Source organism: Lolium perenne, chromosome 7, assembly GCF_019359855.2.
Source record: "Lolium perenne isolate Kyuss_39 chromosome 7, Kyuss_2.0, whole genome shotgun sequence".
Taxonomy (NCBI): Eukaryota; Viridiplantae; Streptophyta; class Magnoliopsida; order Poales; family Poaceae; genus Lolium; species Lolium perenne.
Window position 1 is genome coordinate 248,123,517 of NC_067250.2, and position 72,089 is coordinate 248,195,605.

Here is a 72,089-nt window from a genome sequence, read left to right on the forward strand (position 1 = left end):
CTTATAGTCACTTTTTCTTGAACAGAGCACCGCGGACGCTCGGAAGCACCTCTTCGAGGAGCTTCTGTGGGAGCACCGGGATCTTTCTGAGGCGCATAGCAAATGCCAAGGTGAGCTTTCCTGCCTCCGGCATCTTCTTACCGGAAACTTTTCTCTTCTAGTACATATAATTTTTTTTTGCATGATAGCCATCCCAGAAGCTTCCATTGAAGCCCTCAAGACTCAGCTCGCCGCACTCCAAGGTACTCTTTCTTTTTTCGGTTAACTTGCTTTTCTGCGTTGTACCAACTATGGTTTTGCTAAGATTTCCTTCCCGGATTCTAGGTGAAAAGGAGCAGCTTATCCGGGAGCATCGCGAGGCTCTGGACGCCCAGGAACTCGTTTCCAGGGGGCTGAAGGACCAGCTCATCCAACTTGGGCTCAAGCACAACGAGGAGATGAAGGCTGCCAAAGCTGCCGCTGAGGCTAGGCTAAACGACGCTCTGGAGGATGCCAACAACTCCACCGCGGTGCAGCGGGCAGAGCTGGAGGAGGGAGGCAAGGCGCGGAAAGCAGCCGAGGATCGGGCCACCCTCCTAGAGGCGGAGCAAAAGGAGTATGACCAGCTGGTCATGCAGACCGACGCGCTTGCCTTCCGTAAGTTTTTTTTCTCTTTTCTTTTCCGGTTTTCGCTTATAAGCTTATATTTTCCGGTTACATGTCCTTATCTTTTTTCTTTGCCTCGCAGGGCTCTTTCCGGATTCGCAGCTTCACACGCAGAAGAAGGTGGCCGAGCGCCGGGTTCAGCAAGAATTCAAGAACCCGGACGCGCCGTGGGACCCTTATGATCATCTGGTGGCACTTTCTGCGCGGGTCGCTCATATGCGCGCGGTGGACCGGAACCTCGCGGATCTGCCCGACGTGGCGATCCATCTCTTCAAGGTGCTATGGACTGAGGAGGAGGTGCCGGCAAGCCTGACGCTTACCTCTGAATGCCTGAAGGGTGCCGGCCGGAGAATCCGCGAGTGGCAATGCTCAGCCGCTCGCGCCGGAGCGGATGCAGCGCTGCGCGTCGCGTGCTCCTGGTACGAGGACTTGGATCTGGACGCCCTCCACGGCGTGCGTGAAAATGCTCCCACCGATACGGATCCGGTCCTCACTGCGAAGCGGCAGGATCGCGCCTATCGGATTGCTGAGTACGCCTCGGTCCGCACCTTCATCCCCCCTCCTTCCGACATCAAGGACTACCTCAGCGACAAAGAAGAAGGAGAGGATGAAGAAGATGAGGACGCCGGAGAAGGTGACGCCGTTCCAGAAACTCCAGAGGTCGGTTCTGCTCCTCCTGAAGCTCCTGCTGCCTAACTATCTCCTGTGATATGTTTGCCTGCCCCTGCTTACCTCAAAACAATGCTCATTAAATTCTACCCCGGTATGCCGGGGTTTATGATGTAATATAAAACTTAGCTGCTCTTTTGGCTATGGTATCATGTTGTCTGCCGGTATGTTTTACCGGTAGGTTATTAAGTTATGCTTATCTGTTGACTTAGCATTTTGCTTATTGTTTGCTTTGATCTTGCACTGCAAAGATTCCGGAATTGTTTCCGCATCCAATCCGATGTACACTTGGCTCTTTTGCTTTGGCTCTACCTACCTCTTTTGGGTGTTCTGGCGTATGAGGCACAAAGTTCTTTTACCAAGCAAGCACTTTCTTGAACTTAGAAATAAATCGAAATTTTCACAAAAAACCGGTTTAACCGGGGTTAGATAAACTTTTCCGGATTGTTCGTTCCCACTCTCTCTTCTCGTGGTTCACGTGCTTAATTCCTACCGGTTTATCTTGCTTACCATGAAGCCGGGTTGCGGACAGCAGCAGAGTCGAAGACTCCGGTAGGGTTAGCACGTTACTAAACCGGAAAGAAAAAATGTTCACAAGCAACCGGCAAACTGAAAAAATAAACATATTGCATGCAACTTAGTGGGGGTAGTCCCCGAGATTCATTCGAGGTTCCGACATCTTTTATTCATAGTAGATAAGGTACAAAAAGGAACTTCTTACACCACAACTTCAGGAGTAGAAAGGACGCAACAAAGCTATGTTCCATGGACGCTTGGTCTCATCTCCGGATCTGTCCGCCTTTCCTTCTTTCCATTCTTGTGCATCAATTAGGTAGTAGGCATCATTGTGGAGAGCTTTGCTCACAATGAAAGGTCCTTCCCATGGAGGTGAAAGCTTGTGCCGGCCTTCAGTGCGTTGCACTAGGCGTAACACCAGATCTCCTTCCCGGAACACCCTCGGGTTAACCTTCCGGCTGTGATAGCGTATGAGGTTTTGCTGGTAAATGGCTGTTCTTGCCAAAGCCAACTCTCTTGCTTCTTCTAGCAAGTCCACATCGTTTTCTCGGGCCTCTTTTACCTCTTGTTCGGTATAGAGTTGCACCCTTGGTGAGTCATGGAGAATGTCGGTTGGTATGACCGCTTCTGCTCCGTAAACCATGAAGAATGGAGTGTATCCGGTAGACTGGTTTGGAGTCGTTCTTATGCTCCATAGCACTGATGGTAGCTCATCGAGCCAACATCCCGGTGTCTTTTCCACCGCATCGATGAGTCTTGGTTTGATACCGGAAAGCACCAAAGCATTTGTTCTTTCCACTTGGCCATTGCCCTGTGGGTGTGCCACTGAGCACAAATCCAACCGGATATTGTTATCCTCACAAAATCTTTTGAACTCTCCTTGAGCGAAGTTCGAGCCATTGTCAGTTATGATACTGTGCGGGTACCATACCGCAAGATGACATCTTTTAGGAATTTCACTGCTGTGCGTCCATCACACTTTGCGATAGGTTTCACCTCGAGCCATTTAGTGAACTTATCCACCATTACTAGAATGTGGGTCATGCTGCTCCTTGCAGTTTTGAATGGGCCAACCATGTCAAGGCACCAAACAGCAAACGGCCAAGTTAGCGGTATAGTCTTTAGACCGGATGCTGGGGTATGATTTTGCTTGGCGTACCTCTGGCACCCGTTGCATTTTCTTACCAAATCCTCAGCATTTTCCAAAGCAGTGGGCCAATAGAACCCATGCCGGAATACTTTTGCTACCAACGCCCTTGACGAAACGTGGTGCCCACATTCCCCTTGGTGAATCTCTGCCAGCATTTCTTTTCCTTCCTCTGGTTCCACACACCTTTGAAGGACACCGGTAACACTTCTCTTGTACACCTCGCCATTGATGATGGTGTATGCCTTGGACCTTCTCTGGACCCTCCTGGATTCATTTTCGTCAACCGGTAAGGTGCCGTTGATCAGGAATTCCTTAATAGGTTTCAGCCAAGATGGTGCCTCTCGAACTAGGAACACCGGCATGTCTATCTCCATGCTATCCACAAGCATTGCTTCCTCCGGTATGGGCGTCGCAGTCCCCGGGTTTGCCGGAGCAGTCCCCGAGTTTGCCGAAGCAGTCCCTGAGTGTGCCGGAACAGTCCCCGGGTTTCCTTCATCAATATCCATTGGCACCACATGTGATTCTGGTACGAAAATTGATTCTGATTCCGGACTTGGCTTGATCGATGGTGTTCTTAAGTGCGCCAAGGCTATTCCGGGAGGAATTTCTTGCCTCGATGAGCCTAGCTTGGACAAAGCATCCGCGGCTTCATTTTCAGCCCGCGACACATTGTGAAATTCACACCCTTCGAAGAAGCCGGCAATCTTTTGCACATGAAACCGGTATGAGGCCATGTTGGCATCTTTTGCATCCCAATCTCCGGAACACTGCTGCACCACAAGATCCGAATCGCCGTAGCAAATGATCCGGTGTGCATCGATTTCTTTTGCGACCTTAAGCCCATGGATCAGAGCCTCATATTCAGCGACATTATTTGATGCCCTGAAATGCACTTGCAAAACATACCAGAGATGATCCCCCTTTGGTGAGGTAAGTACCACACCGGCACCAAGACCCTCTTTGAGTTTGGATCCGTCAAAGTGCATCTTCCAGTATTCTACTTTATGTTCCGGCGGCTTGTACTGCATTTCTGCCTAATCAACCAGGAAATCAGCCAAGGCTTGTGATTTTATGGCATCTCTTCTTTCGTATACCGGCACGTATGGTGACAATTGAATTGCCCATTTTGCAATCCTGCCGCAGGCATCTTTGCTGCCCATAATATCTGAAATGGGTGCTTCACTCACCACTTTCATGGGGTGCTCCTCGAAATAGTGCTTGAGCTTGGTGGCGGCCATGAACACGCCATAGGTCATTTTTTGGAAGTGGGGGTAGTTTTGTTTTGAGAGGGAGAGCACCTCGCTCAAGTAGTATACCGGCCTCTGCACGATTTTTTCTTCTTCCTCTCTTTCTACCACAACCACAACGCTCACAACCCGATTAGTTGCTGCTATGTACAACAACATGGGCTCCCTTTCCAAAGGCGAGGCCAATACCGGTGCGGTGGCTAGCATTGTTTTCAGCTCTTTAAACGCTGCGTCTGCCTGTGGGATCCAGACGAAGGTATCATATTTTTTCATTAAGGCATAGAGCGGCAGAGCCTTTTCCCCCAACCTGCTTATGAACCGGCTTAGCGATGCCAAGCTTCCGGTAAACTTTTGCACATCTTTCAGTTCCTGCGGGACAGTCATTCTTTCGATTGCCCGGATTTTTACCGGATTCACTTCAATGCCCCGGCTTGATACAAGGAAACCAAGCAGTTTACCGGCAGGGACACCGAAGGTGCATTTTGCCGGATTGAGTTTCATCCGGAACCTTCTTAAGTTATCAAATGTTTGCCGGATATCGTCAATTAAGGTTTCTTTTGCCTTAGTTTTTATCACGACATTGTCCACATAGACTTGCACATTTTTTCCGATTTGATCAAACAAGCATTTTTGCATACAGCGCTGGTACGTTGCACCAGCGTTGCGCAAACCAAAAGGCATAGTAACATAGCAATAAGCCCCGTGCGGGGTAATGAACGCAGTTTTTATTTGATCTTCCTTTTTCAGGGGAATCTAGTGGAAACCGGAATAAGCATCCAGAAAAGACAACAACTCACACCCAGCAGTAGAATCAATCACCTGATCGATCCGGGGCAGTGGGAAAGGATCCTTTGGGCAGGCCTGGTTTAGGTTGGTGTAGTCGATGCACATGCGCCACACCTTTGGAGCTTTTGCTTCTAGGTTTTCCTCTTTTTTCTTCTCGACCAGCACCGGATTAGCCAGCCACTCAGTATGCGTTACTTCCACGATGAAACCGGCAACCAACAGCTTGGTCACTTCTTCCCCGATGATCTTTCTCCTATCTTCAGCGAACCGGCGCAAAGGTTGCCGCACCGGCTTAGCATCCTTCCGGACATTCAGAGAGTGCTCAGCCAGCTCCCTCGGAACACCTACCAAGTCATCAGTAGACCAGGCAAAGATATTCCGATTCTCACGGAGGAAGCTGACGAGCGCGCTTTCCTATGCCTGATTCAGGCCGGCGCCGATACGAACGGTGCGGTCTGGGTAAGCCGGGTCCAGCACAATGTCTTTTGTTTCATTTGTCGGCTTAAATGCTGGTGCGCCCAAGTTTCCACTCATTGCCGCTAAGCTCAACTATGAGGACTGAGCCAGCGCAACCGCAGTTTGCATCCTTCTTTTTTCCTCTGCGATCACCAGCGATTCTGCCAGATTTGATCCGGCGGAAGCAGTTTCCAGCGAGACTTTGTAGTTTCCCACCACAGTTAAGGGTCCACGAGGTGCCGACATCTTCATCTTGAGGTAAGCCGTGTGAGTTGAGGCCATGAAAGATGCCAATGCCGGTCTCCCTATCAGTGCATGGTAGGGACTGTCTAGGTCCACCACCTCAAACAGAATGTTTTCCACCCGGCAATTGTCACGTCCTCCGAAAGACACATCCACCCGGACTTTTCCTACCGGTGCACAGGACAAGCCCGGTACGATCCCATGGAACGTTGTGTGAGTTGGCTGCAGCATGTTTTCCGTTATCCCCAGCGTGTGCATTGTATGCTTGTACATGATGTTTATGCTGCTCCCATTGTCTATCAGCACCTTGCTGGATTTGACTCGAGTCGTTGGCCCATGCATGATTGGGTCTACCACAAGAGCATAACCACCCAGATTTGGCATGATTTTGGGGTGATCCTTGAACAACCAGGTAATTTCCTGATCTGACCACAGCATGTATTTTGGTACTGTCGGCATCACTGCGTTCACTTCCATGGAACGGCGATGCATGCTTTGCCTGTCGGTTGGCTCAGTGACGAACACAACGCAGCACAAGTGTGGATCTTTGTAAACGTTCCGGCCCAAAGGTGCCGGCGGTGGTGGCTGATCTTGGCCATCCTCCACCTGATGGACTTGCTGGTGCTGCTGTACCGGTATGGTATTGGCTCCGGTTAGCGGTGGTGGTGGTGGTAATGGGTGCTGATGCAACATGTCATGCGAGGGTGGCAATATTGTGGAACAGCCTTCTGCTTGCGCATCTTTTGCCGCACCTCTCAGCATAAAGTGCTTGATCCAGGAACAATCTTTTGTCAAATGGTTTGCCGGCCTCGATGGATTCGGAGTGTGAAACCAGCATGGTTGCTCCATCGCTGCCTCCATGGTGTACCTTATATGTTCTTGCCAATCTTTTTTCTGTCCCCACTTTTCTTTTTCAACCCATTTCTTTTTAGGACCCGCCCACGGCTGCGATCCGGTTTTTTGCCTTTGGCTTCCGCTGCGGCCGAAATTATCCTGCACCGCAGCTACTTGCTGTGGACCATATCTTTGGTCCGGAAACTCTTCCCTTCTCTTGTTATGCCGGTTGTCCCGGTATTGATCTTGGCGCGGTTGGCTCGTTTGTGCCGGATCGGCTTGCACTGCCGGTTGCATTGGGTCTCCCAACGCGTAGCTATCTGCCACTCGTATCATTTCCGCCAGAGTTACCGGCATGTTCCGCTACAGCCTTTGCCACAACGGCGAACCTCTGCGACACCCATTGCAGAACCAAGTAATGGCTTGTGCCTCTATCACCCCTTCGCAGGAGTTTCTTGTGGAGTTCCACCGGGTCAGATAATCCCGGTCTGTTTCATTTGGGCGCTGCACGCATAAACCGAGCTGTTGCGGCCTGTTGGGCCTCCGGTATGTGCTGCTGAAGTTACTCACAAATGCTTCTTCAAAGTCCAACCAGCCATTTATGCTTCCTGCCGGCAAGTTGTTTAGCCAGATTCGTGCCGGTCCTACCAGGAAAGATGGTACAATTCTCACGGCCCAACGCCGGTTTCCTCCACCAGCTACGGTTCCTCCGCCACCAGCGACGTATATACCGCGGTCACATAATCCGCTTAGTGGTGCCATCATATGTTTTTGTGTCACGAGGCAACTGGAAGTTACGTACCGGTGGTTCTTCTTTCATGATCCTTGGACCAAAGCATTTCGGGCCCGGAGGACCCTCTGCCTCGATCATTTCAGACAAATACACTCTATCCAGACAGTGCCTCACATCCCGTTCTGGCAGGTGTCTTTCTCCCGCGCGTTCCCCCAACGGGTTCCGGTATGCCGTGAGTCTTTCTGTTGTCGAATCAGCTTCATCATAATGTTCCGGTACCGCGGCCCTTGCCTGCCGGTACCTTGGGGGAGGCATTTCCTCCTCTTCATACGCTGCCCTTGCAGCTCGATAATTTTGCCCGGTCTCGTATCTACCGGCAGGATTGTTTCCGGCATAGCCCCTCCTGGCGTAGCCTCGATCTGCCCCTTGGCTTTTTCTGCCGGCATCGTGTTGCCCGGCTTGTTGCTTTCCGGCAAGGACCGGATCGTACACAGTCATCTGCTGCACATTCATTTCTTTTTCTTTTCTTCTGTCCGGATGGGGGGACGATGCCTGCCCATGGGACTTGCTACCGGCATTCTTCGTGGAACGCATAGATTTCGATGCCGCAGCTTTGTTTGCTCTAGCAAGCTCATCATTTTGTTCCTGAATCTCATCAAGTAGTTCTCTAACACAATCTTACTGTTTAGCTAAAGCATCTCCGCTAAGCGATTCACACAGCTCCATAGCAGCCCTAGCAGCTTTTATAGTTTTATCCGGGCTATTGTACTTAGGTTTCTCTACGATTCTCAAAGATACAGAGGCACTCTTACCGGCAAGAACTTCCTTACCGGCAAGAACTTCCTTACGCAAATCCTGATCTAGATTGCGAGCCTTAAGCCGGTTTCCCGGCACCCTAGCGGCATGAGCGCTAACTGAAGCAAAGCCATGGGCAGCGTTATACTCACGTAGGGTTAGGTTCAGCTCGCGCTGCGCCTGGATGATGTCCGCACCGCCGGAAAGGAGCGTCCTGCGTGTGGCCTCCAGCTCCGCCTGAGCCACTACCGGGTCGATGTTCTGGGTGATGGGCGTCGCCAGCATGTTCATCGCCGCCTGAAGTGGTGTCTGCAGTGGTGCGGAAGATGTTCCCGCAGCGCCTGCGTCGCGCTCCAGCGGAGGCTTGGCCGGACGGGTCGATGCCGCACGGCCAGCTTCTTCCTCCACAGCTCCCTTGCCAGCGCCAACCGCGCCAGCCATCATGACTTCCACGCTGCCGGCGGCGCGGCCAGTACATAGCCACCTTGGCGGGTCTGGTGCCGCCAGCACCGGCGAGAGGCGCTGGCGCACGGGGACGGTGCCGAAGTAGACGCGGTGGCTGCCGAACTCGATGATGCGGCCGTTCTTGGGGAAGATGCCGCCGTTGGCGAAGCAGCCCGCGTTGTCGTTGATGAAGTCCATGGAGTAGATGCGCTGCACGAGCGCAGACACCGTCCGTTCGCCGGCAACGTCAAGGAGACCCGCCCGAATGTGAACTCCTGCAAGCGCCTCTTCATGCCCCACGGTGGGCGCCAACTGTCGTCATTAATATCAACAAGTTACAGGTTTCTGGATACAAGGTCTCACATACCACATGCCCGCGATGGGGGTGTGCCCCCTCTCCTTATATAGGGGAGAGGGTGGCTTACAAGGGAAGAAACCCTAATGGCATCTTTGAACAGACAAACTACTTTACAAAGCTACTTTAATCATAGGTGACGCCGGTATCTTCTTTAATCAGGGAGGCTGACGTCCTCCGGTTGCTTTTGGCGTCACCTTCTTCTTTGGCGTCAGGGCTTCGTTTAAAGCTACTTTGCTTAGGTCACCCTTGTCCTCTAGCTCTTGAGAGAATCTTTGACCAGTCCTACCGACGTGCTACAGTGCACTTCTTACCGACAATCCGGTGTCTTCTTAACCCATACCGGTATGCCTCTCTTTGGGGATACCGGTATAGACTTACTTAGCCAAACGTTCAACTTTGCTCTCCGGAATGAATATCAAACCAGTATCTTGACGATTCAAACCATCCGGTTTGGCATGCCTTTGGCATACCGGGGGTCATCCCCCCAACACGTGTGGTTCTTTCGCTCACAGCCTTTCATCGGGTGAAAAACTGATCAAGTATTTTTCCCTTGATTTTTAGCGATTCAGAAAGTTCTGAAACAAATAAAATACGAAAAGTGAGGTTTTCTGCCTCCCGGGAATTAAATACCAATGAAGAGAACTTTGTAGGAAAGTCCCAAAAATTGACTAAAAATGCATAAATAACAATGTATGAAGACAAATAACAATGAAAACAAATCCTTTGTGTAGCAATAATGATAATGCAAAATGCACGTATCAACTCACCCAAGCTTAAACCTTTGCTCGTCCTCGAGCAAATAAGCGAATAGATCATATCATGTATCAATAAGCTTACAGTTGGTAAAAGAAATACGAGCATTGTACAATCAACTTATGCATATTCAATTGTGAATAAAGATTTTTGAACCAACAATCATACAAACATGAAGTTCATAATAGAAACTCTAACAATTACCTCCTACAGTTTGAACAAGATCAACAATTGCATGTTGGACGATTGAACAATGCTTCATGTGTGTCTATAAGTATAGATCACTTCTATGCTTGTGGCCTTTTACCAGCTTGTTCTTCTTTACTCTGTGTTTGCACTGAAGATACAGAGCAACTAGTTACAAGAAGAGGAATTGTTAAATGATAAAAAGAGCATGAAGTTTGATGTTCATCAAACACTTTGCCTTTTCCTTTATATGATAGGTTAATAGTCTCGCCCCTTAGTAACCAGTTTAAACCTTATTCATAGATCTTTCAATCATGTCATATGATTTACATCAACCTTTGTCTTTCACTTTCCATGGCTAATCGAATCCTCAGGTGCAGACTTTTTCTTTCACAAACTTGTTGGAGCATATGTATTGAAATATCCATGACATCAATTTACCCATTGATTACCAAGTAGCACAAGAGTATCTCATACTTCCTTGTCATCTCCTCTTCCTAACTATTTGTTCTCCAAGACCACATCTCCAACACAAATTCAGGGTATTTTTATTTTTCTTATAATGCTTAGTATTACTTGCTGGATCTTTCCTTTGTTGCAAGCCATATTTACAAAATTTTATGCTTGTCCAACATGTTGAAGTTAATTAAGCTCAAGATAAGATGTGATTGAAATTTCTAAATATGAGAAACACATTTGCATGAGTGTTACCCACAAATCTCCATACAAAAGAATCATGGATGACACCATACTTCAAATTTCATTAAAAACCACTTGACCAAAGATAGATGATAATGCTCTAAGAACTCTTCAAACTATAAGAGACTTGATACTACTAGATAAAAGCAAAACCAAACTAAGACGACAAACTAAAAATGGTATCATAACTAAAAAGCATAAAAGACTTGATATAACTCCCCCACGCTTAGTTTGTTGAAGTGGTGTCGTCCTTCTTGGCGCTCTCTTCCTCATAATGGGTGTCTCACTCCTTGAGTTTCTAAGGATAAGGCCTCCCATTGTAGAAGGATGTAGGGGGGTCGTTGAACTTGGTGGAGGCAGCTTGGGCGATCTTGTTGAAGCGGCCTTCATACTCACAATTCTGGTTTTCCTCATCCTACACGAGGGCTTGGAACCTATCCAGCTGTGTGAGGATACGAAAGATCTTCTCCTCCGTGTCCTTGATCCTTGCTTCATAGGCTTCAACCTTCTTCTCCATCTCGATGTTTATCAGATGAGAAGAGCTTGTCCCTCGGTCGTCGGGGTCTATTGATGACGGTGCTCAGGTAGGAGATGGGGTACCGCCCCTTGCTGCAGTGCCATGGCCGCCATCCTGGGTTTCCGCCGTGGACAACGATGAAGAAGGCGATGAAGAGGTTCTAGTTCCCAGAACGCCGCCAGCCACCAAGACATTCGACGTTGCGGCTGCTGCTGTCAAGGTTGGTGGCAAGGAGGTGGAGTGTGTAGCGGACGAGCGTGGTGGATGGCAGGAAGACTTGCCGCGACACGGCCAACGTCGCCCGTGCTCACCAGTCCTGTCAGCTTCTCGGCGTCCTGTCCCCGCTTGGCTCAAGGGGATATGTTGCAGATGCTTAGCTCCTGGTCACCGCGCTGTGGTTTGCTGTGATCCCTTCAGGTGCTCTCGTTACCTTGAGAACGGACATCGGGCACGTGACTGCCATAACGCTTGGCGCCCTATGAGCTCGTTGGCATGCCATGTCGTGCCATCGCCTCACCAAGCGCATGCTCCTCGCCGAGCCGAGGTTGAGGCCTTGCTCCCGTCCAATGTGCCTCGCCATCGGTTTTGAGCGGCAGTTGTTTCTGCTCTTGTTGGCTCTTTGGCCTCGACGGATAGGAAATTCGCTTTGGAGAAGCAGACCGAGTTGTTTCAGGAGGCCACCCTCCTCTCCACGAGGCTGTTGACTCCTTGCACGGTTGGTTGCTAGCGTTTGGGGGTTTTCTGGATCGTGCAGAAGCTGTGTCGGGTAAGCTTTCTTGGACGCCTGCCGATCCTTTTGTTCCGCCTGATGGTGGTAAAGTGAGTGCGAGCGAAGCGAGCCTTTTTGGTTGTTTCTCTCCACGCGCCAAGGTGGGCTCGGTGGTCACGACTCCGGTCATGCAGATCATGCCTGAGCTTTTGGATTTGTGTGGTGATGTGGTGATGCCTCCTTCTGTCGACGAAGCAAGGTTCGACTCGCATGAGATATTAGATGTGGCTTCTTCGCCGAGTCGGGCACTTGGCTTTGAGAGGAGTGGTGTTGTTGACGTTGATGTCTCTCTTTTGTCTGGGTCCGAGAGGAGAGGTGATTCCTTTTGGAGTTGGGGTTGCTAAGTCTGGACTGTTGGCAGCGGCGCCTAGTGTTGTCGTCGCTAGAGAGATTTGCGATTTTCTTGCCACCTTGGCTGTTGCCTACCCTGAATTCGGAGTGGTTTGATGAGTGCCCTCAATGTCATGGGGTAGCTCTGTTGGCGCGGTGTGATGTGTCATGTTTGGGTGTTTGTTCATGTCGCCTTGTGGTCTCATGTGTTGGCTGGAGTGGTGCGACCGGATGTTTTGGGTCTTCTTTTGACTTGGGTCTTCTTTTGACTTGGGTGTGGTTGTGTGGGCTTGGCTCGGTTATTGTAGGTTATTGCCCGGTTTTCTCCTAAAAACTGGGCACTCTTTTCTTAATTAATGAATGAGGCAAAGTTTTTGCCTCCGTTTTTTTTAAATGAAACAATATCCCATATCCAAATTATTTAGGCCACCCCTCGTCAGCTGAACCAGTGGTTCTAGTTTTTTTTTTTCAAACTCTTCATTGAGCAATTTGTCTCTAGGGCAGACTCCCCAAAAAATCTCTATGGTACAGTTCCTCACCAAATGAAAAAAAAAAAACTGCTGTCTCGCTAGACGAGCAGAGCAGTCAAGATCATCGCCTGAAAAAACTATGGACATAGCTTCTTCTTGGTATCTTTGCGTAGAATCTTCCGGACCACAACATTTGATCGAGTCAACAGGTCTTTATCCCATTTTCTGAAAACTCATCAATTCTGCTAACCAAGTACTACAGTACTAGTGTATGAATGCAAAGGGCCAAGAGTCTTGGTTCCTCCAGCCCAAGGAGAAATAATTTAGCTGACAAAAACGCGATAGAAAGAAGTCCGCCGAAAGCATCAATTGAGTGATCCGGACGTGACTGAAGACGCATAGAATTCCACGAATCTACATTAGCAAGTCGAGTCGCTCAAAGAAAGCCGTGTCTTTCAAGCAAAGATCACACCACCACCAGCACATATACAGGGTCAAAAAAGCAAGCACTAATTTCAACAGCGACTAGCAAAGAATCTGAGACAGCAGTACGATGGTGCTGCTACTACTAATCAACCATTGCTACTCCGACCATTCCACAAACTAAGGATTGCACGACATGGCAATGCCGCTGCGTGGCACGGGCTTGTTATGTTTGCTCCTACTCGTCATGGCTCGCACGTCGAGCAGCGAGGACGACGAGGCGGCCCTTGTCGCTTTCAGGGATGAGGCCAGCCCCGGCAGCACTCTGGCCTCATGGAACGGCAGCACTGCCTTCTGCAGCTGGGAGGGTGTGGCGTGCAGCCATGGCAGGAACCCGCCGCGGGTGGTGGGGCTGAGCCTGCCGAAGAGAGGGCTCGCCGGGACGCTCTCCACGGCCATCGGGAACCTCACGTTCCTGCGAGCGCTAGAGCTGGGGTTCAACGCGCTGCATGGCAACGTGCCCACGAGCATAGGTCGCCTCCGGCGCCTCCGTTTCTTGGACCTTGGTTACAACGCCTTCACCGGCGAGTTCCCCGCCAACCTGAGCTTCTGCATCGCCATGGAGACCATGTTCCTCGACAGCAACAACCTTGGCGGCCGCATACCGCCCGAGCTCGGGAACAGCATGACGCATCTCCAGCTGCTCCGTCTCAAGAACAACAGCTTCACGGGGCCTGTCCCGGCGTCGCTGGCCAACATGTCGTCCCTCTACTACCTCGACCTCGCCAATAACAAGTTCGACGGCGTGATCCCGCCAGGGCTCGCCGACATCACCGGCCTTCAGCTCCTCGACCTCTCTGTTAACAGCCTGAACGGTGCGCTCCCGCTCTCCCTATACAATCTGTCGTCGGTGAGGGTCTTCCACGTGGAAGGGAACTGGCTACACGGCAGCATTCCTTCCGACATCGGCAGCAAGTTCCCTGCTATGAAAGATTTTAGCCTTGCCAACAACATGTTCACCGGGGGCATCCCTTCCTCGATCTCAAATCTTACCAATCTCACAAGCCTGCAGCTCTCGCTCAACGGATTCACTGGGCTTGTTCCCCGGGATCTTGGGAGGCTGCAACGTCTTCAGATTCTGTACATGTCTTACAATCTGCTTGAGGCAGACGACAGGGCAGGATGGGAATTCATCACTTCACTGGCCAACTGCAGCCAACTTCTGCAACTGAGTCTCGGTTACAACTCCTTCCATGGGCAGCTACCCAGCTCAGTTGTAAACCTGTCAGCCACACTGCAGTATCTCTACCTGTCAGACTGTAGTATCTCCGGTAGCATCCCCCAGGACATCAGCAATTTGGTTGGCCTAAGCATACTCGATTTCTCAAACACCTCGATATCCGGAGTGATCCCGGAGAGCATCGGTAAATTAGCAAACTTTGGACTAGGTTGTCGGGCCTTATACCAGTGTCACTCGGAAATGTTTCACAGCTGAATAGGCTTCTGGCATACAGTGCCAACTTGGAAGGACCAATCCCGGCAAGTCTTGGCAAACTAAGAAATCTCTATGTTCTTGATCTGTCAGCTAACTACCAGTTAAATGGTTCAATTCCGAAGGAGATTTTTCTGCCTTCCCTTTCTTCGGGCCTCAACTTGTCATACAATTCACTCTCGGGACCCCTTCCATCACAAGTCGGTTACTTGATTAACCTCAACCAGTTGATCCTTTCAGGAAATCAATTGTCTAGCCAGATACCTGATACCATTGGTAATTGCATAGTTCTGGAGTCACTGTTACTGGATGATAACATGTTTGAAGGAAGCATACCCCAGCCGCTGAAGAATATAAAGGGCCTTAAAGTACTAAACCTGACAGCCAACAACTTGTCAGATGGGATACCTGACGCCCTTAGAAGCATCGGCGCCTTGCAGGAGTTGTATGTAGCGCACAATAACCTGACAGGACTCATCCCAGCATATCTACAGAATTTGACATCGTTGTTGGCATTTGATGCATCCTTCAACGATTTGCAGGGCCAAGTGCCGAATAGGGGTGTTTTCGGGAACCTGACCGCCATATCCATTACTGGAAATACCAAGCTGTGTGGTGGAATACCTCAGCTTCACTTGCCTCCATGCTCTACATATCCTGTAAGCGACAGAAAAAAACATAGGTCAAAATCTCTTGCAGTTTCTCTAGCAACAACGTTAGCTGTGCTATTGTTAGTCTTCTCAATCACTGTTGTTACTATCTGGAAGCAAAAAGGACCCAAGAGTCAGGCTCCACCACCCGCAATTATTGAGGAACACTTCCAAAGAGTTTCATATCAGGCATTGTTGAGAGGGACAGATGGATTTTCAGAATCGAACTTGCTTGGCAAAGGAAGATATGGCTCGGTTTACAGATGCACTTTAGAAGCTGAGGACACACCGGTGGCTGTAAAAGTATTTGACCTTCAGCAATCAGGTTCTTCTAATAGTTTCGAGGCTGAATGTGAGGCACTGAGAAGTGTACGCCACCGTTGTCTCATAAAAATCATCACGTGCTGCTCAAGCATCGATAATCAAGGTCGAGAGTTCAAGGCATTAGTTATCGAACTCATGCCCAATGGAAGCTTAGATGCTTGGCTTCATCCAAAGCACAGCAATTACATTCCGAACAATACCCTGAGCCTAGCACAGAGGCTAGACATTTCTGTCCATGTCATGGATGCTCTGGATTATCTTCATAATCACTGTCTGCCCCTAATCGTTCATTGCGATGTCAAGCCAAGCAACATCCTACTTGCAGAAGACATGAGTGCCCGAGTTGGAGACTTCGGTATATCAAGGATTCTGCTTGAAAGTGCAAGCAAAACCCAGCAAAATTCAAGTAGCACTATCGGAATAAGAGGCTCCATTGGTTATGTTGCTCCAGGTAATTGAAAATAGTGCATTCTTTTTACCATTATTCTAGTTCTTTCATAAATATTGCATGCTGATGAATGTAAAGTTGCACAATTGTAGAGTATGGCGAAGGTGCTCCAATCTCACCTCTTGGTGATGTTTATAGCCTTGGGATATTGTTACTTGAGATGTTTACAGGTAGGAGCCCAACAGACGATATGTTTAGAGAATCATTAGATATTCACAAGTATTCAGAGGCAGCTCTCCCAGACAGAATATTGGAGATTGCTGATCCGACGATATGGCTACACAATGACGCCAATGATAAAAACACAAGAGACAGAGTTCAGGAGTGTTTAGCCTCTGTAATTAGGATTGGCACATCCTGCGCAAAGAAACAACCCAAAGAGCGAATACGGATACAAGATGCAGCCATGGAGATGCATGCAATCAGAGATGCAAACTTGATGTTCACCAGTTCTCTCGAAATGGAACATGAAGGAGAAGGAGAGGCTGACACGCGGATGTGATAAACACCAACTACTGGCAAATATAGTTGAAGATTTGCTGCAAATAACAAAGATTGCATATGGGCACTTCTATGTTTACCAGGAACAATTGATTGTCTCATATGCACATATATATGACATTGTGCATTGATTCCTATATTTGTTAGTATCAGAACTATGCAAGTATATACAGACTGTTCAGTGACTGCGGGCTGGGTAGTCGGTTGCAAGCCAAAGATGCATCTACAAGAGTATAAACTAGTAAACTACTACTGTACTACACAAAGCACCATAAAGGTAAGTAGATGTATAAATCTCAGAAGTTGATTGATGAAAGTTATATTGGGGTTTACCAAAATAGATGGTAAGTGAAGGTAATAAATATTCTTCCAGTAATTAGCAAGACAAATTGTTTTTTTTTCGAATTTGCTGAGTCATCTCAATAAAACATGCCATCTGCATAGCCCAATTCCGTTAACTAACATAAAAAAAGAGTGCTATTAGGCTTTGCATCATGCCATCTCCTCTCCCGGACTGTCCTCCTCTCCCGACCCCCTGCCCCAACCCTAACCGCCGGCGCCGCCGCCGATAGCGCCGCCGGGGCAAAGACCCACGGGGCGTGGCGGCGGCGGGGGCCCTTCCTCGTCGACGTGGGTGACGGCGGACGGGATCTCCTCCTCGACGCATACGGCGGATCGGCCGGCGCGGGTGATGGGCGGCAGCGGCTCTGCGCTGCGGACCCCCCTCCCGTAGGCTCTCCCCCGCATCACACCGGCAGGGGATGGTGGTGGGCGGCGGCCAGGCCCATGGCATGCGCCATCCCCTCCCCCCCCCCCCCCCGCCTCTGGCCGGTGAGTGGAGGCGATCTCGGGCTTCTTCCGTGACACGAGGTCGCCCGGGGCAACAGCCTTGGGTACGACGGTGGAGGTGGCCCTCTTCTTCGCCGGAGAGGGTCGGCCTACGGTTGGTGGTGGTGGATCTATCGATCTATCACCGCGTTCCAGCGGCGTGATGGAGGAGCGTGGAAGCCGGCGACGGTGTCGCTGGTGGAGGGTTGGAGTGGCCAGCCCGGGATGGTCGCCGATGTGGGGGTCCGACCTGAATAAAGGCGGCGGTCCTAGGGCCTCTCTTGCGTGAAGAGGAAAACCTACCGGAGGCCTGGACTCGTGATCTGGCCGGTGTGTTGAGTTCTGGAAGGCTCCGCCGGCGAATGTAACAGTGCTTTTTGCCTGGAATTTGCTGGATCGGTGGTATTCGGTCGTGCGCACCCATGCTTTTATTCCGACCGATTGGTTCTGGAGGGAGCGGCGCGAAGCTCTTTTTCTGTGTTGACATCAAGTGACTATGGATCCATGATGAAAGTTGGAAGAAGAGAATTTCATGAAGGCCAGAGGGGAAGACTAGCTAAGGGAGGTTCAAGTCTCTGCGCTGATGAGAGACTTGCTTGGTGTTTCGGGCTTCACAGCAGCGGTATGAAAGTGGGGGCGACAACAAAGATGAAGTTCAGAGTCCTACCTTTCAGGGTGAAAACCCAAGGTCTGGCCTGGCAATGACCTTGTTGGAGGCATTGTTTTGAGAGCGGGGACTATCTTCAGGGTGAAATCCTAAGATCTCTGATCGGGCGACGACGGTGTTAGAGCATTGTTCCCTTCTTGGAGGCGTTGTTTTTGGAGAGTCTGTATTTCAGGTGTTGTCTTGGCGGTGGATGCTGTAACGAAACTTTTGTTTCTTAGTTTTCTTTTCCTTTTTTTGACTGTGTGCATCCGTAGTGCCATTAGGGTGGTGCGTTGTTGCAGAGGCTGGGTGTAATTGGTGTATTTTTTATATTAATATATTCCCTTTATCGAAAAAATGGTAATGAATATTGAGCAGCTGCGGTTCAGATTGACCAGTGTTGTTGGATTTATTGGTAATGTCGTGGTAAACCTGAAACATTTTCTTTAGGGCATCTCCAGCGGGCCGACGCATTTCGGACGTCCGAAATGTCCGTTTGCGTCGGCCCGCGGACGCGATGTGGCCCAGGGCGACCGTTTGCGTCTGGGGTACCTCCAGCGGTGCGGACGCATTTTTTAACCGGGGACAGCGTCAAGCTTGCTAATGGCGTTTTACGTCCCGTCGAGGACTACCGCCGGCGATTAACTGTTCCCGCGCGATGACGATCATTCCCGCTCGTGCCCAATACATTGGCAAGTTTCGCCGGCTTTCGCGCGCGCGGGAAACGCCCTGCGCGCCAACGCCGTTTCCCGCCCCGCCGTGGCTATATATGGTGGACACCGGCGGAGGCGACGGGCACACCTCAAGCTAACCCTACCATCCATCCATGGCCGACCACATGAGTTGGGAGCACGTTGTTCACATGTGCCGCCAGCTCCACCCGGAGGAGGAGGAGGAGGTAGCCGCCGCCGGCGTTGAGTCCCAGCAGCTGGACCTGGAGGCGACGGCGGCGGAGGCGGAGGTCGCGGAGGCAGAGGCGGAGGCGGCAGAGCGCGCGGACGCCAGGGCCCAGCTCGCGGAGGCGCCAGCGGCCATCGCGGCCCCTCCGGCCGACGCCGTCATCCACGACATCGCGGACGACGACCCCCCGTGCCCATGCGCTTCGAGTGCGCCGGCGACCAGCGGGTTCTGCTCGCGTCCTTCGAGTCCCTGGCTGGGGACGCCCAGCGCCGTCAGGCTTGGGTGGCGGAGGAGGAAGCCCACAACTATGCGATGGCCATGGCTCGGGGGTTAATGTGCTCCGACCTGGACTCGCTCCAGCGTAGGGGCCCTTCTCCCGCGCGGGTCGAGCAGGAGAACCGCGAGCTGGAGGCCGCCATCGCCGCCAGGGACAAAGCGGTGGCGGCGGCGGCTAGGGACAGGGCCCGCTTCATCGCCGATGTGGCGGCGATCCAGGCGGCGGCCCAGGCGAACGAGGATGCGGCGGCGGCGGTCCAGGCGGCGGCGGAGGAGGCCCAGGCGGCGGCGGAGGCGGCGGCCCAGGCGGCGGCCCTGTGGGACAACACCCTGGTTGAGGCCCTCGAACGGCGCAGGCGGCAGGACGAGATGCCCGTTCGCCGGCGTGCGCGGCGCACAGAGTGCGCGAAGCGCTCCCGCTTCGACGACGGCATCAGCCCTTCCGGCGGCCAGTAGTAGGGCGCGCGACTGCGAGTAACCGAGGCCGGTGTAGGCCGCGCGACGGCGAGTAGGTACGGCCGTTGTAGTTTTAGGTTAACTCGACTAACCATCTCTGTAAAGATGGTCCTTTTGGCCAATCAATAGTAATGAAAAAATCTTTTGCTTACCTACTCACTACTCCATCGCGTCTCGTGCCGCTCGGCCGCCCCATCCGCCTTCCCTGCACGTCACCGGCGACCCAGCCTGCCCGTCGCCTCCGCGAGTGCTCATGCTCGACAACAGTTCCTTGCTAGCCCTTAGAGCATCCCCACTCGTTGGCGCTCCCCACGCCCAAATCCGGCGAAATTTTCGTCCGGATTGGATGAAGATTTGGCGTGGGGAGCGCCGAAGTTCCAGCCGTCCCCCCGGCAGGAAACCCCCAACCTCGACCATTTGACATATTTCAAACAAATTCAACATAAAATTTAACAAGTTCGGCAAACAAGAGGACAAAAATTGCTGAAACAAATTCGGCGATAACAGTACAATGTTTAACAAGTGCTGAAACAAATGAAGCACACAAATTTCACAATTTTTCAAACAAATTAAGACAGACTAGTTGGCGTCGGCGTTGGCGTTGCCTCGGAGCCTCCATATGTGCTCCACCAGATCATCTTGCAGCAGCTGGTGCATTGTAGAGTCTCGAATCTCCTGGCGCATAGCAATGAAGGCGGCCCATGATGGAGGCACCTGGTGATTAGGCTGTGCAAGAGGACCCTCTCTCTCATATGGTGCTTCTTGCTCAGCCAGAGGAACCGGATGCTTTCGCTCATCTTCAATAATCATGTTGTGTAGGCACACACAGCAGTTCATCACCTCCCACATCTGATCTTTGGACCAAGTCATAGCGGGGAACCGGACGACAGCAAATCTCTGCTGTAGGACACCAAATGCTCGCTCGACGTCTTTTCGGCAAGCTTCTTGTTTCTTGACAAACTCGCAAAGTTTGGGGGTGCTAGGGTTGGAGATCGTCTTCACAAATGTTGCCCACTTTGGATAGATACCGTCTGCAAGGTAGTATCCTTTGTTGTAGTGCCGACCATTGATCACATAGTCCACCGGGGGAGCATGACCCTCAACAAGCTTGGAAAAGACCGGGGAGCAGTTTAGGACGTTGATGTCATTGTTGGATCCAGGCATACCAAAGAAAGAGTGCCAAATCCAAAGATCATGGGTAGCCACTGCTTCAAGTATCACAGTGCAGCCTTTTTTGTGACCCTTGTACATTCCCTGCCACGCAAACGGACAGTTCTTCCATTGCCAATGCATGCATTCAATGCTTCCAAGCATCCCTGGAAAACCTCTAGCTTCATTTGTTGCAAGGATCCTCTGAGTGTCTTCGACAGTGGGTGATCTCAAGTAATAGTCCCCGAACACTGCTATGACGGCCCTGCAGAACCGGTAGAAACAATCAAGGGCGGTGGACTCCGCCATCCGAAGATAGTCATCTGCAGTATCACCGGGAGCTCCATACGCCAGCATCCTCATAGCCACTGTGCACTTCTGCCGTGACGAAAATCCAACCAAACCAGTGCAATCCGCCTTGCATATGAAGTAGGGATCAAAGTGGCGGATGGCATACACAATTTGCAGAAATAGCTTTCTGCTCATCCTGAAACGACGCCGGAAAACAGTCTCACCGTGCAATGGATTGTCGGCGAAGTAGTCGGCGTACAACATGCAGTAGCCCTCCATTCGCTGTCTCGGCTTGCACTTCCGGCGACCTCGTGCCGACCCACCACGCCGACGAGTTGCCAGTCCGGCGTACATGCTTGCCAAGCAACCAAGGATCATCATGTGCTCGTCGTCTTGGGCGGCTGCTGCCATCTCTTCTTGCATAAGCTCGACGAACATCTGCTCCTCCTCTTCGTCCGAGTCCATGGCCGGCGAGGCAAATGGACGAACACCTGACGGGCGTGGTCGAGGCAACCCGAGCCGCGAGCGACGACGAGCAAGCAGGCCGGAAAACAGGCCGGCGGAAGAGCAGCCAGATAGGCCGTCGTCCAAACACGGCGGAATATAGGCAGGTGGGGAAGGAGTGGCGGCGCAATCTGGGCAACAAGCCGGCGGGGTGGTGCCGGCGGCGAGAGAGATACGAGGGGTGGGGGAGATTTTGAGCGACGTGGCGGTGGGGTTCGTGCGTCGAGTCACCGACAGATCGGGCCCTTCCCCGCTTTTCACTCGTCCGGAGTCCCCGAGCGCTCCCCGGGGGGCCGGGGGGGGCGTGGGATCGCCGGATGAATTTAGGCCCAAATCCGGACGAAAACGAGGAACCGGGGGCGCGACTGGGCCGAATTACGCCGTCCGGATGGAAAAAACGCTCGCCGGGGGCCTCCTCGGGGGGACGAGTGGAGATGCTCTTAACATCGAGAGGTCACTCCCTTTTCTTGGTCTCCACTGTGAATTCGACGTTGCTGACAAGTTACCAAAATCCACTTCCTCTTCTCCATGCATTATTATACTTCGTCCGTCCCACCAAAAGTGTGTTAGCTTTATTAAAAATTAAATGTATCCACACATAGTGTCTAGAACTCTAGATACATCCCACTTTTGACAAATCTAGGACATTTTTCGTGGGACGGAGGGAGTATGCTGAATTAGTAGTGCGATCCTTTTTCTGATCCTTGGGGCCTGAAAAATATACTCTACGTTGAACTATTGTGTGATGTTATTTCGCTATTATTCCTCTTGTAATGTTGCTGATGTCCGACTGAATTGCTGTGATAAGTTGAAATACTACCAAACTGGTACTGAAATGCAAGTCTAGCTGCCGCTGAGCTGCTGCTGTCAAACTGCCGCCGAGCTGCTGAAATCTTGTCAAAATGTTGCTGAAATCTTGTTTAAAAGTTGTTGGAATGTGGGAAATGAGAGTTGTGATGCGAGGACATATATGTCTTTTTGTGCGAGTGTTAGTCTCAGTTAGTACATAGTGGTATTTTGACATGAAAAGCTAGATTGTAATGGTATTTTGGCAACTTTATTTTATTGAGTGGTATCTTGGAATTTTCGGTTTTCACTAGTGGTGTTGTGGCTATTGTCTCCTCTCTCTTATAGCAGCCGACGATTCACCGACGAGGAAGAGATGCCGCCACTTGCATCCAAGCGCCATAAGGCCTCACCTTCCTTGCAACCCTCGGAGGTTTCTTCCGACTCCGGGAGCGACTCTGACCTCCACTTGCATGACCACTCCGACCCCGAGGAGGATGACAGCTTCTTCTCCGCAAGGAGCATCGCCGGTGACGACGAAGACGAACAAGATTCCGACGAGGAGGAGGATGAAAGCCAGGATGAGGAGGAAGATGATGATGGTGAGATGGGGGAGCTCAAGCAGGAGTATCAAGTCCTCCAGGCCGATCAACAGTATGTAATCTCCGCCTTCCACCCGTCCTCTACATGCCTCACTTCGGATGGCTAATTTACTTCAGAATATTTCTTCCATCTACAGAAGCATTCTTCAGACTTTGAAGCAGCACCGAGACGACGACATCGTGAGAGGCCAGGCAAAATCAAAAGGTCTTCTTATATCTCCTTAACTGGCCAACATAACATGTACTCATCATGATCCTGTGCAATTGATATCCTTTATATCCACTGTGTTTAAGCTTTCAAACTGTTAACCTTTGCGTCCAATTTCTGCTCAACTGAAGTCTCTATGGGACAAGACCTGGAGATGAAGTTCTTGCTGCAAAAGGCGTTTTCCACTTCGAACAAGCTTCCCAAGGTGTGGCTTTGTTTGGTCGATGCACCAAGCATCATTGTCTTAATTGCTGTCACTGTTCAAAAATGCAGGATCATTCAGATGTCTGTATTTGTTGCAATTGTGTTCTTGCAGGATCCCACCAAGTCAAGATTCTGCGGTCACGGTCAGGAGATAGAGGAAGCATATGTTGAGCTGCTGGATTCATCGAAACAGACCCTCGGTTCCATGCTGGAGCTGCAGGAGGTTTGGCTACCTGCTCTTTGTTTCTTCGTCAAGGTGTAGTAGTCCATACTATGATTTCCTAGGCTTTCTTACTTTGTGCAACATGTATGTTTTCGAAAACTTCCTGTAGGCTTTACTGGAGAGGAACCAGTCTGCAAAGGGTCCAAACGGTACTACTACTGTCCAAGTCTTTATCATTCTGAAAGATGCCTTTAAACATTGTTAATCCCGATCAACTTAATGACAGATAAGGTACCTTGAATGTAGAAAATGACGAGTAGCTGAAAGTGCAGAAAGTGCAGAAAGTGCAGACAAGGTAACCATTTGCAATAATAGAAACTGTCAGAAGGTACTGTGGGATATATTCTTCAATATGCTGCAGTGTCTTGCATAGCAGCAGATCATTTGTTAGTCAGCACTATGCAATTATGCACTTGTATGCTTACCACATCATTGAATTTGTTGTGCTTTAATATTGATCATCTAAACTCTTCCCTAGTTTTTTAATATAGTAATTTCTTAAATGTCTTTGAGCTGGCAAATTGTTTGTTTGGCTGTCAGTATTTTTTTCGAGAAAACGCAATGGACCTTTGCGTTTCATTTCATTGAAAAGGTAGAATTTGATTTACAATCCTCCTAAGAGGTGGGTTACAACCAGAGGGAAATTAACTTAATGCACATCCCAGGTGGGTGGCAAGACTAGTCTGAGCCCTTTCGCGCCAGCTCTTGCCCAAAGTCGGGCTTCATCCTTGATCATGGAGACCAGGGAGTGGACAGAGGGCTGGTTACCCTGGAATATGCAGTCATTTCGATGTTTCCAAATCATCCAAGGGGTGAGTAGCGCGGCAGAGGCGAGTCCTTTGTGAAGCAGTTTGGGAGTCTGCTGTTTGGCCTGCAACCACCGGTCCATGAGGGTGTCCTCACCATTAGGTGCTCTTGCTGTCATCCTGAGCCAAGCAAGCACTTCATGCCAGACAATCTTAGTGAAAGGGCATTCGAGCATCAGGTGGCGCATTGTTTCAGGTGCCTGGTCGCAGAGAGGGCATTGTGTGTGATGTTGCAGGCCGTGTCTTGCGAGGCGTTCCGTGGTCCAGCACCTGTCCAAATTTGCTAGCCAGTGGAAGAATTTGACACATGGTGGCGCCCATGTTTTCCAGATTAGTTTCCAGGAGTGGCAAGTGACCGATCCATGGAAGGTTGCCAGGTACTCAGAATGGGCAGAGTAGCTGCCATCATTAGTCCACTTCCAAAGCAATTGGTCTGGCTCGTCGATGAGGGCGGTATTCTAGATAGCAAGCCAGAGCTGCAGGTATTGCCCAATCTCAGTGATGCCAAGGACGCCCTGAATGTCCCTGGCCCAGCTGTTGCCGGTTAGGCCTGCCTTGACGGTCGTGTCCTTGCGTCGCTGCTTGGGGATGCAGTTGTACAGTTGCAGTGCCAACTATACCTGGCCATGGGCAGCCCGGCCGGGCCCGAAATTCCCGGGCCAAGCCCGACCCGACCATGCCTCCGAGCTGGGTCTGATTTTTGGCCTGATGGTCAGGATGGGCCGGGCCTGTGTCTTGATTTTGTGCGATTTAGTGAAGCGGCCCGGCCTGAGGCCCGAGGCCTGATGGGCTTTCTATGTGATGGGCCGGGCCTGGGCCTATTTTTTCGGCCCGACGGTCGGGCCGGGCCTAGGTTGAGATTTTCCGCGTCGGGCTTTGGTCGGCCCGGCCCGAGAAATGCTCAGGTGTAGTGCCAACTGGCAGACCGCGCAACCGTGGATCCATCGATCCTCCCAGTAGAGGGCTTTGCTGCCGTTCCCAACCTTCATGGAAGTCAAGGCAAATAACCGGGCATGCTCGTCGGAAGAGAATTGCAGGTCCCGTATGTTAGGTTGATCTCTCCGCGTGGTGCCCAACGGCCCATCGGATTCCCTTGACTGCGCCCTGATCGGGGGCGCCCAACCTCTATCTGGTTGGTGGGCCCCTGTCGCCGCGCTATATAGAGAGGTGCGGGCCAGACGCACGAGTCACGAGGTTCCCCGTGCGTGCCAAACACCCCACCGACAAAACCCTTCCGATCAAGGGCTAGCGCGTGCCGACGGGAAGCTCCACCGCCGCCGCATCTCGCTCAGCCACAGCCGTCGCCACCATGTCGACACCGTCAGGTTCATCCTCACAAGGAGAAGGTACACCGTCTCTCCCTCTCGATCCCTCTCTCTAACTCGTAGTACACAGACAGTAATAGCTTCTACCCGCATACGATCCTACCCTAGTTGATCCATAGTTTTAACATTGGTATCAGAGCATGGTTAGTGTGTAGATCTTGTGTTTTCGGGTAGAGAAGATGAACAGCAAACCCTAGATCAACCCCACCGAAACCCTAACCCTAATTTTGAAAAGGGGAAAGGGAAAAGAAAAAGTCTTACCGGCCAAGGCCTCGGCTCGCCGACAAAGTAGCGCCGCCCCAACCCCACCGGCTGTTGCTGTTCGTGGCGGAGCAAAAGGCACCTCCGCCTGAGCCGCTTGACGGCGACGCGTTCACCGTTGGGTGTTCGCGCACGCCGGCAAGAGGGCTAGGGAGGGTGCCATCACCGTTCTCCATCGGCCCACCGGGTGCTGAGCAAGGGGGCAGTGGATGGAGAAGAAGAAAGAAAGGAGAGGGAAGGCGAAAGCTCGTCGGTAGGGGTTGAAACGCTGCTGCCGGAGGGTGGCGCACGCGGTTTTCTCTCAACCGCCAAAGAAGCGCGGGGCGTAGAGAGACGCGGGCGGGGGCGAAATGCAGCCGCACGAGGAGCTGGCGCGCAGAGTGGTCGTGGGCCGCGTTGATAGGCCGCTAGCGGGCCGTGGGTCGTGAGCCAGTAGGCCCCAAAGCCACGCACAGAGCGGCGCGCAAAGAAAATTGCTCGCGTGGGTTGTGGGCCACGGTTAATTTAATTTCCATATGCATTTTAGGCAGTTTTGGGCTGTTCTTTTTTGCCAAATTTTGTCTAGATTTTTTCTAAATAAATAGGACCAATGAAATATTTGTTCAAGAATTAAAAAGTGAGAGTTTATGCCTCTAAAAAGTTCAAAGTTTAAAGTATGAATTCAAAGTTTCCGCTGCAAATAGTTAAAGATGCATTTTTTATTTGAAAAATGCAAAAGTGATGATTAAAATTTAAAAGTTGAATAAAAGTGATTGTTGAAACAATTATGATTTCGTCATTATATGACCAACGTTATTAATGGCATGAGCATCTTTTTGTTGCCATGATATGTGCATTTATCTCTATTTCCACCCAACGGTGATATAGTTTTATTTGCATTAAGAGTTGCATGTCTTAATTCGGAGCAACGCTGGATTATAATATGCAATTGTATTGTTCTCATCGTATGTGATTTTCAGGAGGGTACTACTTGATGAGCTGCATCAAGGACGTTCCCACCCTAAGAGGGACAACTACACTGCGTGGAGGAAGAAGGTGGATTTTGCCTTCGTACGTGCCGAGGTGGGTGCTTGAAACACCGCAACCCACAAAGCCTGCTGATCCTATGAGAGATGACAAGGATACTGATGATGCGTGGCAGAAAAAAAGAGACCATGCTCCTGTGGAGATGGCCTGCACTTTAGACAACCAAAAGTGGCTGATAGCCAATAAGAAATGCATGGCATTTATAAACAACACAATTGAGAACGCCATCGTGGGCTCAATTGAGAGTGCTTCCATTGGGGGGTACTTGGAAAAGATAAAGAGCCAGTTCACTGGTTCTTCAAAGACCATGCTTCCGATATGTTTGGAGCTTCTCCACAAAATAGCTCCCCCTGCGAGAGTTAACACATATCCATATGTGGATTTTCTATCGTCTTTATCTCCCGCAAAATCTGCATCTGAATAGTCTCTTATTTCTAGGGAATCAGATCTTTTCCAATGTTCTATTCCTGGATTTTCTTGATATCTACCGAGTACCTCGGTGATAAAAGCTAAGTCAGGGCGATTGCACACTTGTCCATATTGTAGGCTTCCAATGGCCGAAGCATATGGAACCGCTTTCATTTTATTGAGCTCGTATTGGTTCCTGGGACATTGAAATTTCCCAAAACTGTCGCCCTTGACTATAGGGGCAGGTGGGGCATTGCTCTTATGCATATTATACTTATTTAGAATCTTTTCTAAATCAGCCTTTTGCGATAGTCCTAATGCTCCATTTTTCCTATCTCGGTGAATTTCTATGCCTAAAACATATGATGCTTCAGGATCTTTCATATCAAAATTTGAGGACAAGAACTTCTTTATTTCTTGCAGTAGACTAACATCACTGCTGGCAAGCAGAATATCATCGACATACAAGATTAGGAAAATGTATTTCCCACTCTTAAACTTTACATAAATGCAGTTGTCCTCAAAATTTTCTTTAAATCCAAATCTCTTAATTGTCTCATTAAACTTTAGATACCACTTTCTGGAGGCTTGATTTAATTCATAAATGGACTTCTTTAGGCGGCATCCCATATCTTCCTTGCTCTCCATGATAAAACCCTTGGGTTGTTTCATGTAGACATTTTCTTCTAAATCCCCGTTTAGAAATGCCGTCTTTACATCCATCTGATGCAACTCTAAATCAAAATGTGCAACTAATTCCATTATGATTCTGAAGGAATCCTTACATGAGACTGGAGAAAATGTCTCATTGTAATCTATCCCTTCTCTTTGTGTAAATCTTTTTGCCACAAGTCGTGCTTTGTACTTTTCTACATTCTCATTGGAGTCATATTTTATTTTGTAGACCCACTTGCAGCCCATTGTTTTGGCTCCTTTAGGAATATTTTCTATGTCCCAAACATTGTTAGCACTCATCGATCTCATTTCGAATTCCATGCCCTCCACCCACTCTGATGAATCTGACTTCTCATGGCTTCTTCATATGAAGTGGGATCATCTTCCATATAAATTGTTTCTGTGTTGTAAACTTTGTAATCAGTCAAAATGGCTAATTTTCTAGCTCTTGTAGACCTTCTAAGGGCCTCATTCTTTGGAGCATTCTATTCCTCAACTTCTGGCTCAACTTCTGGAGGTGGCTGTTGTTGCTCCCTTTCATGCTCAATAAATGTTTCATTCGGCTCCTGACGGACAGGTTCCAAATTTTCACTCATCGTTGTCATGGGTGGAGTCACAAGAGGCACTTGCACCACAATCGTTGGGATTATCGGTGCAGATGCACATGGTAGCGCAAAAAATGGCTCCTGAGTCATCATATTAGGTGCATGCACCCTCTTCTCCTCAAGATCAATTTTTTGAGCTACCATGCTCCCCCTCATCATGTCGTCTTCTAAGAAGACAACATGTCTCGTTTCCACAAAGAAACGATAACCTTTTGACTTTTCAGGATAGCCAATAAAATGGCAGCTGACTGTTTTGGTATCTAACTTTGCGATGTTTGGATTGAAAACTTTGGCCTCAGCAGGGCTCCCCCCACACTTTCAGGTGGTTTAGAGAAGGCACTCTCCCTGTCTATAGCCCATACGGTGTTTTGGGCACCGTTTTGCTTGGTACTCTGTTTAGAATGTGAATAGCGGTTTTAACGCATCAATCCACAATCCCAATGGTAGGGTGGAATAGCTCATCATATTGCGCACCATGTCCATAAGGGTACGTTTACGCCTTTGAGCTATCCCATTCTGCTGAAGTTCGCCGGCGTAGAATACCGGGCAACTATTTCAGTCTCCTGTAAGAACCTTGCAAAAGGTCCAGGGACTTGGCCATATGGAGTATGTCGACCGTAGTACTCCCCTCCACGATCAAATATCACTATCTTTATTCTTTTATCATGCTGATTTTCAACTTCAGCTTTGAATATTTTAAATTTATCCAACGCTTCTGTTCTTTCTTATATTGGATAAATTAACCATATCGGGAGTAATTAACCGTGAATGTTATGAACGAATCATAGCCATCCACACTGCGCAGGAAATGGTCCACATATATCGGTGTGAATTATTTCTAGTGTTGTTGTGCTTTGAGTTGCACCATTTTTAATTTGTTTTACAGATTTTCCTTTAATGCAATCTATGCATTTTTCTATGTCTAAGAATTCTAATGGAGGAAGAATATCATTTTTAACAAGTTTTTCTATTCCCCCCTCGAAATATGACCTAAGCGACAATGCCATAATTTCGATTTATTCATCTGTTCTTTTTCTTTTCTTTTGTTCTTTTTCCGACGCTGATACTTGCTCATTCACTTTACACACAGATAATACTTTTTCACGCAAGGATAGTAAATACAGCTCATCGTGGAGTAAAGCAACCCCCACGTAAGTATTATTACAGCATATGGCACACTTGCAGTGTCCAAAATAACACTGATAACTGTCTTTATCCAAACGTGATACATGATACGTCTCCGACGTATCGATAATTTCTTATGTTCCATGCCACATTATTGATGATATCTACATGTTTTATGCATACTTTATGTCATATTTATGCATTTTCCGGCACTAACCTATTAACAAGATGCCGAAGAGCCAGTTGTTGTTTTCTGCTGTTTTTGGTTTCAGAAATCCTACAAAGGAAATATTCTCGGAATTGGACGAAATCAACGCCCAGGGGCCTATTTTTCCACGAAGCTTCCAGAACCGGAGGACTTACGAAGTGGGGCCACGAGGCGCCGCCACAACAGGGCGGCGCGGCCCAGGCCTTGGCCGCGCGGCCCTGGCGTGTGGGGCCCTCGTGTGGCCCCCTGACCTGCCCTTCCGCCTACATATAGTCTTCGTCGCGAAACCCCCAGTACCGAGAGCCACGATACGGAAAACCTTACTGAGACGCCGCCGCCGCCAATCCCATCTCGGGGGATTCAGGAGATCGCCTCCGGCACCCTGCCGGAGAGGGGAATCATCTCTCGGAGGAATCTTCACCGCCATGATCGCCTCCGGAGTGATGAGTGAGTAGTTCACCCCTGGACTATGGGTCCATAGCAGTAGCTAGATGGTCGTCTTCTCCTTATGTGCTTCATTGTCGGATCTTGTGAGCTGCCTAACATGATCAAGATCATCTATCTGTAATGCTATATGTTGTGTTTGTCGGGATCCGATGGATAGAGAATATTATGTTATGTTGATTATCAATCTATTACCTATGTGTTGTTTATGATCTTGCATGCTCTCCGTTATTAGTAGAGGCTCTGGCCAAGTTTTTGCTCTTAACTCCAAGAGGGAGTATTTATGCTCGATAGTGGGTTCATGCCTCCATTAAATCTGGGACAGTGACAGAAAGTTCTAAGGTTGTGGATGTGTTGTTGCCACTAGGGATAAAACATTGATGCTATGTCCGAGGATGTAGTTATTGATTACATTACGCACCATACTTAATGCAATTGTCTGTTGTTTGCAACTTAATACTGGAAGGGGTTCGGATGATAACCTGAAGGTGGACTTTTTAGGCATAGATGCATGCTGGATAGCGGTCTATGTACTTTGTCGTAATGCCCAATTAAATCTCACTATACTCATCATATCATGTATGTGCATGGTCATGCCCTCTCTATTTGTCAATTGCCCGACTGTAATTTGTTCACCCAACATGCTATTTATCTTATGGGAGAGACACCTCTAGTGAACTGTGTACCCCGGTCCTATTATTTTACATTGAATACAATCTGTTGCAATACTTGTTTTACTGTTCTTCGCAAACAATCATCATCCACACTATACATCTAATCCTTTGTTACAGCAAGCCGGTGAGATTGACAACCTCACTGTTTCGTTGGGGCAAAGTACTTTGGTTGTGTTGTGCAGGTTCCACGTTGGCGCCGGAATCCCTGGTGTTGCGCCGCACTACATCCCGCCACCATCAACCTTCGACGTGCTTCTTGGGTCCTACTGGTTCGATAAACCTTGGTTTCTTACTGAGGGAAAACTTGCTGCTGTGCGCATCATACCTTCCTCTTGGGGTTCCCAACGAACGTGTGTATTACACGCCATCAAGCATATTTTCTGGCGCCGTTGCCGGGGAGATCAAGACACACTGCAAGGGGAGTCTCCACAATCCAATCTCTTTACTTTGTTTTTTGTCTTGCTTTATTTTATTTACTTTCTTGTTTGCTGCATTATATCAAAACACACAAAATTAGTTGCTAGTTTTACTTTATTTACTGTCTTGTTCTCTATATCAAAAACACAAAAAAATTAGTTACTTGCATTTATTTTATCTAGTTTGCTTTATTTACTACTGCTAAAATGGGTACTCCTGAAAATACTAAGTTGTGTGACTTCACAACCACAAATAATAATGATTTCTTATGCACACCTATTGCTCCACCTGCTACTACAGCAGAATTCTTTGAAATTAAACCTGCTTTACTGAATCTTGTTATGCGAGAGCAATTTTCTGGTGTTAGTTCTGATGATGCTGCTGCCCATCTCAATAATTTTGTTGAACTATGTGAAATGCAAAAATATAAGGATGTAGATGGTGACATTATAAAATTAAAATTGTTTCCTTTCTCTTTAAGAGGAAGAGCTAAAGATTGGTTGCTATCTCTGCCTAGAAATAGTATTGATTCATGGACTAAATGCAAGGATGCTTTTATTGGTAGATATTATCCCCCTGCTAAAATTATATCTTTGAGGAGTAGCATAATGAATTTTAAACAATTGGATAATGAGCATGTTGCACAAGCTTGGGAAAGAATGAAATCTTTGGTTAAAAATTGCCCTACCCATGGACTGACTACTTGGATGATCATCCAAACCTTTTATGCAGGACTGAACTTTTCTTCGCGGAACCTATTGGATTCAGCTGCTGGAGGTACCTTTATGTCCATCACTCTTGGTGAAGCAACAAAGGTTCTTGATAATATGATGATTAATTACTCTGAATGGCACACGGAAAGAGCTCCACAAGGTAAGAAGGTAAATTCTGTTGAAGAAACCTCTTCCTTGAGTGATAAGATTGATGCTATTATGTCTATGCTTGTGAATGATAGGACTAATGCTGATCCTAATAATGTTCCGTTAGCTTCATTGGTTGCTCAAGAAGAACATGTTGATGTAAACTTTATTAAAAATAATAATTTCAACAACAATGCTTATCGGAACAATTCTAGTAATAACTATAGGCCATATCCTTCTGCTAATGGTAATAGTTATGGTAATTCTTATGGGAATTCTTACAACAATAATAGGAACACACCCCCTGGACTTGAAGCTATGCTTAAAGAATTTATTAGTACACAAACTACTTTTAACAAATCTGTTGAGGAAAAGCTTGATAAAATTGATATTCTTGCTTCTAAGGTTGATAGACTTGCCTCTGATGTTGATCTTTTAAAATCGAAAGTTATGCCTAATAAGGATATTGAAAATAAAATTGTTACTACAACAAATGCCATCCAAGTTCGAATTAATGAAAATATTAGATTGATGACTGAATTGCATGCTAGGTGGGAAAGAGAAGAAAATGAAAAACTAGCTAAAGAGAATAATGTAGCTAAAGTTTGGACTATTACCACCACTAGCAATGCTAATGCTCCACATGTTGCTGCACCTCCTACTAATAATGGTAAAAGGATTGGTGTCGGCAATGTTTCCACTTCTAATGCAAAGCCTGCAAAACTACCGGAAACTGCTAAAACTGCTGAAACTGCCTGTGATAAAACTGCTGAAATTTTTTCCAACATTGGGGATGATGATTCCATTGCTGTAGATCATAATGGTTTAGACTTTGATGATTGCCACATCTCTGAAGTCATAAAGTTTTTACAAAAGCTTGCTAAAAGTCCCAATGCTAGTGCTATAAATTTAGCCTTTACAAAACATATTACGAATGCTCTCATAAAAGCTAGAGAAGAGAAACTAGAACGTGAAGCTTCTATTCCTAGAAAGCTAGAGGATGGTTGGGAGCCCATCATTAAGATGAAGGTCAATGACTTTGATTGTAATGCTTTATGTGATCTTGGTGCAAGTATTTCCGTTATGCCTGAGAAAATCTATAACATGCTTGACTTGCCACCATTGAAAAATTGCTATTTGGATGTTAATCTTGCTGATCATTCTACAAAGAAACCTTTGGGGAGAGTTGATAATGTTCATATTATGGTTAACAATAACTTTGTACCCGTTGATTTTGTTGTCTTGGATATTGAATGCAATGCATCTTGTCCCATTATATTGGGAAGACCTTTTCTTCGAACTGTTGGAGCTATCATTGATATGAAGGAAGGTAATATTAAATATCAATTTCCTCTCAAGAAAGGTATGAAACACTTCCCTAGAAAGAGAATGAAGTTACCTTATGATTCTATTATTAGAACAAATTATGATGTTGATGCTTCATCTCTCGACAATACTTGATATACACTTTCTGCGCCTAGCTGAAAGGCGTTAAAGAAAAGCGCTTATGGGAGACAACCCATGTTTTTACTACAGTACTTTTATTTTATATTTGAGTCTTGGAAGTTGTTTACTACTGTAGCAACCTCTCCTTATCTTAGTTTTGTGCATTGTTGTGTCAAGTAAAGTCGTTGATAGTAAGGTTCATACTAGATTTGGATTACTGCACAAAAATAGATTTCTTTGCTGTCACGAATCTGGGCCTAATTCTCTGTATGTAACTCAGAAAATTATGCCAATTTACGTGAGTGATCCTCCGATATGTACGCAACTTTCATTCAATTTGGGAATTTTCATCTGAGCAAGTCTGGTGCCACTTTAAAATTCGTCTTTACGAACTGTTCTGTTTTGACAGATTCTGCCTTTTATTTCGCATTGCCTCTTTTGCTATGTTGGATGAATTTCTTTGTTCCATTAATGTCCAGTAGCTTTGTGCAATGTCCAGAAGTGTTAAGAATGATTATGTCACCTCTGAACATGTAAATTTTTATTGTGCACTAACCCTCTAATGAGTTGTTTCGAGTTTGGTGTGGAGGAAGTTTTCAAGGATCAAGAGAGGAAGATGATACAATATGATCAAGGAGAGTGAAAGCTCTAAGCTTGGGGATGCCCCGGTGGTTCACCCCTGCATATTTTAAGAAGACTCAAGCGTCTAAGCTTGGGGATGCCCAAGGCATCCCCTTCTTCATCGACAACATTATCAGGTTCCTCCCCTGAAACTATATTTTTATTCCATCACATCTTATGTGCTTTGCTTGGAGCGTTGGTTTGTTTTTTGTTTTTGTTTTTGTTTGAATAAAATGGATCCTAGCATTCATTGTGTGGGAGAGAGACACGCTCCGCTGTTGCATATGGACAAATATGTCCTTAGGCTTTACTCATAGTATTCATGGCGAAGGATGAATCTTCTTCGTTAAATTGTTATATGGTTGGAATCGGGAAACGCTACATGTAGTAATTCTAAAATGTCTTGAATAATTTGATACTTGGCAATTGTTGTGCTCATGTTTAAGCTCTTGCATCATATACTTTGCACCTATTAATGAAGAAATACATAGAGCTTGCTAAAATTTGGTTTGCATAATTGGTCTCTCTAAAGTCTAGATAATTTCTAGTATTGAGTTTTGAACAACAAGGAAGACGGTGTAGAGTCTTATAATATTTACAATATGTCTTTTATGTAAGTTTTGCTGCACCGGTTCATCCTTGTGTTTGTTTCAAATAACTTTGCTAGCCTAAACCTTGTATCGAGAGGGAATACTTCTCATGCATCCAAAATCCTTGAGCCAACCACTATGCCATTTGTGTCCACCATACCTACCTACTACATGGTATTTCTCCGCCATTCCAAAGTAAATTGCTTGAGTGTTACCTTTAAAATTTCTATTCTTTACCTTTGCAATATATAGCTCATGGGACAAATAGCTTAAAAACTATTGTGGTATTGAATATGTACTTATGCACTTTATCTCTTATTAAGTTGTTTGTTGTGCGATAACCATGTTCCTGGGGACGCCATCAACTACTCTTTGTTGAATATCATGTGAGTTGCTATGCATGTCCGTCTTGTCTGAAGTAAGGGAGATTTACCACTCATTTAATGGTTAGAGCATGCATAATGTTAGAGAAGAACATTGGGCCGCTAACTAAAGCCATGAATCATGGTGGAAGTTTCAGTTTTGGACATACATCCTCAATCTCATATGAGAACATTAATTGTTGCTACATGCTTATGCATTAAAGAGGAGTCCATTATCTGTTGTCTATGTTGTCCCGGTATGGATGTCTAAGTTGAGAATAATCAAAAGCGAGAAATCCAAATGCGAGCTTTCTCCTTAGACCTTTGTACAGGCGGCATAGAGGTACCCCTTTGTGACACTTGGTTAAAACATGTGTATTGCGATGATAATCCCGGTAATCCAAGCTAATTAGGACAAGGTGCGGGCACTATTAGTACACTATGCATGAGGCTTGCAACTTGTAAGATATAATTTACATAACACATATGCTTTATTACTACCGTTGATAAAATTGTTTCTTGTTTTCAAAACCAAAGCTCTAGCACAAATATAGCAATCAATGCTTCCCTCTGCGAAGGGCCTTTCTTTTACTTTTATGTTGAGTCAGTTCACGTATCTCTTTCCACCTCAAGAAGCAAACACTTGTGTGAACTGTGCATTGATTCCTACATACTTGCATATTGCACTTGTTATATTACTTTACATTGACAATATCCATGAGATATACATGTTATAAGTTGAAAGCAACCGCTGAAACTCAATCTTCCTTTGTGTTGCTTCAATACCTTTACTTTGATTTATTGCTTTATGAGTTAACTCTTATGCAAGACTTATTGATGCTTGTCTTGAAAGTACTATTCATGAAAAGTCTTTGCTTTGTGAATCATTTGTTTACTCATGTCATTACCATTGTTTTGATCGCTGCATTCATTACATATGCTTACAATAGTATGATCAAGGTTATGATGGCATGTCACTCCAGAAATTATCTTTGTTATCGTTTACCTGCTAGGGACGAGCGGGAACTAAGCTTGGGGATGCTGATACGTCTCCGACGTATCGATAATTTCTTATATTTCATGCCACATTATTGATGATATCTACATGTTTTATGCATACTTTATGTCATATTTATGCATTTTCCGGCACTAACCTATTAACAAGATGCCGAAGAGCCAGTTGCTGTTTTCTGCTGTTTTTGGTTTCAGAAATCCTACAAAGGAAATATTCTCGGAATTGGACGAAATCAACGCCCAGGGGCCTATTTTTCCACGAAGCTTCCAGAAGACCGGAGGACTTACGAAGTGCGGCCACGAGGCGCAGCCATAACAGGGCGGCGCGGCCCAGGCCTTGGCCGCGCGGCCCTGGCGTGTGGGGCCCTCGTGTGGCCCCCTGACTTGCCCTTCCGCCTACATATAGTCTTCGTCGCGAAACCCCCAGTACCGAGAGCCACGATACGGAAAACCTTACTGAGACGCCGCCGCCGCCAATCCCATCTCGGGGGATTCAGGAGATCGCCTCCGGCACCCTGCCGGAGAGGGGAATCATCTCCCGGAGGACTCTTCACCGCCATGATCGCCTCCGGAGTGATGAGTGAGTAATTCACCCCTGGACTATGGGTCCATAGCAGTAGCTAGATGGTCGTCTTCTCCTTATGTGCTTCATTGTCGGATCTTGTGAGCTGCCTAACATGATCAAGATCATCTATCTGTAATGCTATATGTTGTGTATGTCGGGATCCGATGGATAGAGAATATTATGTTATGTTGATTATCAATCTATTACCTATGTGTTGTTTATGATCTTGCATGCTTTCCGTTATTAGTAGAGGCTCTGGCCAAGTTTTTGCTCTTAACTCCAAGAGGGAGTATTTATGCTCGATAGTGTGGGTTCATGCCTCCATTAAATCTGGGACAGTGACAGAAAGTTCTAAGGTTGTGGATGTGCTGTTGCCACTAGGGATAAAACATTGATGCTATGTCCGACGATGTAGTTATTGATTACATTATGCACCATACTTAATGCAATTGTCTGTTGTTTGCAACTTAATACTGGAAGGGGTTCGGATGATAACCTGAAGGTGGACTTTTTAGGCATAGATGCATGCTGGATAGCGGTCTATGTACTTTGTCGTAATGCCCAATTAAATCTCACTATACTCATCATATCATGTATGTGCATGGTCATGCCCTCTCTATTTGTCAATTGCCCGACTGTAATTTGTTCACCCAACATGCTATTTATCTTATGGGAGAGACACCTCTAGTGAACTGTGGACCCCGGTCCTATTCTTTTACATTGAATTACAATCTGCTGCAATACTTGTTTTACTGTTCTTCGCAAACAATCATCATCCACACTATACATCTAATCCTTTGTTACAGCAAGCCGGTGAGATTGGCAACCTCACTGTTTCATTGGGGCAAAGTACTTTGGTTGTGTTGTGCAGGTTCCACGTTGGCGCCGGAATCCCTGGTGTTGCGCCGCACTACATCCCGCCGCCATCAACCTTCGACGTTCTTCTTGGCTCCTACTGGTACGATAAACCTTGGTTTCTTACCGAGGGAAAACTTGCTGCTGTGCGCATCATACCTTCCTCTTGGGGTTCCCAACGAACGTGTGTATTACACGCCATCAATACACTAATCAAATTTCTATGTAAAGAAGGAACAAATAAAACATCTTTAAGCAGAATGGTTAAGCCATCAGGTAACTCCAAAAGGATGTCGCCAACAGCTTCAACTTCTGCTTGAACTCCATTCGCGACTTCAATGCATCTTTCGCTTCTTTGCGTAGTCCGCGCCGAATGGAATCCCTGTAAAGAGTTTGCAACATGAACAGTTGCACCTGAGTCAATCCACCAAGTATATTTCGAAAACTGTGTATACATCGATTAATTTACAAAGGAAACTAAATTGTTACATTTCTTTGTCATTAGTTCCTTTAGCCTTTGGCCTTTTCCATATGGCTTGGAAGGAGAGCCTGTGCTCGGGGAGCACTCCTTCTATCATTCATAAAATATGCTTATCTCTCCTTGGTCGTAAAGCTTCGCTTTGCTTTCCCCATTGTTGCTTTGTGTGAAGTTACTTTTCTTGTTGTCCTTCACATGATTTAGAAAACCTCCATTCTGTGCTTTGAGCCTATCCTCCTCTTGCACACACATAGCTATAGTCTTTTCTATGTCCCACTTGTCCCACTTTTCAAGAGACATGTTGTAATTGACAACAAAATTGTCAAACTGTGTTGGCAATGAAGCCATGACCAAGTGAACAAGAAATGCAGGCTCATCATCCATGGGCTTCAGCTTTGTAGCCAGGTTGCTCATCCTAAGGATGTGCTCCCTGATGCCATGTGCACCTCAAGTGTACTTCTCTGTTACCAGCTGCTTCAGCAACTGGGTTGCATATGTCTTTAAAGAACCAATGAACTGGCGCTTTATCTTTTCCAAGTACTCCCTAACGGAAGCACACTCTGCAATTGAGCCAACGATAGCGTTCTCAAGTGTGTTCTTTATAAAGGCCATGCATTTCTTATTGGCTGTCAGCCACTTTTGGTTCTCTAAAGTGTAGGCCATCTCCACAGGAGCATGGTCTCTTTTCTTTTTCTGCCATGCATCATCAGTATCCTTGTCATCTCTGACAGGATCAGTAGGCTTTGTGGCTGCGGTGTTTCAAGAACCCAGTCCACCTCAGCACATGCGAAGGCGAAATCCACCTTCTTTCTCCACTCAGTGTAGTTGTCCCCTCTTAGGTTGGGAACGTCCTTGATGCAGCTCATCAAGTAGTACCTCCTGAAAACCACAGATGAGTGAGAACAGTACAATTGCATATTATAATCTAACGTTGGTCCGAATTAAGACATGCAACTGTTAATGCAAATAAAACTATATCACCGTTGGGCGGAAATAGAGATACATGCACATATCATTGCAATAAAAACATGATCATGCCATTAATAACGTTGGTTATAAAACGATAGAATCGTAATTGTTTTAACAATCACTTTTATTCATGTCTTAAATTTTAATCATCACTTTTACATTTTTCAAATTTAAAAAGCATATTTAACTATTTGCAGCGGAAACTTTGAATTCAAACTTTAAACTTCGAACTTTTTAGTAGCATAAACTCTCACTTTTTAGAGCCAGTTCACTAAAGATGTACTGCGACAACTAGCCCAAAGTATTTTATGCTCACAACAACAAGTCGAGTAATGCTACGAAACCGATTGAGGTAAAGTATTATGTTGTGAAACACAAGGTTCAGGATCAAACTATAAGTCTCGATCATATAAGGACAAAAGATATGCTTGCGGATCCGCTAACGAAAGGCTTACCACCCAGTGTGTTCAAGGAACACGTAGCCGGCATGGGTTTAAGGGAAAGTCTTACCTATCTTGGATCATAAGAGGCCCAAAAGTAAAAGAATTTGTTTCAAAATAGAGAAGTGTATTGTGTGTGTCTGATTCTATAGACAATAGAGTTGTGACGATAAAACATGCCCTATATACTGATCCAAAATGAAACGAATAAAGTAAAAGGATAAAGTTAAAAGTAAAGTTGAGATTAAGGGGGAGAATGTTAGGTTGATCTCTCCGCGTGGTGCCCAACGGCCCACCGGATCCCCTTGACTGCGCCCTGATCGGGGGCGCCCAACCTCTATCTGGTTGGTGGGCCCCTCGCCGCGCTATATAGAGAGGTGGGGGCCGGACGCACGAGTCACGAGGTTCCCCATGCATGCCAAACACCCCACCGACAAACCCCTTCCGATCGAGGGCTAGCGCGTGCCGACGGGAAGCTCCACTGCCGCCGCATCTCGCTCAGGCCTACCATGTAGACACCATCAGGTTCATCCTCACAAGGAGAAGGAACACCGTCTCTCCCTCTCTCTAGCTTGCAGTACACACACAGTAATAGCTTCTACCCTCATAAGATCCTACCCTAGTTAATCCATAGTTTTAACACAGTCCACTCCAGGCCCTGCTGCTGTCCGTCCTAGCGTACCAGAGCCACCTTAGCCGTAGTGCCAAGCCTGCACGCTCAAGATCTTGGACACCAAGGCCTCCAAGGGAGACAGGCGGCAGACGCGGTTCCAGTTCACATGGCAATGCCCTCCATTGGCTTCTGCACGTCCAGCCCAAAGGAAGCATCTCTACTGCTTGAGAGATTTTTTTGGTGGTGCGTAGACCAATAGATGGTGCAGGGGGATGGCGCCAAGGACATACTTGACAAAGGCTAGGAGGCCTGCTTTGTTCATGAGTTTGGCCTTCCAATCTGGTAGCTGCCCAGCAATGCGATCGACAACAGGCTGTAGTTTTTTTTTCGAGAATACACCCTGGAAAGGTGTATCAATCATATAGAAGAGTGCCAAGATGGCAAAGTTTGCACTACCACATGGGGGGCAGCTCCCCAAACACACGCCTACTCTCCGTGCTGCCACGGTACAACGGTCGGATCTAGAAAAACAAAGAAAGTGCCACGGAAAAGCTTGGCTAGGCGCCACCGCTCGAACTCCTCCCGCACTTTGTCCCTGATGGTGCCATGCGAAGCCACCGCTCCGTTGAAGACCACGTCGTTCTTATGCCTCCAAATGCACCAAAAGACAAGTATGATGGCAGTCCACATGTCCCGTCTGTGAGCTGTCGGACAAGCCCGGGATGTCCACCACTCCAGCAGATTGGTGTCTGGGTCCGGGAGCCACTCCTCCTTGCCCCAACACCTAAGAGCCCATGCCCATGTCTCCCGCGCCACCACGCAACCCAGCAGCAAGTGCTGCAAGGTCTCCGTCTCCTGATCGCAAAGCGGGCAGGCCGACGGACATGGCAAGCCACGACATCGAAGCCTATCCGCCGTCCAACAACGGTTCTTTGAGGCCAGCCATGCGAAGAACTTGCAACTGTATGTCGCCCTAGACCGCCAGATCTCCTTTGAGATGGGGGCCCTCACCTAGCCCGCAAAGATGCTCTGTATGCCGACTTGGCGGAGTAAATGCCATCAGTCGACCGCCTCCACAGTAGCACGTCCTCCCGCTCCGGGACCAGCTGGACGTTCGCCAACCTCTGCCACAACATGAAGAACTCTGGGAGGGCTGCCTCATCCATGTCAGGCCCACAGTCCTACAGCCATTGGCCGGCCAGGCCCTCTCTCACCGAGCAAGCGGTGACCCTCCTACGCGAGACCATCTTGGCCACATTTGGTGCAATCTCCGCCACTCTCCAACCGTCTAGCCACCGATCGGACCAGAACCGAGCCCGCTCGCCATTGCCCAGAACATAACAGGTGGCCGCATCGAAGATAGCGGTGTAGAGGCTGGGGAGCTGAATGTTAAACTCCGCCCAGGCCTTAGAGGGGTCCACCTTCTGTAGCCAGGCCCACCGGCAGCGGAGAGCAAGATTAAGCAAGTGGAGGTTCGGAATACCTAGACCGCCGAGGTCCTTCAGGGAGGTCACCTTGTCCCAAGCGACCAAGCAGTGACCGCCTTTGACCTCCTGCCGCCCTTTCCAAAGGAAGGCCTGGCATATCTTGCGCATCGCCTCAACAACCTTCGGCGGGATGTCGAGCGACATCATGGTATGCACTGGGATCGCCAAAACCGTGCTCTCGACAAGAATGGTCCTACCCCCACGGTTGAGGAGTTTGGCGCACCACGGTGGCAGCCTGTTGGCTGCGCTATCCATGATCGGCTGCAGCTGGGCTGCCGTCACCTTTCTAAGCCCAAGAGGGAGGCCCAGGTACTTGAACGGGAAGGAGGCAACCTCGCAACCAAGGATAGAACTATCCAGAGCCACCTGCTCCTGCGAGCACCGAATGGGGTGGAGCGAGCACTTGGCCAGATTGGTGCGCAGCCCCGACGCCACCCCAAAGTCCTCCACAATCTACGTGCAGGTGCTCAGGTCTACCTCGGTGGGTCTGATGAAGGTAACCACATCATCGGCATACATCGACGTGCGATGCCGGAAGCCACTAGCCGAAAGCTCGGTGAGCAGGCCCACGTTCGCTGCCCTCTCAAACATGAGGTGGAGAACATCCATCACCGTGTCGAAGAGCAAAGGGGAGAGAGGGTCACCCTGTCGCAGACCAAGGCGGTTGTAGATGAGCTCCCCAGAAGCGCTATTCAACAGCACGCGGGTCGAGGCAGAGCTGAGCAGCCCCCCGACCATCGAGATCCACTTCCGGCCGAAGCCCAACTTGGCCAAAACCTCGAGGAGGAAGGTCCAATCCACGGTGTCGAAGGCTTTCGTGATATCCAACCTGAGGAGGATGGCATCCCGCTTGAGCGCGTGGAGCTTCCGAGCCGTATAGTGCACCAGCTGAAAGTTGTCATGGAGATAGCGTCCACGGATGAAGGCACTCTCATGTGGGCCAACCAGGCCAGGCATCCTCGGCGCCAGGCGAGAGGAGAGGACCTTGGCCATGAGTTTCGCCACGCTATGAATCAAGCTGATGGGGCGGAAATCCTTGACCTCCACGGCGTCGGCCCGCTTGGGGAGCAGGCTGTAGTTGCGCAGCTGATGGCCTTCTGATTGTGAGAGGAATACCCAGGTATTTGATAGGCAGGTCCACAATCGGGCATCCAAGTTGTGCAGTGACAGGGGCAGCAATCTCGTTGTCGCGGCGTAGCAAAGTGGCCGAGCTTTTTGCATAATTGACCTGGAGGCCTGATGCGTAGCTGAACACCCGGAGGGGATGTCGCTAGGTGATGGATGGCAGAAGATCATCACGTCATCGGCGTACAGGGAGATGGCTGGGATCGTCCTCGAGTGGTGTAGCTGCTGCAGGACCCCAAGGTGGGTGGCGCGTCTGATCAACCGTCCGAGGATGTCGACAGCGAGCACAAATAACTGCGGAGACAGGGGGTCGCCTTGGCGCAATCCTCGCCGATGCCAGATGGGAGGGCCCTGGTTCGCCGTTGATGAGTACCCGAGTGCTAGCTGAAGAGATGGCGATCCATTCCAGGAACCTCTGGCTGAATCCATATTGTCGGAGAACCTCAAATAGGAAGGGCCAGGAAATGGAATCAAAAGCCTTTGCCAGGTCTAGTTTCAGCAAAACCCTCGGATTGCCCAGTTGGTGTAGCAGCCTCGCCGATTGTTTGACCAAGACGAAATTGTCGTGGACTATTTTTTTTTGGTTTCATCTTTAGAAGACCTCTCTTTTCTGGATTGCCAATTTGCTTTTTCGATAAAGGATGCTTTATTACTTCAAGAAGCAATTACATCCAGCCTCTGCATAACCAGGATGCACACAGCCGTTTGTTGTCTCAAAAGTCCAGAGTTACAAAAATAAAAGGGCGAAATACATATCGGAACGATGAATCATATAACGCCTAAGATGTGGGAGGAGCTACTATCCGTAGACTATGTTGCCACCCATGTAGGGAAAAAGTATCCCTCGCCGTATCCTCCAACCGTGTACAGACCTCCGTAAATAGGTCTCGGTTCTCCACACGCTGAAGAGGTAACCACGAACGGAGAATACCCGTGCATCTGTAGATGACCTGCAACAAAGAGCAATTTTTGTCATTAAAGATCTTGTCATTTCTACATAGCCAGAGCGCCCAGATAACTGCTAGCGCCCCCATCCTAAGAAGCATTTTAAACCTTGAGTTAATACCATGAAGCCAATTGCCAAAGACATTAGCGACACTAGTCGGCGGATACAAGGTAGACGCTACTTGGATGACTGACCATATAGATCTCGCAAACTGGCACTGGAAGAATAAATGTTTGATGGTTTCATCATGATGACAAAAGACACATCGTGTACTTCCGTGACAATTCCGCTTAACAAGATTGTCTTTGGTGAGGATAACCCCGCGACGAAGATACCATCCAAAAAAATTAATTTTTAATGGTATCTTCATCTTCCAAATTTTTTTATTATTATCAACTGGTAAATCGAAAGGTGATCGCATTGTATAAAGATTTTACGAGAAAAGTACCATCTACATGGAGGTTCCATCGAAATTCATCTGCTCTGGCGATAACTGAATATCTCCAAGCCGCTGAATTAGATTGTTCCATGCCACAAGCCTTTGTCCTAGTAAAACCCGTCTCAACGTCACATTCGGGGTGAAGTAGCCATTACGATTGCAATGGTATCACCTTGGCGACGCGCAATTCTATACAAAGCGGGATACTGTTCACTTAGGGGAGCATTGTCGAGCCAAGCATCTTCCCGTAACCGTATCGTGCTCCATTCTTAATGGAGAAAGTCCCATGTCGAAAAAGACATTTTTTGTCGCCATAAGACCAGCCCGTAAGTGTGAATCCCTGTGTTTCCAAACCACCTGAGATAATGTCTTCGAGCCGATGTACTTTCTCAGAAGTATAGTTTGCCAAATCCCATCCTCCGTAAGTAGCTTAAAAAGCCATTTACCCAGGAGAGCTGAATTCTTGACCTCCAGGTCATGAACTCCAAGCCCTCCTTGATCTTTGGGACTACAAACTATACTCCATTTAACCAGTCGATATTTCTTTTTCTCGTTGTCCCCTTGCCAAAAGAATCTGGATCGATAATAATCGAGTTTATGCAGAATTCCTTTTGGTAGGATAAAGAATGATAGCATATACAGTACCATATTAGTTAGTACTGAATTAATGAGTACCAATCTTCCACCCAGGGACAACAATTTACCTTTCCAACTACTGAGGCGTTTTTGTAATCTTTCTTCCACTAATTTCCATTCCGCAATTGTCAGTCTCCGATAGTGAATCGGAATACCCAAATAGCGAATCGGAAATTGGCCTTGCCCACAACCAAATAACTCGTATACGAGCTACATCGTCTTGGGCATCACCGAAGCAGAACAATTCACTTTTATGGAAGTTAATTTTCAATCCTGATAATTGCTCAAAAGCTGCTAAAATTAATTTCAGATTTCGAGCTTTTTCAAGATCATGATCCATAAAAAGAATTGTGTCATCAGCGTATTGAAGGATAGATAAGACACCATCAACCAGATGTGGAATCACACCTTCAATCTGACCATCAGACTTGGCTCTCTCTATGAGTACCGCCAACATATCCGCTACGATGTTAAATAACATCGAAGATAGCGGATCTCCTTGGCATAACCCTTTTCGTGTTTGGAAGTAGTGTCCGGTGTCATCATTAACCCGGATTGCAACACTACCTCCATACACGAAATCATGAATTAGAGCTCGCCACTCAGGCGAAAAGCCTTTCATCCTGAGTGTCTGTTGAAGGAAAGACCATTTAACTTTATCATACGCCTTCTCAAAATCAAGCTTTAAAATAACCCCATTTAATTTCTTAGAATGCATCTCATGTACCGTCTCATGCAAAACCGCTACTCCATCAAGGATATTACGTCCTTGCATAAAGGCTGTCTGCGATGGTAAAACAACATGATCCGCAACCGTATTAAGTCTAATGGTGGCCACTTTCGTGAAAATCTTGAAAATTACATTTAATAGGCAAATGGGTCTATATTGTTGGATCCTTTCTGCCTCATTAATTTTCGGTAACAAGATAACTTCACCAAAATTTAGACGAAATAATTCTAGTTGTCCAATGTGTAAATCACTGAACAAATCTAGAAGGTCCGATTTAATAGTATCCCAGAAGGTTTGATAAAACTCTGCTGGAAACCCATCTGGACCCGGTGCTTTGTTGCATTCCATTTGGAAAACTGCCTTCTTAACCTCTTCCTCAGTATAAGGTGCGGTTAGCAAGCCGTTTTCTTCCAAAGAAACTTGGGGTATATCATCCGTTAAGTCCTCGTTAAGAGAGAAAGTACTTTCCTCCGGAGGACCAAACAGACCCTTATAATAATTAGTAATGTAAGACTTGAGTTGCTCATGGCCTTCAATCAACCCTTCATCTTGAATAAGAGAGTGAATACGTTTTTTCCAGTGTCTCCCATTTGCTAAGCCATGGAAATACCGCGTATTCGAGTCTCCTTCCAAGATGAATTGAGCTTTGGATCGTAGATACCATTTGAGCTCCTCTTCGCGAAGAAGACCCGCCATCTGTTCATTGGATTGATTTTTAAGCTCAATCTCATGTGTAGACAGGGGTCTAATCTCCGCAACAGCCTCAAGCTCATCAATCACATTTGATAAGCGAGACTTTTCTTTTTTAAGAATACCAGCCGTATGGGCAGCCCAACCAGAGAGATGTTTGCGCATAGAACGCATTTTATTATTCCATCTCAAAATGGGCGTACTTCCCCCGACCGGTCTATCCCAAACCCTTTTAACCATATCATGAAATCCCTCTCGATATAACCAGCCAAGTTCAAATTTGAACGGCCGTTTACAAACGGGTGTGGGATTCCCGGTGGTTAAAAGGATGGGAGCGTGGTCAGACAGTTTTTCAATACGTTCTAGTGCGCGGACTGACACCAGAGGGTATTTATTTTCCCATTCGGTATCCATCAACACGCGATCTAGTTTCTCGTAGGTGGGCTCCGGCAAGTTGTTAGCCCAAGTAAACTGTCGACCAGTCATAAACACCTCTCTTAAATCAAGGCTATCAATGACAGCGTTGAACAAGAAAGGCCAATGACCATCAAAGCGGCCTTTACTTTTCTCATGAGGAAACCTCAACAAATTAAAATCACCTCCGATTAAAATCGGGTAAGGATTATCTTTTGTAAGGTTTACCAACTCACGTAAAAAGTCAGCCTTAAACACTTCCTGGGCGGCACCATACACAGCGACCAGACTCCACATGAAACCATCTGCTTTGTTCTGAATGTCGAGCTTAATGTGGTACTCTCCATCAGAACTAGCCAAAACGGTCATGGTGTCTATGCGGACGCCAAGTAAAATGCCCCCTGACCTACCACGGGGCGGGCGAGAAAACCACTGAAAGTTAATCCCGCCTGACAAACGGTCGAGAAAACTTTGAGAGAAATTTCGCCTACCCGTCTCCGATATAGCAACAAAATCTAAATCATAATCTCTACAACCATCAGCAATGTGGGAATGCTTAGCCAAGTCACGAAGACCTCTGCTATTCCGGAACATGCCATTCATCGAGAAACTATTTTAGATTTAGAGTTCTTGCCATACCTACGAGATTTCTTTCCAGCCGATGATCGAGAACCACGTTCGGATGCTTGTAAATCAGAATTAAGCTCCGCGTGTTCTAAATCAACTTCTGAAATGTTGCCAATTATAGCCGAGAGAATTTGACCATCTAGGATGTCATCATCATCATCATCGTCTATAATTGCCGTTTCAGGCCCAGTAGAGACATTCGGAACAACCGTTAAACGGTCAAGCTCCGTTTGTCTCAACACATTAGCCGAAACAGAAATCTCATCAGACCGAGAACCCAAGGAAACCCCTAGGCTACTCAAATTAGAAGAAATACGAGTATCTGAAAAAGAAACAAAAGACTTAGACGGTTGTTTAATACCTGCCGTGTCGAGGTTCATCTCCGCCTTGCGTCGCATGGCTCTCTGCATGACGTCCTCATCCGTCGCCCCCGCCCCATCCTCCGAAAGAGCAAACCTCCCACTCCTCCTCACCGTCGGCTGAACGACTGGAGGAGGGACCGTGGGTGAAGGCTGCTGCAAGGAGGCTGGCGAAGAAGTGGGCGAGCGCGGCGGAGAACCAGCTGGTGAAGTAGGAGCCGCCGATACAGGGGTAGCGGGTGAAGAAGCCCCCTGTATCTCTCCCGCCTTGGCCGGCGGCGTGGAGGTAGACGGCGGAGCAGACGGTGGCGACGAGGAAGCCGGCGGAGCCACAGACTCGGAAGACCTAACCGCCATAGTAGGCGTGGTCCTCGGAGTCCGCTGCTCAAGGTCCCGCATCTCCTCCACCACTGCGACACTCGGATAAATGTTGGTGAAGTTGACAACCTACATTGGGGCAAACATCCAGGAAGAAAAGAAAAAATGGTTCCACCATATTAGCAAATACTTAGGTTAGCACACACAAAATAAAGTCACAAGGATACACAAAAAACATAATGCATTGTGCGGGCATTTTCTGTTTAAAAAGGTGGAAATGGTAAGCATAACTTCTTATTGCAGATTGCACTTGTATGTATTTTGCCTGGGCTATTTTTTACTTGACTTCCTACACAGATGCAAAGTAAACCAGGGGTGGATATCATGATTTTTGTACAGCCTAACACTGTTCAGAAATACTGAGATAGATAAATGGCAGAGGAAAACACAGTCACAACTGGCGCTGCTGCACTGAAAGGAAAGTTGCACTCATTTAATCAGGTTGGCTGAAGTTTTATTTAACTGCTTCTAGTACTTCGTAATTGTGGAACAGCCCCATATCTGATAGGCTAAAACCTTTGATTCCTGCCTGTTGTACGAGAACAGAACATAAGTGACCAAGTTGCTGTTTATATGAGAGACCCAAGCAGCATGGTTAACAGGATGTACTTGCGGAAATCTGATGTTTGGTGTATTTGGAGAGGTATTTTAGCTGCATCTATTATAAAGGGCCATGAGTCCTGTTTCTACTTCTAATTATAATGATTATTTTGTGAGCCTTTTCAATTATTTGCAGAGTGCAGCAGAGCCTGCTGTTACAGTGGAGGTATGAGTAAGTATTAGTAATTCTTCATTCTTTAATTGGAATTATTCCAAGCTTGACTGTCTCTCATTTGTTCTATTCAAGTTTTGTGTTATGTCGTCTAGTATATAGTTCATTTTTTCATCGAGGCAAAAGTTCATGTAAGTTTGATTATCTATTTCCACACTTAAGAGAACAGAGCGTCGCTCTGGTGGCTTGAGGTGCGGGAGCGCACGCAGCCCACCCCGGTCCGAATCCTGGATTCGACAGGGTGCTCACAGAGTTTTTCTTCTATAAAAAAAAAGTCAACGGGTGCTAGTGCCTGGGTTGGTCTCATTTTTTTCTTTTTCCACATTGAAGTTAGACTAGTTTTGGTTATACTTGTGCTGATGTACTAAATAGACAATGCGTGTAGTGCACTTGTTGGTCTCATATGTTCACCCCTTGTTGTAACCATGGATTTCATTTTCATTGAGATTTCAACGTAATACACTGAATTTCAGTGATTTCGGTGGACACCGAAATAATTACCATTCGGCCAAAATATTTCATTCATTTCAGTAATACACATGGACCTAAAAAATATTCAAAATATTTTTCAAATTTTTGAATATTTTAATTAATTTTGATAGAAAATTTCACTCTTTTGACCGAAATGAAAACCGAAATCAGTGAAATTCACTGAATTTCAGTGATTTCAGTAGGGGCTGAAATTTTTCCGAAACTGAAATTTGAAACCATGGTTGTAACCCAGGGGAAGACTGTGGAGGGTGATCCTCAACTTATTGATGATTCCGAATTTTATCATATACTTCTCAAGGATTTTCTCGAGTCATGTGATGGAGCATCTGGTTAGTTCATATCCCAACTATTGCGCATCTGCACTTGTTGATTGTGCCCTGAATGTATCGATGAACCATGCTGCTGCATGCTAACAATGCTTGCAGAGTCTGCATTTTATGCTCTAAGAAAGAAGCAGCACAAGAAGAGAAAACTCATCGACCGCCGTGCTTCGAAGAGCAGAAAGATAAGGTAGGCTACATAGTTTGGGTGTAGCTGCTGTTTTGTCCCTGCATTTGGTATCAACTATTGTTATGTGGTTCTTTTCAGGTATAATGTCCACGAGAAGCTTGCCAACTTGATGGCCCCGGTTCCAATAACCGTTCCCCGGCCCGATGGCTTCGAAATTGTTCAAGAATCTGTTTGGAATGGGCAACCAGAACCAGAAGGCAACCGCATCATGATTTAAGAGGCGATGATTCAAAGTTTGGACATCAGGAGAAGGTTCAGTTGGCTGGCTTTTTCCTGCAGTTTTGAATTGTAAAATGTAATGGCCGTACTCGTAGACATAGCGAAGCAAAAAAAAAAAAAAAATTGAATCGCTTGGCCTGAAAAGTGCATTTCTGTTGCTGTGCAAGCTAATTCTCGTCTGAAGGTATTATGTAAAACTGAAAGTAATCCTGTACAAGTTTTGGTATCATAGTATGTTTCTTTTTTGTCCCGGAGTATTTTTTTTTCTCGAGACAGTAATGACTATGATTTTCTTTTTGAGTTGTCCATCAATTGCCAGAGACGACGTCAACCTTGAGATGCTGATCGTTTATTTTGCTTGCTGCCTGTCAAGTATACAAAATCTAGGAATATGTGAAGTTCCTGTGGATTTAATGTGGTTTGCCTGTTGTCTGTCAAATAATGTTAGAACTTAGAATCGGTTTTTTCTTTGGGGTAGAACCAGCTGCCGATGTTGACATAAAAATCATTGAAGGATGCAGCAAATAGCATCAACGATGTCAATTTCTGCATCAAATGCGCCCTGTCGTCTGCCTCGAGCAGATTGTATGCCATGTTGGCACCGATGACCAGTTGCAGCAGCCTCCCGAGGTCTCGGGGCACAATCCCGGTGTATCCGCAAGCTTGTGAGATTGGTGAGATTGAAAGCGAGGAAGGGCAACTTGCTGCCGATGAACCTGTTGTTGGCAAGGCTGAAGTCTTCCATGGCTGCCGATATGGGCGGGAATGCTGCACACGTTGGCGAGCCCCAGCTGGTGACGCGGGCGGGATTGATGGCGAGGAAGAGGTAGTGCAGGGCCGACATGTGGGCGAGCGACACACCCCGTGAAGATGTTTTTCTTGAGGTCATGTTACCGAGCCCAGCTGAGGTTGTTGCCGTCGAAGCATCTGCGGGAATCGGTAGGCGGGCCGGATATCCTCGCCCGAAAGCAGCCCAGCAAGAGAACGAACTACACCACGTCGTAATTTAGTGAACTATGACATTGTTTAAATAAAGGGGGTGGGAGTTGTCTCAAAAAAAAAAAAACGTCGTAATTTAGTACCACCTCGGCAGATTTGTACGGGCAGCTCCAGCTTAAATACCACGGTATGAACCAGAACTTCGCCGAGGAAAGCATGCTCGTACTCCGAGCCACTGTCGAGGCAAAGGCTGTTGCGACATACCTTCTGGCTGGGCCCCTCCCCAAGGGCCTGTAACCCCAAGGTCGTTAAGTTGTGTGGGGGGCTAGAATCGGAGCAACATGTCCTTTTTTTCATGTCCTAAAAGAAAAAGTCCTTTTTTTCATAATCTGTAGTTTCCAATGCCTTTGAAAAATAACACGTGCATTCTTTGCTCTATAGCTAGACAATACGTCCTCCTCAAAATAGGCTTTGGCCTCCATAGTTTACAACCAAAGACATTGAAACAAGACCAGGTGGAATCAGGGCTCCGCGACGACGCCCCAAGAGGGTAACGACGTGTCGCCACCGCTATGTAACCGCGAGGTCTAGGCCGCCATTGCGCAAAAGGCGTTGATCTCTTCCCCCGAAATATCCTCGCACCACTCCTGAGAACTCAGTTCTCCAATGTCCACGAGTTAGGCTTCCGAAACACGATTTGCGAGCTGCCAAAGCTGAAGTGCCGCCAACACCAGGATCCCCCACCGTCCGCTCCACACCATCCCCATGACCGAAGAGAGAAACCACCGCCATGTTGCTCTCGTAGAGCGGCCCGCGTAGTTCAACTTCCCGGGTTGCCGCCCCGGCATCCACGAACTCGAGCCCATGACTTGACCAACACACCGCAAAGCCGGCTGATTGGGAAGAGTAGGATGACACCATGGCCAACAGCCAACCCGACGTGTAAACGCGGTAGAAGGGTCGATTAGGCATGGCCTCCTACCAGGCCCCGACCACGCCCTATTAGCCATGCCATCGCTGATGTGCCTAGGCCGATGTCGCCGTCCACCTGCAGCTCTGTTGACAAGGGGTAACCTTATCGATGCCCATTGATGATGGACTTGGGTTTTCAGGAAAGGAGAGCATTGGTGAATTCAAAGACCGGCCAGCCAAACTAGGTATCCGACAAAAAGTATGATTAAGGGCAAAAATTGTCAAGATTGTATTACGAAACTAGGGTTACAGGGGTGTAGCGGGTTGTGAATCTGAATCCCCCCTCGGTGGCTCGTCCTAGCCCTTATATAGTGGGTTAGGTCTAAGAGTCCACATTTTGATATGTTACATTGCCTAGGCCAGTTTACCCGATATGGGTCCTAGCCTACCTATTATACATAGCTATTGGGCTTCGGCTCTCTGCGGTATTCTTCATGGGCTTCTGAAAGAGCATGGATACCCCATGTGTGGTTTTGGCAATTAATGACCATCCTGATGGCCAGACTAATGTTTGCATTGAGTTAGGAGTTGTGCATAAGCAATGCTTGAACCACATGTTGGCTTCAAGCTTGCAACAAGAAAAATTGATGAAGAATATCAAGTGTCAAGTATGTCTTGAAGACGAATATGAAGTGAGCCCTCAAGTTTATCTTCAAGACATCAACATGATGAAGAATGAAGTGAAAGTTCAAAATGAGCCAACTCGAAGAGATCATATGATCGAAGCTTGCCGTTCATATGGTGTTCATGGATATGTGAAGATGCATCGAAGAAGTAGCTCTCCCATAGTGGAGTATGGGGGAGAAATCCACAAGACTTCATCAAGCAAGCTCAATCAAGAAAGACGTTACATCATGTTATGGTCAAGATCGTCATCATCGAGCTCAAGTGAAATGTGAAAGGTTAAGGTTTTCTCTTGATAGGGTTTCTTTCTTATCGGGCTCGTGGGTTTAGTTGAGAAACTTGTTTATAGGTTAGTTGTCGTACTATCAAGAGGGCTCTCGAGTGAGTAACTCGATCATATCGTTCGGAGAGAGCTCAAACCGTTGCATCCTTGCATCATATTTCTTGATTTTTATTTAGATCTTATCCGTGTGATGTTTCAGAGCGTGTGGTTATTTCCATGACAAGCTCTAGTTCATCGAAGACGGATTTAGCATATATCACTTGTTGAGTTTTCAAGTTCGGTGATTTTCTCAGTTTCTCGTATTGAGGGGTTGCACCTTTAAAATGCATGTAAAATCATCTCCCACTTATTTTCATATGGGTTTCGTCTCGATCAGAGTTTCCAAACTCTAGATATTGTCATTTGAAGTTTGGCTTCTATTTGGTTTATATAAAAATAAAAGTGATAGGGAGTTGGCTGCCCAGGCCGGCAGTATCACCCTTGCTGGGCTGGCACTGCCGCTCGGCCCACATTGGCACTACCGGCCTTGCAGTGCTGCAATTCCAATAATATAGCCAAGGGCTGGCTATAACAAGATGTCATGTCATTTGTAGTCACCATATGGCTAACCTTTAACTCTCACAAAGTGCCTAGGAGCACGTGCAAGAGCTGGCTATTGCATAAGAGCTGCTAAACTTAGTTCATCCTTTAGCGTATTGTCTTAAGTTTGTAAAAACTCATCAAGTTTGATTAAATTCCGTCGCTTATGTTTAAATTTATGTTCTTTATTTTATTTGATCGAATTTTATGGGACGGCTGGAGATACTCTAAGACACGCTCGGAAAATATGGACTCTCCAATTTCTATAGCGTCCGGAAAAGCCTTCGTCGATGTAGCTGGAGTATGCGATGCTCTTTTTTTTTTATCAAGGAGCATAGCCCTAGTCTCTGCATCCTTTGATGCACACAACTTTCTTCTTTATTAAATTATTCGCAATGCCTTACAAGGGGAATACAAAGATCAACTCGAAGCCTCCTTCCTAGTGACAACTCGATATACCTACGATGAAGGGGGGACCATGAACAAGGCCATACTCCCTGACGGTACACCAACACACATCATCCAAAAAGCAAAACCCTGAGGGTGTGCCATTGCACACGTCGCAGAGTTCGCAACCGCCATCTATCTCGAACCCATCTCCAAGCGAGATCAACGCATTGACCGTGCCAGGCCTGCCGTCGATGTCACCATAACACCAAACAGCTCCATCAGCCTGCCCGCGTCCAGCAGTCCTCGCCCGTCTTCGATACCCCGTAGCTCCACGCCGCTGAGAATCATCGATGACAACATGGTAGATGAACACCACTCCACCAAAAACCACCTCCATCCAGCCGCTGCTCCAAAAACGATGCCCCAAGAGGTAGCACGACACAGGGAGCGCCGTCATTGTCCGATCCTGGCTGGATCTAGGATTTTCCCCGGAGCAGCACGAGTGAGTTCCCGCGGACTGCGACGACGATGTCTTCAAGAAGGAAGCGAGGCTTAACGCCGCCATCGCCCGCCAATCTTGACACGGTTTTCACCGATAGCCGCGAGTCCCCAACTCGGCGAGAGCAAACGGAGAGGCCAGCAAAGATGATGCCTTCGCAGGGGAACGACGCCAATAGCCGCCGCCATCATCCGCCAAGAACAAAGTCAAAGCGCGGTGTTCACCGGTGGCCCCTTCGCCACTAGCTCGTCGTCGATTAGATCTTCATCGCCGGGGTAGAGGGATCTCGTGATCCGCCACCACAACAACCAGCCGACCTCCTCCGGCGAAGAAGAAGGCCGCCTCCACTGTCGAACCCAAGGTTGCTGCCCCGAGCGACCTCGTGTCGCGGGAGAAGCCCGAGAACATCTCCACGCACTAGTGAGAGGCCGGGGGGGGGGGGGGGGGGGGGGAAATGGCGCAGACCATGGGCCTGGCCGTCGCCCACCACCAGCCCCTGCCGGCGTGCTGCGGGGGGGAACCGACGGGAGGAGGGAGTCTGCAGCGCCAGGCCGCCGCCCATCCATCCACGCCGACCAGTCGCAATGTCGAGGAGGAGGGAACTCGTCCGCCGTCCACTGCGCTACAGCGAGGAAGGGCCCCCGCCGCCGCCACGCCCCGAGGTCTTTGCCCCGGCAGCGCTGCCGGCGGCGGTGGCAGGAGGCGGCTAGGGTTGGGAGGGTTGGGGGTGCCGGAACCTACGTTGTACGGTATAGTCTGTAGCTACGTTCGTCCGCTTCCTATGTGCCCGATCGCCATCACCGGTGAAAATGCAGACACTGTCATGGGCGTCACTTTGTTTCCCTTTACCGGTGCACTCCAAAGTGTGTGGGAACCCTTGCAGCAGCCTGTGCAGCGCGGTCCCCAGTAGCCCCTCTCGATTTTTCCGTCGGATCCCAAAAGGTCTTCGTGCGCCACCAAGTGTGTATAAGCTGAGATAATAACTTGTTAGTTGTTACAAAGGGGGCAGAAGGCTAATCTTGCGCATGCATGTGAACTTCCGAAGCTAAACTGTTACCACAAGAGGAAATGAACCCAGCTGGGACTTCATCAACAAGGAAATGACAGCACAAGGCAAATTAACTGAAAGTCTGGACTGACCGGAGGCAACACTTACCCTCACCTATAGGTTCCCTTGAACGTGGAATCGATAAAAGTTCGCAACTATTCGATTAATAGGCGTTGGCCTGGATTTGAACAACGAGACATCTTAGCTCTAATACCATATCAATGGTGCACTAGCTGACTTTACCAGAAATCCGATATAAGAAAAAGAGCCGGTGTGCATCTATTGATGCAGAGGCTGGGGCGATGCTCCCATATCGAAAAAAAAAAGAGCCGGTCATTTTCTATACACTAACACGTACCACTCGCTTGACCTAAACTTGTCCCTAATCACGTGCCAGACCATGTTTAACCTTGAAAATCTATATTTTTCTACCACTAAACGACGGAAGCACAACCGGTATATGAAAAATTAATTTGTCTTAACCAGCTTATAGTTGCCAATTATTAAAAAAGCTAATCTTGGGCAGTTAAGATTGGCTTACTTTTTTTTTACTTTCGATCCAGGGGATGTATTTATATCAAGATGATGTGAATTACATCTGACCTTCCCCACTGAATTGAAGGGGTGGTTCCTCACCTTGTGGATGGTGGGTTATCTATTCTTCAACACGTTGATGGTACGATTCTCTTTATGGAACACGGCCTTGATAAATCAAGAAATCTGAAATTAATTTTATCAACTTTCGAGCAATTAGCATGTCTAAAGATAATTTTTCATAAAAGTGAATTGTTCTGTTTTGGTGAGGCCCAAGACGAGACGAACCTATATGCCGAGATTTCGGCCGTGGGGTGGGCCAGTTTCCAATTACCTATCTAGGCATTCCGATTCATTTTCGGAGGCTTACTTTGGCCGAAGGGAAACATGTCGAGAAAAGGCTGCACAAACGTTTAAGTGGTTGGAAGGGTAAATTACTATCCCTGAGAGGAAGACTGGTACTCATTAACTAACCAATATTCTTTATTCTAGTTACCTAGAGGAGTCTTGCATCGTTTGGATTATCACGATCAAGATTCTTTTGGCAAGGGGATAGTGCGAAAAAGAAGTATCCGCTAACGAAGTGGGGTGTTGTTTGTCGGCCTAAGGATTAAGGGGGGCTTGGTGTTCATGAGCTCGAGGTTAAGAACATGGCTCTACTTGGTAAATGGCTGGCTAAACGTAACTACTCACCGAAGATGGGATTTAGCAAACCATTCGTAAGAGAAAGTATGTTGGCTCAAAGGCGATATCCCAGGTATATTTGGAAACCAGGGATTCTCACTTTTGAGTTGGGCTTATGACGAGGACGAAGATGCACTTCTTCCCATTTGGTTCATTCTCCATTAAGGATGGGTCTCAGGTGAAGTTCTAGGAGGACAAGTGGATTGGGGATTCCACTCTTCGAGAGCAGTATCCGGATTTCTACAATATTGTGCGTCATAAAGGGGATACATTGGCTAATGTGATGGAGACTTCTCCACCCTTAATTTATAACGTTTAGAAGGGATTTGCTGGGCCACGACTTGCCTGTTGGAATGCTTTGCTATTGCGTTTGGTGTTTGTCCATTTAATGCAAGTGTCAGATGAGTTCCACTGGAATATTAACGAGAATGGTAAATTCTCTGTCGATTTCATGTATAAAGCGTTGATCCAAACTTTCGAGCCGGTAGTAAATAATAAGTTTATTTGGAAGATGAAGATACCTATAAAGATAAGTTTTTGTATGGTATCTTCGTTGGAGGGTCATCCTTACTAAAGACAATCTTGCTAAACGCGTAATTGGCAAGGAAGTAAAAAGTGTGAACACTTGTTCTTCCAATCCCAATTCGCGAAATCTATATGGTCAATCATCCAAATAGGTTCTACCTTATACCCACCACGTAGCGTCGCTAATATTTTTGGCAATTGGCTCAATGGGTGGACTATAGGTTTAAACAACTTATTATGGTGTGAGCATTTGCCGTTATTTGGTTGCTTTGGCAATGCAGAAATAACAAGGTTTTAAATAACAAAAATGCCTCTCTCATGCAGGTTATCTACCTGTCACCAATTTGCTCCGTTCATGTTATCGCTTCAACGTGTGGAGAATCGTGACCTTTTTATGGAGGTGTCTACATGGTTGAAGGACACGGCAGATGATATTATTATCCAACATGGGTGGCAGCATAATCTCAGAATCAGACTCCCACACAACCTTAGTTTCACGACTCAATCTTATTTTATGTGTATCGATTTTTACCTTTAATCACTTTGTTTTGCGGTTGTGTGCATCCTACTTATGCAGATGCCAGATGTAATAGTTATACACTAGTAGTAATATAATAGTAATATAAGATCCTTCATCGACCAAACTCAGCCTGTGTGTTGATAGCTCCTTAGGGCTCCTTTGATTTGAAGGATAGGAAAACATAGGAATAGGAAAAGTATAGGATTGGAATGACATGTCTACTTGAATCCTATAGGAAGATGAAGTTTGTTTGATTGTAGCAAAGGAATTTTTCCATGAGGTATGGGCTAATGCTTTTTTCCTGTAGGAATTACACTACAAGATTCCTATAGGAATTTTTTCTATAGGCTATGTTCCTATGAATCAAACAACATGTATAGGAAATTTTCCCATAAGAACCAAATCCTACACAATTCCTATGCAAATCCTTTGAATCAAATGAGCCCTTAGTGGGCTCGGAGGATTCAAAATTCTTTACTGACTCCAAAGTTATATTGGATACACTGGTGGAAAAACAGGCTTCGGGTGAGCCCCATAAGTCGCGATGCTGCAGGATCCGCGACAAATGGTACCTTTAGTCGCGGTTCGGGAGGAGAACCGCGACCAAAGGCCTGGGCCCAGGGCGCTCGGAGCCCCCCCGGGGCACGTGGGGGGTATTTTGTCGCGGTTGGCCAGGCCACCCGCGACTAAAGGTGCCCGAAGGCCTTTAGTCGCGGTTGGCCAGGCCAACCGGGACTAAAGCCCCTCCCCTATATATACCCATCCAGCAGCCAACACTTAGCCATTTGGTGCCATTCTCTTCACAAGCTCACAAGTGGGTGTTAGGTTTGCTTTTGGTTCCTCTTATGCACATAAGGTGTTTGATGAAATGCCCCAAGAGCATGAAACAAACATGATATGAAGTGTTGGAGCCACACTTGAGCTTTCTCATTTATTTTTTCCTCCTCGATCGCGGTTAGCAACTTGAACCTTTGATGTGTCGTTGATAAAATGTGCATGTGTGTGTAGTTCATTGTTTAATTTATATTGTTTGTAGCTAGTTAGTTTAACAAATGCATGATGGTTAATTATATATTTTATATTATAATAATGCAGATGAATCGACAATGGATGTACGGTAACCGACTCTCCGGCGAGTTCAGTGCGGGTTTGAAAGATTTCCTCGTAGTGGCTAATGCGAACAAGCAGGAGGGTTTTGTTATCTGTCCATGTGTTAAATGTAAGAATCGGAAAGGGTTACTCTTCCTCAAGAGATGTTCACATGCACTGCTTCGGCACGGTTTCATGCCAAGCTATAATTGTTGGACCAAGCATGGAGAAAGAGGGGTTATAATGGAAGAAGATGAAGAAGGGGATGATTTCATCGATGAAAGCTATCTTGCTCATTTCGGTGATACTTTCATGGAGGATGCTGAAGGTGAAGGGGAAGGTGAAGGGGAAGGTGAAGAAGAGGCACGTGATGATCCCGTTGATGATCTTGGTCGGACCATTGCTGATGCACGGAGACGCTGCGAAACTGAAAAAGAGAGGGAGAATTTGGATCGCATGTTAGAGGATCACAGAAGGCGCTGTACCCGGATGCGATGATGGTCTGAAAAAGCTGGGCTGCACTGCTTGGATTTCTTTGAGATGGAAGGCACAGGCAGGTGTAGCTGACTCGGCATTTGAAAACTTGCTGAAAATGTTGAAGAATATGTTTCCAAAGAATAACGAGTTGCCCGCCACTACGTACGAAGCAAAGAAGGTTGTCTGCCCTCTAGGTTTAGAGGTTCCGAAGATACATGCATGCATCAACGATCGCATCCTCTACCGCGGTGAATACGAGAATTTGAATGAATGCCCAGTATGCACCGCATTGCGTTATAAGATCGTAGGCGATGACCCTGGTGACGATGTTGAGGGCCGAGAAACCCCGGAAGAGGGTTCCCGCCAAGGTGATGTGGTATGCTCCTATAATACCACGGTTGAAACGTCTGTTCGGGAACAAAGAGCATGCCAAGTTGTTGCGATGGCACAAAGAGGACCGTAAGTCGGACGGGGAGTTGAGACACCCCGCAGATGGAACGCAATGGAGAAAGATCGACGAGAGAGTTCAAAGATTTTGCAGCTGACGCAAGGAACATAAGATTTGGTCTAAGTACGGATGGCATGAATCCTTTTGGCGAGCGAGCTCCAGCCATAGTACCTGGCCCGTGACTCTATGCATCTACAACCTTCCTCCTTGGTTGTGCATGAAGCGGAAGTTCATTATGATGCCGGTGCTCATCCAAGGTCCGAAGCAACCCGGCAACGACATCGATGTGTACCTAAGGCCATTAGTTGATGAACTTTTACACTGTGGGGCAGACCTGGTGTCCGTGTGTGGGATGAGCACAAAGAAGAGGAATTTGACCTACGAGCGTTGCTTTTCGTAACCATCAACGATTGGCCTGCTCTTAGTAACCTTTCGGGACCTGTCAAATAAGGGATACAATGCATGCACGCACCGCTTACATGAGGCGAAAGTGTACATTTGCCAAATTGTAAGAAGAACGTGTACCTTGGGCATCGTCGATTTCTTCCGAAAGGTCATCCAAGAAGAAAGAAAGGCAAGCATTACAACGGCAAGGCAGATCACCGGCCGAAGCACTGCGGAACACACCGGTGCTGAGGTATTTGATATGGTCAAGGGTTTGAAAGTCATCTTTGGAAAGGGTCTGGCGGACAATCAGTTCCGAAGGGAGCTGACGGGCACGTAGCCATGTGGAAGAAGAAATCTATATTCGGGAGCTAGAATATTGGAAAGTCCTAGAAGTCCGCTGCCAATCGACGTGATGCACGTTACGAAGAATATTTGCGTGAACATCCTAAGCTTCTTGGGCGTGTATGGGAAGTCAAATGATACAAAGGAAGCACGGCAGGACCAGCAAAGTTTGAAAGACCCTGATGACCAGCATCCGGAACGGTTTCAAGGTCGTGCCCGGCCTACGCTACGACCAAAGAAGAGAAGGTCATCTTTTTGAATGCCTGAGCGATATGAAGGTCCCGTCGGGATTCTCGTCCAATATAAAGGGAATAATAAACATGGCGGAGAAAAAGTTCCAAAACCTGAAGTCTCACGATCGCCACGTGATTATGACGCAATTGCTTCCGATTGCTTTGAGGGGCTCTGTAGGAAAATGTTCGAGTAGCCATTGTGAAGCTATGTGCATTCCTCAATGCAATCTCTCAGAAGGTAATCAATCCAGAAGTTCTACCACGGTTACAGAACGATGTGATCCAATGTCTTGTCAGTTTCGAGTTGGTGTTCCCGCCATCCTTCAAGATAAGAAAACGATCAGTACATCGTTCGATGATCCAAAGCGCCACATTGTTCTTTCAGGGAAAAGAAACATCGTGGGAGTGGAGGACAAGACAGACATGTCAGAAGATTATAATATGTTTGCTGAAATTCCGCCCTTCAAAGTGAACACCGACCCAAGCATTAAGTTAAATGATGAGGATGCTCCATGGATACGGCACAATCGTAAGCAAGCAGGGACACAAGGGAAGAAATGATGTGTAATAATTTATTGTACCAAACTTTGTTGAATGAATCATGTGAATTATATTACCCGTGATGTGTTTGGTGTCCATTTTCGAATGATTCAATTGACTCGAGATAGCACTGATGATACATGAAATTTGGAGTGACTAAGTCATACTCCTGCATACAGGAAATTTGGAGTGACTAAGTCATACTCCTGCATACATGAAATTTGGAGTGATTTAGTCATACTCCTGCCTAGGCGTATAATATGCATACTCGTAGTCTTCATAGCCGCCGCCGTTGTACTGGTAGTCGTCGCCTTCTAAGTTGCCGGCGTCGTCGTCGTCATTGTCGTCATCGTCGGGCGGCGCTCGTGGCTCGAACTGAGGGTAGCGCAGTGGGGGATATCGCCGGCCGTGATGTAGTCCATGACGCTCTGCGTAGTCCGGCCGTACCACCATAGCCGACGGCCGGCCTCGTGGAAGTTTCCGGGAGGCGCACCGTCCTCCTCATACCGGGCGAGCGCCCTCTCACGCCGATTGATGAAGAAGGCGTCCCAAGTATGCTGGTTATCGGGATGCCAGCGGGGATTCATCCGCTGCTCCGGCGTGAGGTCTAGGTAGTAGTGGTTCGTGATGGCCGCCCGGCGCGCAGTACCCTGAGGGACGGGAGGGACCGGCACGCCGCCGGCGCTTAGGCTCCGGTAGCGAGGGACGTGGTAGCCCGGTGGGCAAGGGTAGTTCGAGGCGCAAAGCTCCTCCACCTGCTGGTAGGTTAGAGTGGGTGCGGTGGAAGCCATGAGAGAGTGATGAGAGATTGTAGAGACGTGATAATGCTGGCCAAGCCGGGCTACCTATATGTAGTGACAAATGGCGGGAAAAATGGGAGCGGGAAGACAGGAGGCGGGAAGAAAGAGGCGGGAAGAAAGTGGCGGGAAGAAAGAGGCGGGAAGAAAGTGGCGGGAAGAAAGAGGCGGGAAGAAAGTGGCGGGAAGAAAGTGGCGGGAAGAAAGAGGCGGGAAGAAAGTGGCGGGAAGAAAGAATTTTTTGATATATTATTTTTGATTTTTTTGATATATTATTTGTATTTTTAAGAATTTGAATTGAATTAGTTTTATTTTTTTGATTTTTTTGATATATTATTTGTATTTTTAAGAATTTGAATTGAATTAGTTTATTTTTTCTGATTTTTTTGATATATTATTTGTATTTTTAAGAATTTGAATTGAATAAGTTTTATTTTTCTGATTTTTTTGATATATTATTTGTATTTTTAACATTTAGAAATGAATTAGTTTTATTTTCCTGAATTTTTGGATATATTATTTGTATTTTTAACATTTATAAATGAATTAGTTTTATTTTCCTGAATTTTTTGATATATTACTTGTATTTTTAAGATTTTTAAATGAATTAGTTTTATTTTCCTGAATTTTTTCATATATTATTTGTATTTTTAACATTTAGAAATGAATTAGTTTTAATTTTCTGAATTTTTTGATATATTATTTGTATTTTTAAGATTTTTAAATGAATTAGTTTTAATTTTCTGAATTTATTGATATATTATATGTATTTTTCAGATTTTGAAATGAAAACTAATTTGAAAAATAGCCTTTGGTCGCGGTTGGGGTCACCAACCGCGACTAAAGGTTATTTTTCCGCGGAAACGAAAACCGGCGAAAATACCCTTTGGTCGCGGTTGGGGTCACCAACCGCGACTAAAGGTACCTTTAGTCGCGGTTGGTGACCCCAACCGCGACCAAAGGCCCTACCCTATTTAAACTCGCGCGGCGGTTCACACTTCATCTCCTCGCAGACGACGCCGCCGATCGAGCTTCCTCGCAGACGACGACGCCGTCAGCTGCTCCTCTCCTCCGCCTTCCTCCGCCGACGACGCCGTCGACGAACCGCCGCCGACGAACCGCCACCTCCGCCGGCCGCCGCCGTAAGTCGTCGCCGCCCGCCGTGCACGCACAACGAGACGCCGCGCCGCGCGCGCCGCGCGCGCACGAGACCGCGCCGTCCGCCTCCGCCGTAGGCCCGCGCGCGAGCTCGCCGCCGTTCCGGCCGTGGGCGCCGCCGGCCCTCACCACGCACGCCCGCCGCCGGTGTCCCTCTGCCCACGCACGCGGCGCGCCGCGCGCGCTTTGCTCTCTGTGAGGAGAGAGATCGAAGGGGCCGCCGGGGCTTTTTTTTTTCTTTTTTTAGTTTTTTGCTTGTTAATTTTGAAAGAAAAAATAACTAAAAAAAACTAAAATTTGACTAAAAAGAAACTCAAATTTGACTTAACAAAAAAAACTACAGTTAACAAAAAAAACATAACTAAAATTTGAGTTTAATTTTAACTTATTACAATAAGTTTAAACTTAATACAATAAGTTTAATTTTGAGCTAGCCAACGAAACGAAACGAACCGACACGCATTCCGCCTCGCGGGCCTCTCTCTGCCCGATATATCGTAATCAAAATCCGCGCGTGCCCACCCGGTTGGCGGTTGCCTTCTCTGTTTGCCCAACCGGTTCACGTCGCCCTTCCCCCCCTCGCCACGGCACTTGTCCGATGAATCCGCACGTCTCCGGCCCGCTCCCTTCCGTTTATTCTCCTTCTTCTTTCTTATAAAAAAAATGAAAGGAAAACGCATGCACGAGTTTCTTTTTCGCCCTGTTGGCCCATCGTCTTGATTCGGCCATCCATCCACCGCGACACCCTCTCCCACCCCTTCCTCGCCCTCCTTTTGCCACCGCCCTTTCGCCACCGCCACCACCCCTTCTTCACTTAATTAATTTGTTTTGACTACATGTTTTCAGGATCGACATATGGCGGACGATAGAGCTGACCCGATTACGGACAACTATGATCCGGACGCTGAAGACCATATGTTCGGCATCATAAAAGGCGATATTCCATATGTGCCGACCGGAGAAGAAGAAGATGATATCTCTTCTTATCTCGAACCTTGAGTGTGAAGATGAAGGGCGCCGTCGGCAAGCGAGATGATGCCGAAGAAACGTCGATAAACGACGATCTTCAATTGGAAGTAGCAACCACCTCCGGCGCCGAGGTATATATATATATATACATATTGAGCGTACGGTGATACAACTAACTGATTTGAATAAATGTGTGTGTACTAACGCGCGCGACTCTCTTTCTTATTTTAGCCCTCGGCCGGATCGTCGAAAAAATCGAGTACGTCGTCAAAGCGTGGCGCAACCAAGACGATGAAAGCAGGAGAAACATGCACCATCGATGTTGTCGATGAAGCAACCGGCAGGCCGCTGGAGCCCAGCAAGAACGCCACCAAGTTTGTCAGCCAATGCGGAGCCGTTGTTAGAGACAACGTCTCGATCACCCGCCAGAGTGGAATGAGCCAAAGAAGGCACGTGTTGGTTTCACTTTTGTCGATAAGAGAGAAAAAAGATTGCTTCAACAAGCTTATGGAACATTTCGTTCTACCTCCGGAATACCGCAAATACGATGAGGAGGGTAACAAGATTGCGGAAAACAAGGAGAGGCGCAAGCTAGTCAAACAGTTCGCTCTTTCTAGGATGGCCAACGCATTAGGAAATACAAGCAAAATCTAGCCCATGACTTTGTCAACCAGGGCAAGACTCCGGATTTCATAGGACAATATGAGAAACTGCAACATGATTGGCCAGAATTTGTGAAGCAAAAGAAATCGGAGCAGTTCCTTGAACTATCGAGAAAAAATAAGGAAAATGCGGCCAAGAAGGAGTACAATCATAAAATGGGGCCAGGAGGGTATCGCTTTTGGCAGCCTAAGTGGGAGAAGATGGAGAACGAGCCGAGGGCGCGAGGAATCCGTCCAGGTACGGAGGGATGGGACCCAAGGGCCAAAAGCTGGTGAGTACGGGCATGGGGGATCGCTGAACCGGAGACAGGGGAGTGTGTTTATCGGGGCAAAATAATTACACCCACCCAAAAGCTTATTGAGGCAATGAGGGAGGCTCAAGAGGGGAGGATCAGGTTCAACAGAGAGAACGACGCCCGACAAAAGCCCTCGGGAATCCCGAACACGGAGGACGTATACGAGGCATGGGGCCCATTCCGTGGAAAATAGGGTTCCCCGGAACGATGACCCGTACGGTTACGTAAGCCGTAAGAGAAAGATGGATCGGGATGCAGATGTTGTGGCGAAGTTGGTAATCGAAATGGATGTGATGAAGAAAACCGTGAGTGTACTAGTCGCCGAAAGAGATGCAGCTCAAGCGCAAAGATGTCGAAGATCATCCAATGGATCTCGGAAGCCAGCAGAGAAGAAGCAGCGTGGCTTCCACGGAGGCCCCACCGGCAGGCGCACCGACGATAGAAATTACAGCACCGGAGCCTCAGGTGGTCGAAATTACTGCACCGGAGCCTCCTCGCTACCCCGTCGACGATATAAAGGAGATGAAAGCATGTCATCTGTATGATCCTATCGGGAACATGTCCATGAAGGTAGCCATCGGCAAAGTGCTTTACCACTGGAGCACTCCACCACAACAACCCCATTCAAGATGGCTATGCTCGTGTGACGGTGGAGGAGATAGTCCAACGGTTTGAGGACCTGGACATTGACATTGCTACACCCGAAGGGGTGAAAAGACTTGGAGATGTCAAGCGCCAACATTCTATGGCAGAAGAAATTTATCAAGTTTCCGGGCGAGGCGCCAACAAGTCCACCCCGTACGGTGGTGGTGGTGGCGGTGGCGGTGGACGGTGGCGGTGGCGGTGACGGTGGCGGTGGCGGTGACGGTGGCGGTGGTGCTTCACCTAATACACCTCATTCACGTCAGCCCACGCCGCCGCCCCCGATCCTCGTCCGGCGGGTGATCGGACACCGGTACCGCCCCAATCCACCTCCGGCGAAGAAGCGAGAAGCAGTCCTGGGTTATTAACCCGGACCCTTACGTACCTAAGAAAACAAAGGTACCGGAGGTATCACCAAGCCTCTCCCCACGAGGCCTTGGGAAAGTAGTGCCGAGGAAGTCGAGGCGGCGCGGCTGCTGATTTAGAGAAATGGAAGGCGAGCGTCAAGAGGAAAATAGAGGGCGAGCCCAAGCCGGTATATTCGACAAGGAAAAGCAGTGGGCTAAGTCATTTTTGAACACACCGTCCCAAGCCGCGAAGAATCTGCTGACGACTATTTACGTGAACTTCGTAGGCAAGCACTCGCGTTCAAGAACAGGAAAGAGTTGGCGGAGAAGAAAGCCGTGAAGGACGAGGCCGAGTCAAAATTAGAAAGGGGGAAAGAAGTTGCCCAGCTCGGGGAACAAAGTAAACAATCGATCGCCCCGCTCATAGTGCAAGCCGCCGATCCGGATGCCCCCGATATCATAGCAGCTGCGGCAAGACATGGATTGACCGTAACGAGTGCCGTAGAACAAGCGGCCGAGTTAGGTATCACTCTTCGTGCACCGCTAGGCCTTGATGAGGCGCCAATGAAGGACGTAGTATTTACATATGTGAAGAATGGCCCTCTCGTCGAGCCTGCGCAGAAGGGGATCTACCTCGACAAATGCTAGGTCTGCTAAATTGGTACAAGGGTTACATAAAACATAAAAACGCCAAAGACTATATCTATGCGGAAGTTAGATATGAGCATCACTTCAAACATTACCGGGTACAAATTCCTCCGAGTGAATTGTTCCAGCTGTTCAATCTGCGCGACCTCGACAAATCTATCATCGGTTACTACGTTACGTAAGTGATTTATTAATTTCTACCCCATCTCGTTCATTGCCTCGCACTGTCCTAACTATCTTGTTGTGTACGCTATTATGCAGAATGAATAAGCGGGAAATGCGAATAAGGAACATCCATGATGTTGGGTTCATTGACCCACACATCGATCAGTCACATGTGTTAGAACACCACCCCGCCGACGTGTAGGATGAAAAGTGGCGGTTTATTAGAAAACAGCAACGAAAAAGTGATATTCTATTTCCTTACCATTTTGGGTGAGTGTTTCTGTCTTGAGCACATTCTCTTTTGTTTACTCCATGCATGGTATGTGGCTAATCGATGAGTTATGCATGACCGTGCATGTATCGTGTCCGCAGGTTCCACTGGATTCTTATGGTAATTAAAGTTCAGACCTCCTCAGTTCTCGTCCACGACTCTCTGAATATGGATCCGGCGCTTTGGGGCGACATGAGAAAAATGATGCAAAAGTAATTATTTTCATTCATTTGCGCTCTATATCGATCGGCCTATTTCGTTCATCATTTCCTAATATCAAGTAACTAATTAATAACTCTCTTGTTTATTTAATTTTCTTTGCCTCGTAGGGTTTGGAGACGGTTCGTAGATACCAAGGTCGGTGAATTCAAAAAAGAGCTACATTTTAAAATGGCAGTGCGGACGACTGGGGATACTCAGCCACCGGGGACCAACCTATGTGGATACTATGTTTGTGAGAGGATCCGGAGATACTGCAATGAGCGGGACCAGACGTGTGAGAACAACATCCTGAGGAATAACCTCCGGAAGACGCTTAGTCCGTAAGCTCGCTTCCGACCACTTCAAGAGGAACTAGCTGGATGGTTGGCGAGGGAAGTCATCGATCCTAAAGGAGAACACTATTACGATGACGTAGAACTTTATATGCACCAGAATTTGTAACTAACTTGTTCAAAATTGTATATGGTCATCCGATATTGAATATATATTGTATATGGTCATCCGATATTGAATATATATTGTATATTCCTCTTGAATTCTTTTTGGTTCTAATTTCAAATTTGTTTGAAATTGTACATTCATATGCATGTATGTATACAGTACCGTAGAATATGTGAAACTCCTTCAAAATTAAAACCCAAAAGAAATAAAATAATACAAATTAAAAAGAAACCAGATTTAGGGGGAGGGGGGCTAAAACCCTAAACCCTGCGGAGGCCTTTAGTCGCGGTTGGCCTAAATATGTGAAACTCCTTCAGAATTAAAACCCAAAAGAAATAAAATAATACAAATTAAAAAGAAACCAGATTTAGGGGGAGGGGGGCTAAAACCCTAAACCTCGGAGGCCTTTAGTCGCGGCTGGCCGTAAGAACCGCGACTAAAGGTCCTCCGCCTCGCGCCGCCTCGCGGCCCACGTGGACGGGCCTTTAGTCGCGGTTCGTAAGGAACCGCGACTAAAGGGGGGGGCCTTTAGTCGCGCAGCTTTGGTCGCGGTTGCGCCACCGCGACTAATGGCAGTTGCCAACCGCGACCAAAGCCCTTTTTTCCACCAGTGATAAGTGCATTGGACTAACGGTGTGTACCACAAAGACCAAAATGACCGTCACATCTTGAGATATAACTGGTGCGACCTAGGATACGCGGTCTGTACGAGCCAGGTGTAAAGTATGGGGGTGTGCACTGCACGATCGACCTGCATATCAGGAGCTTCTTCTTGCAGTTTACTCCGTCGTTTACTCTGGTACCTAGTATCCTGTGGTTACGCTGCATTTTCTGGTGGATGCTAACTGTAAAGACAGTGCAAACCAATAACAAATTCACACACGAGCAACGATTTTCTTCGAAGGAAGGCGGCGAGAAACACTGGGCCGTCGTGTGAGTGTACATGGCCAATGCATGATAGGACGATGTTTCACTAGTAGTCAAGAAATACGAAGGCATTGTTGGTGAAGTGAGTGAGGGGAGACATCAAAACGGCAAAGGGAATAAAGTGCTGCGTTAACTTCTCCGGCTGGCGTATTCTTCCTCTACCGTTGCGTGTGTTGGATGAAACTACCCTGCTTGACATTCGTGGCCCGTTGCTAGAAAATTCGGCTTGGCTTTATCACATGTCAATGCTGGACTAGTAGCCCTCTGTTTACTATACCATAATCGTTGTCTTGGACTAGTGCCCTATGGTTTCCACAAGAATAATATTTGTTTGCCTCGAGAGTTCACCAGAAGAAACAAATACTTATGGAGATTATGGAAAAAACTGAAATCATAGAGTTTTGGCTCCCCGGCCCGGAGCATATGCATGGTAAATTACAAAAAAAAATAGATTTTTTTAAAAAAAATCTGAAATTGTGTGTACCTGTTTTTGCTACTATAGCCAGTGTTTGTGAAAATATTCATGCAAAATCGAGACATATGTTTCCCAAATTTAAAAATGGCAAAATTTAGTGCTCTAAGCAAAAAATATTTTTTTCACTCGACATGTCTTTTTAGAACACAAGTCGCAATATGTACGTTATGTTCATAAAAGATTGTAAACAACCAACTGATAGGAACATATACATGTCTAATATTTTTCATATTTTTTCACACTCATAAAATTCTTTTTTTTTTTCATATGCAGGAGCACTGGGAGCCGAATTGCATTTTCGGAGATTTTTTTTTTTGCGAAACACATTACAATCAAAGACGCTCATATATACGCGCACACACTCACCCCTATGAACGCACACACGCACACCCTACCCCTATGAGCACCTCCAAGAGACTGCGTTGAAGAACTGATCCGGCGGGTCTTGAGATTGACGAAGTCACCACGGGCGCCTCACTGTCGACGGGAACGTCGCCTCCCACTGAAGAATATTCCGTCTTTATGAGACACATGACATATTTGTTTCACGAGTGGGAAAACTACAAAGGAACCGACTGAGTCATCAGTGATGAATGCAAATTGCATTAACTCCTGTTTGGTTTTATGCTCCATTTGGCATTGCGCTCGGTGCGCTCTATGAACCCAAGCTTTGACGTCTATGGCCTGTTCCAGGGAATTTGTCTAACTTTTTATCATTCCGTGGTGCTAGACCTATAGCCTGTTACCCATCCGCCTCCAAGAGCAATGATCTTGATGGAGAAGATATACGCAAGAACAACTGTGGAGAAGACGGACCGCACAGGATGCGGATTTAACGTACGCAAAGGAAAAGATACACGAGATTTGGGGATGCTAGCTACAATATTGGTTCGGCCGGCCTACAGCCTACTAAACACCTTGCAAAGAACGACATAACCAACAACCAGAACATGGTGGATCAAAATGGCAGACAACACAACACTGAATCAGAAACCTATGGCTTGCCTAGTCTCATGCTATAGTGAGACTGAGATTGAAAACTAATCAATTAAAATGAGCAACAACAAAAAGCCTACCCAAATGAACAAATGGCCAGATTTTTGCGGGAGGAAAAGTGGGACTTGAGCAGGGAGATTTGGAACAAGAGAAACACACGTGAGATTGAGATTGGAAACTGGGACACTTTTTTTTAGGTTGTTTTTAGTGTCTTATTTGGGATGGTGAGGCGGCTATATCGAATGAAGCTAGAATAAGGTTCTCTCCGTCATATTCTCATTTTGGTGGTGTGTCCAGCTTCTGCGGAGGGCACGTGGAGTTGTGTGTCGAGCGGATCTCCTAAGATCTACTCCATCTCTGTGTTCGTCAGTATATATGGTTACAGATTTGGCTCTTTCGATCCACGGTTTTCATCATTGACGATCACTTCTGCTCTATTCTGTTGGTTTTTGGGGCCTTAGCATGATGAATTTCTATCTGTCTACTACAACAAGCTCAACTTCGACGAGTTTTTACGGCTCCGGTGACGGAGGGACTAGGGCGGCGGCGCCCTACTCCAGACCATTGTAGTCGTTAGGTGGTCCAAAGATCTGCATGTGATTTTTATTACTTTTGATGTTCTTTACACTGTTGTTGATGATTATTAATAGACTGACATTCTAAAAAGGTATTTTCAAAAAAGGAGAAAAGGAAGAAAAATACGTCGAATAGTTTACTTAGATGAATCGAGCCACACAAGAGGGCTTCCAGGGGCATGTTGGACCCACACACCTGGCCTGAAGTGCTAATGCGGCGGGTGGAACATACATGAGGCACGGCTAGACGCCTTTCGACTAGGACCAGCGTCCAACCCTAAAAACGTTCCCACTATTTACTAACAAAGTAACGAATGACAATGGCATCTCAATAGGAGATGGATAGTTTGGTGTTGTGCTCCATTTTGCATTATGGTGCGCTCTATGAAAACCAGCTATTGACGTGTTTGTATCCCGTTCCAGGAAATTTGTCCAACCTTTCTTTTTTTTTAGATATGGGAGCATCGCCCCGGCCTCTGCATCAATCGATGCACACAGCCATTTATTAAAAAAATGTCATAGTGAAGTGCTTATTACATATAAAGAGTCTGCTATTTGTTGAAACCAAAAGAAGAAACCCAAGTAGATGGAAAGTACACAAAAACTATCCATCAAGAATTCTGCTAACGTGCCGCCATCCAGTAGCCTGAAAATAGCAGTCGTGAGTGACCTTCAGCATACGGTTGCATCCAGTAGCCATAGTACCCCGCTGGTCCTCCAGGAGAATGTACGCCCATAGTTGTATCCAGTGCGTCGTACGAAGAATAACCTGCAAAAAATTGGTTCCCTTTTGTATATCATTCCGGCAAGTCCAAATAGACCAACTACGGTGCTAGGCTGGCCCGTGCGCCTCCTAGAGTTATAATTTCCATGTGACTTGCTAGTTCTCAGCTAGCTAAGAACTGCTAAGTCAGATCCTACACCTTTTGATTGTATCATGATTCGTGTATATGAGTTGCAAGTTGGGTTGCAACTAAGTTCTTTCAGTTGCAAGTGAAGTTGCAATTGAGATTTTTCTAGTTGCAATTAGAGATGCAACTAAGAAATAAATTCCAAGCTGCTAGATTTGCTTTGTGATTTGTGATAGTCATTAGCTGCAACATGAGTTGCAACTGAGATTTGATGACATTATCTGACAGAGAACTGAAAATAGTGGCACACTCGCACCTAATTTCCATGGAGGAAGATACATGCAGGAACAACTACGGGGAGAAAATCCGGCACATGATGCGGGTTTAACGCAAAGAAGAAGATACGAGGTTT

At 47.2% G+C, this 72,089-nt stretch overlaps 1 non-coding gene and 1 pseudogene across 1 annotated transcript; both read left to right on the plus strand.

The window, feature by feature from the left end:
* Positions 1-13,130: 13,130 nt before the first annotated feature.
* LOC127313227 (receptor kinase-like protein Xa21) lies at positions 13,131-16,776 on the plus strand (annotated as a pseudogene).
* Positions 16,777-22,570: 5,794 nt separating this feature from the next.
* On the plus strand, positions 22,571-50,115 carry LOC127313228 (protein BFR2). The gene is made up of 12 exons (XR_011749380.1): positions 22,571-22,928; positions 23,014-23,081; positions 23,216-23,289; positions 23,401-23,511; positions 23,621-23,660; positions 23,743-23,806; positions 48,469-48,570; positions 48,676-48,772; positions 48,866-48,895; positions 49,626-49,722; positions 49,819-49,903; positions 49,982-50,115. It is a non-coding gene; the product is annotated as a protein BFR2 (transcript).
* Positions 50,116-72,089: the final 21,974 nt, after the last annotated feature.